Below are 72,089 nucleotides of genomic sequence, written 5' to 3'. Positions count from 1 at the left end.
TTTTATGTATTTGTATAATTCAAAATCGCATTTTCAAAGCAGTGGTGTTTTGTGTGTTCAGAAATCGTATAATTGAGCACAAAGCAAGCCCTGGACTCACAATACGCTGGCTGTCTTCCCAGACACTCCCTCCTCTTGTGTTCCTGGACCGCTTCTTCCCAGATTCCATTTCCATCTGTTTCCTGACTCTTTGTGCCTTTTCTCATTAAGCTCTTGCCTTTGCCCTGGAAACTTGCCTCTGGTTTCTAATATCAGCCTTGTGATGGCCTCCTCAACATGTTGTCCTGGAGTTGTTAACCAGTTTTCTTCTATTGGAGGCTCTCTTACCATTGCTTGTATTTAAAAATCTATCTATGAGCCTAGTGCACCTCAACCATCTCAGTCAGAGGAATGTTTCCATTGTTTGCTTAAATTTTTATTCTTACTCAATTTTAATAAAGCTATAGCAACGTGGATGAGTTTAGAATCTTTCCTTAGAGAAAGAATGAGAGAAAGAATTTAGGGTCTACCCTCAAGAAAAGGATAATTTCTATCCTACCTTCCTTCCTTTTTCTTTCTTTCTCCTTTGCCTTTTCTCTTCCTTCTTTCCTTTCTTTCTTTCTTTTTTTTCTTTCTTTCTTTCTCCCCTCCCTTTCTTTCACCAAAGTCTAGCATATGAAGATGTGTGGTCATCCCAGTGAGGCAATATAGCCCAGAAAGGTGCCATACTGCCTGTGGCTTCTGGGTAGTTCACCCTCCCATAATCAAAGCATCAAGCTTAGACACAAGTATCCAAACAGCAAGCCCCAACACAACAGCCTGATGTAGTCACTCCTGCAAATATTCAGATGGCAAGTCTCAGCATAGGAACCCAAACACTCAAATTTGAAGAGATGACAGGAGAGTTTTATGGTTGTCACTCTGGTGAATATCGCCTAATTAACATCATAAGGGCAGCTACAGAGATGCTGCTTCTCTTCTCCTGCAGTGAACAAGGAAGACCTGTCCAGGATGATCAGGTGTTCTTTGTGACCCACATCCTTCATGGGACTTTAAATGCATAAGGTAAATATGAAGAAAACACGTTGCTTGTGATGGTCTGAGGGTTAGTGTTTATTCCCTCACCTGTCTGGCTTGCTGCTGCCTTGGACCCAGTGCTCTCAGCAGTGGGTGGGTCATCACCCCTGCACTGGCCTGTATGTAGGCCATGCCTTGCACACAATAGAATCATCAACAAGGAAGCCTTAAGCTTCCTTGCAGGGAGGGAGGGGTTGGGAGGTGTAAGCTATGTGGATGGTCCGAGGATGATCATATTTCAATAGCTTCTCCAACTTTGAAAAAGTCTTCCTGAGCCAGTACTTAAGTTTCAAAACAGCTTGACAAATGAGGAAAAATACATTAAATGTGGCTGCTTGGTTTTGCCTCTAGCTTTGCAGCTTACTGGTATAAATGTGGGCTGGGGGTTACATGTGGTGATATATTACTTATGATTTAATAAAGATTGCCTGAGGTATCAGAATGCAAAGCCAGCCACATTAGTTAGCTATAGGAGCTAGATGGCAGTGGTGCACACCTTTAATCCCAGGACTCAGGAGACAGAGGCAGATGGATCTCTCTTAGTTCAAGGCCACATGGAGCTACATGAAATTGATCCAGTCTAAAACAGAATTAGAGCTCCTGCCTTTAATCCCAGTCTTAGAAATGTATATAAAAGACAGGAGCCCAGTGTCTCAGGCTGCATTCTAAGATTTATTCTTCAGCCCTGTAGAAGAGTTGCAGCAGTACAAAGCTTGGTGGAGAGCTGGTGGGGACAGGATCAGCACTTTCAGCCTGAGGTAGAGATAAGAAAATATATCTCCTTCATCATGTTGTTTAAGGACCTCATATAAACCCCTTTCCATTGCCCACCTGGTAGACATTTGAATCTGCTATTTCTTTGCTGGGTTAAGTAGTAGACTATTGACTCATCAATGTTTATACTTAGTTCACAATTTGGAAAAATTTGATGAGGTATTTGATGAAATTAAATGTAGTGAAATGACAAAGTAGTTTTGACATTTATTGACATTTCCAGGTAAATATGTGGGAACTTTCTCCAACTAAACTTAAAGGAAATTCTGAGATGGATGTGTCAATGCTTCATTACTTAGAAACAATATTTATAATGACCTTCCTCCTTTGAGTTTTATTTTCCTAGTGCAATTTAACTAATGCAATTCAGCTGTATGATCTTCAGCCTGTTATATGACGTGTACTGGAGCCAGCTTGCTCATGCCAGCCAATCATCAACTTCATATTACCCATATTTAACTCAACTGTATACCTATGGCATAGCAGAAAAAGAGAATTATAATTTTTGACAAATGTTGCGTACATTTCCTTGTGAAACAACATTAAAATTAGGAAAACGTCAGGAAAAATAAGAAAAGGAAGGGAAAATGAGAAAACATGAAAAATGAAATCTAATAATATGTACTTTCTTTGGTTAATTTACTTTGCAGATAGTTCCATTTGGTTAATGTGCAACAGATGTTAAAGATAACTAATGAGACAAATAGAATCTTGCTCAATGTTTTACTATAACAACTCCCAAATGTAGAAATGCTGGAATGTGTTGCAGTGAATACTCCCATGCTCTCACCTAGAAATAAGAACTACATTGAAAAGAAAATGCCCCATGGGATTCCAATCAGTTGCTAAGTCTAGGGTCACTGCACTATTCTATCACTTTTTACATTTTGATGACATTATCTTGACAGTTTGTTAAACAGTTTCTGATTCAGTAGGTTTAGGGCAAGGCAAGGTCCTTGAATTTGCTTATTAGAAGCCAGGTATGTGAATGGCTGGTGACTCAAGACAGAAAGAATATGAAAGTAGGGCTAGGATACTGTCTTGTAAGGACCTTTGGAAGGTTGGACCTGCCAGTGGGTACCCTTGTTGTTTGGTTGCCTTTCTTCTTGGGGATAGACCTGTACTTCTTCTTTGAGACAATGATAGTACAGTATAATTTAAGATAGATGAGGTTGTAGGTAGGTGAACAGAAAGTTCTAGAAGGTCTCTGGTGGTGGTTTCAAATATTTTAGCCTAGTTATACAATCTAGGATGATCACATGGATTTGTTATGTGTATAATCATGAGACAGAATTGAGTTGCAGACCACCTTGCTATGACATGGTTTTGTATGTGGACACATTAGCTCAAGGAGTGTGTCACACTTTTTTCATCCTTAATTTTCTCACACAAAATAAGAAAGCAATGTGCATTCCTAACATGCACATAAGAGGAAAGCCAGACTGATTAGATAGGGATTTATCTTTGGGAGACATGGGGTCCTAACTAAACTATCACAATCTAATTGAAAATAAAAATCTCTTATAGTCATTTAGATATTTGAATACAATAAATTTCCCAAAGTTTTCCTGCAGGCTTTGCATGGGGCAGAGGTGATAAGCAGTCTAACATGCAGCTCATTGTATTGTGGCTGATGGTTGAGAATAATGACCTGTAAAGCAAGTTTTCTTTACATTCTTGTGACTTACTCAACTGTGGGATACATAACATTTATTCTATCCACTGTCCTATTGATGGAAAAACTATTTCCAGGCTTTAAGTATTATGAGTAAATTGTTAAAATCATTCTTTTGTGAGTATTTTTCTAGACCAGTGGTTTTCAACCTTCCTAGTACTGCAATCCTTTAATGCAGTTCCTTATTGGGGTGACCTCAGCCATAAAATTATTTCATTGATACTTCATAACTGTAATTTCACTATTGTTATTAATGTAATATAAGTATCTGATATGTAGGATATGATATGTAATCTCCAAAGGGGTAGAGACCCACAAATTGAGAACAAGTGCTATGATAGACATTCATTTTTTGTTGAGCAAACATTTAAGAGCTGAATTATTCTGTTGAAAAGTAAGCAAAGTTGTAAGCTTACAGTTTATTAGAAATTGGCAAAGTGTTTTTCCAATGTGCCCCTATTGTTTTATATACCCTTAGGCAACATAAGGGAGTTAAAACTGTTTGTACATTCTCCTCAGGATTGGGTGAGGTCATTTTTAGTCATATTAGCTACTCTGCAGACATGCAAGGATATTGCCTTATGACTTGATGAGGTGTTTTCTGATGCAAAATGCCATTGAGTAATTTTTTCATGTACTAATTGGTTGTTTTTATCTCTTCCTTGCTAAACACCCATTGGAACATTTTACTTACTTTTATTGTTTTGTCTTTCAGTTATTTCATTGTAAAAAATCGTGATGCATATTTGTAAATACTCCTTTCTAGTCTATCATTGAGTCTTTATGTAGTCCTTTATTGACATACATGTTTAGTTACCATGAAGTTTGACTGATCTTCTCCCCAATATCTCATGCTTACAACCTTTTAAAACTCACAGTCTGTCGTACTTAGTTTCATATTTTAGCCCAGAGTTTAAAGTACAATATATTATGCAGAGAAAGCAAGCAGAAGGACCTTGAAGCAGCTAGTCTCACCATACCCACAAGCAGGAAAGAAGAGGGATGGGTCCATGCATGTCTCTTCATCCAGCTTTTTCTTCTGCACTTTATATAGTCCAGGATCCCATGTCCAAGGAACCCCATGTCCTGGGGTTAAGCTGAGTATCACTATGTCAGTTAACACAACCAAGAGTATTATCCACAAGTATTTAATCACCCCCCCAGATGATTCTGCATCCTCTCAAGCTGCTAATTTACACTAAGCATCAAATAATTAGCTCTTTGATCTCTCCTTCCCATCTACAAGCTAAACATGACACACTCCTACAAATGCTTACACATCCCAATGCTGAGGTTACTTCCTAATTCCAATTATACTTCTCCTACTTTGTTTTCCCAAAGTAAGAAAATAATCTTATGATTGTTCTAAGATAGTGAACAAATTTCTCAATTCTCTTTCTGACTTCTCCTTGCCCCACAGTCTCTGTCCAGTTGAACACATACCCCTTTGCCCCAAGTGAGCTTATTGTGTACTAAATATCATTCTAACTCTGGAATCTTTTGATTTCATCTTGATAGCAAACCTAGCCCCATATGGTTAAGGGCGGGCACTATGAGCTAAGACCTCTCCTGTTTACAGACTTGTTTAATTCAGATCTATGGTGAAGCAGGGTGGGACAGGCCATAGACAGTGATTATTTACAAAGTAAAGTAACATTTTGTCATCCTAATTAATTATCTGTCTTCTCTTCTATCAGCAGTATTGCCTCATTTGTTTATTTTCTAAATCTAGTTTGCTTAGATCTGGACCTTCACAAAAGCAGAAGAAATGAAGATCAGTGTTAAGCTTTAACTATAACAGCTATAAAAACATGCTTTCAAGAAAGTAATGTTTTCTATAATTATGCCAAGATAAATTCTTGAGATAAAATAGTGAAAATTGTATGCATGATTTAGTGCATAGTTAAATAGTCATGGAAGCAATATTTTCTTTTCTTTGAATTTTTTATTTGAATTAGAAACAAGATTGTTTTACATGTCAATCCCAGGTACAAAGCTGCTTGGCCAATGACCAGGATTCTCATCTGTTAGCTCAGTCTTAATTATCATAAATCTATATATTTAATAAGACTTATCTTATGGGACAACTTCCATTGGCGTCTTCCCTTGCTGGTAGATCACATCACGAATCTGGAGGAAGAGAGGAGGGGAAAAGAGACCACTTCCTGCTTGTCCTTCCTTGAATATGAGTCTCCCTGCTATGCCACTTCCTGCCTGGATTACTACTTCTTTACTACATTTCCCAGAATCCTCCTGGCTAACTTGCTGCCTCATTGGCCAAACAGTATTTTATTCAAAAATCAGTAAGATGAACATACACAGAAGTACATTCCCCATCAGGCACCATCCCCAAGACTTCCTGCTTCTACCTTTGCATCACACACAAGTGCATAGCAACCAATACATTCACCATTCAGGGCTGGCAATTAGGAAAGCAATGTTAGGATCACAAGCTGCCTCATGAGGTTTCTTTCAGAATCTCAGGACTCAGCAGCTCTAAGAATTATCACACTCTTTAACTTTCACCTGTTCTGCATCATTTCTTCCACGAGTTTTTGTGTTTTTTTGATTTCTTAGCAACTCCTTCCACTAGGATGGCAGCCAGAAGGATGGAATGAAGAAATAATGGAAATAAGAATGGTGCGACTCACTTCTGTAAATGGAGGTTTCTCTGCTATCTGCCAGTTCCCGAATAACCACTCTGAGGTTTAATGTTAATTGTAATTGTTTGGTCAATAGCTCAGGCATATTACTAACTGGCTCTCACAATTAAATTAATTAAATTAACCCATTTTTACTAATCCATGTATCATCATGTGGCCGTGGCTTACCAGCAATGTTCTGACATCTTATTTCTTAGACTACATGGCCTCTTCCTGACTCCGCCTTCTTTCTCTATGGATCTTTGTTTGGATTTCCAACCTGGCTCTATTGTGTCTGGCTATTGGCCCAAAGAGCTTTATTCATCAATCAATAAAAGCAACACATAATCACAGCATTCACATCACAGTTCATCTCCTGATGGCCCCTACCAGATTACATCTTTGTCTGTGAACAATGGAGTTGCTACTTCTCCCTTCACATGTTTGTGACAACCATCTGACACACATGGGGAAACTATTAGTTTGCATTTTCTTTATAGCAGTAATTCTTGCTTCATGCTGTAACTATAGTCACTTGCTTTTCAGTTCATTGAAAACAGTGTTAGCCAAATACAATATCTTGCAAATATTAGGGATTTTTCTCATTCAGTAAACATGTGTTTACCATCCTGCACACCACACTGTTCTTGGCTTAGCTATATATTAATAAATGAGCAAGACTTTTTACTTGACCTTTTCAGCCAAACCCTGTCACAGGCATGTAAGATCTGGGCAGAGCTCCAGATACTTGGTTTATTTCTTCTTTAATATGCTAGATGGTTCTTAGGAAGAAAATCACACTCTCAGGGAAACTCAAAACGACAGGCTCATAATGAAGAAGTGAACACCAAAGGTCATGGCTTTCACCTTCCTTTCAGGTTTAGTGAGAAGTGAATGTCAGGGCAGTCAGCATCTGCCATTGCTAATGCAGGAACCCCCTCACCTTTTTCTGACTTTAACAGTATAGGACACACTACCAAGGGATCTGACCTAGAAAGGCAAGGGTGTGACTTTGTAATGGTCAAAACCTGTTAAGATACTTGCTCTGTTTTTCTGACCTGAAGCAGCCTATAGAAAGAGAGCATACATAAGTTTCAGGGAGAGAATAATTTTGCATAAGTGATGAAATCACTGCCAAAAAGAGTTAGGTGCCTTAGAATTCGTATATCTTTAACTTGGATGCTTGATTCCCAGAGCAGTGCTCTTTCCTAAATTTTAAGTCAGCCATTATTACAAGGAGGTTGTTGCAAAAGTTAATTCCTAATTCTTGTCTAATTTGAAGGTCAAAGGGGAAAGTGGAGAGGGAAGGAACTTCACAAAACACAAGTACTCAGGCTGGTGAGGACTAAATTAACTGTATTCTCTCAAGGACACCGGCGGACTTCTGTTTCTAAAACAGAGACTGCCATACTTGTCATAGGAGAAGCAGTCTCGTATTAGTTAGTCATGGAAGTAGTACACCCCCTCCATGAGCTGGCCCACCTACATTCTATATATCCTACCTACAGTGGACTCTTTGTTTGCCCAATCAATGTATGCACTAGTGTAGGATGATGAGAAATAAGTTTAATGGGTCTGTATGATGTGGTTTCCTGTTTTGCAAGGCCCTCAAACACGAATTTTAAGAAACAGTTATGAGAATTTGTTTTATTCATGAAAAATAAGTATTTGAAGTAGCTGAGACAACCATAACAAGAATTTCACCTGGAAAAAGACATATGACCATTGTGTGTTTTTTTGTCTTTATTTGACATCATAAGGTTTTCTGCCTTGTGTGTGTGTGTGTGTGTGTGTGTGTGTGTGTGTGTGTGTGTGTGTGTTTCTTGTGGACATGAACACATGAACATATGACATGAACATGTGACATGGACATGTGAATGGCCTCAGAAGTGCTGTATACTTGGGATAGCATCTGTGCTTTGATTACTCATGTATTATATTCTCTTCTACAATTCATGACATCACAAAACACTGAAAAATTTTGATGTGAGCTTTTATACCCGTGAGGGCGAGACAGAATTTAAGGCTTTATGGATGGAGGAATACAGAGATAATGGAGCCAAGGAGGGTTTGATCTCTTACTAGGGCCACATGAGTAGCTAGAGAAACCTAAAATGAAGAGGATGTGTAGGCAATTTGAGGCAAGTGCCAAGAAGGTGGGATGAGAAAGCTGGCATAAGCTAAGGAAGCCAGGGTTTTCATCTGATGCCTGGAGGAGTTTTCCTTAGTGGTATAGGTACACCTAAAAAGAAAAAAAGCTCCTTTTATTACCTGGTGCCTTAGGCTACATGGACTGGGCACTTGGACTGAGTTTCTGAATTGTCCATTTCTTATAGATTATCCAATCTATTGACTCATGCTTATTCAGAGTAGTCTACTGAAAGAAATTTTTATACAAAAGTTTTGTTAATGTTTAGAGAAAAACTGATAATCACACCACTAAAGAACCACAGTAGGACTATTGGAATGTGTTATTATTAAATCCCTATCTGTATGCTTGTCTATCCAGTGTCTATTCATCTCTTGGTTATATTTGGCATTATTTTAGCCACTGAGAAATTTAGATAACAATATATCTATGAAATTTTTGAAAAGTTGCAAATATTTTCAAATTTATAAGATAAAGGTGTAAAATTCTAGACCAAACATTTAAGTAGTATTTTCAGAGAGAAGTGGTGGGAATTTTATCTTTAACAAAGGACTCAGTCAATTCTTATAATCAGAGTGTTATAGAAAGACTACTTTAAAACAACAGTTTTCATTAACTCATAGTTCTCAATTGTATGAAAATTAAAATAAATTTAATTAAAATTTGTCAATCTGAAAAATTCATAACTCTGATAATTAAACTGTCTTATAAAAGTAATTTAAAAAGCAACCATCATCAAGGAGCACAGCAGTGATGTAATAAGTTACAGTCATATAGAGTTTGTTCCCATCACTCTTGGCACACTTCTTGATTTCCCCTCTTGGTTGGCTAACCTTGATTGTCATCTTGATTACATTTAGAGTCAACTAAACCCAAGAAGCTGAGCACACCTGGGAGGCGGGATCATTTGAGTGGGATATCCAATCCTAAATCTGGAATTTTTGAGGTCAGAAGACCCACCTAAATCTGGGTCACAGCCTTTGCCTTTTGCCTGCCTCCATCAGTCAACTGGCAAGTTCATCTATTCTGCTGATAAGGCACTCCTCTGTTGGTATTACAAACTGAATCTTGGGGATTCCAGTGTAGACGGAAGACCAGCTGAGGTATCCAACTTGTAGACTGAACAACTACCAGATTCTCAGCCTTTCTGCTAGGAGACAACTATTGTTGGAGTAGCTGGACCACAGCCTTAATTTATTCCAAATATTCTTCATGCACAGGTAGGTGTTCAGAGTGGAGTGGCACTTCCCATGGAGCCTGTTTGGCATTCCTGGCCAAAGAACACCAAAGGGTATACATGAGTCCATTGAGATGGAAGGGTTGTGGTATAAAGATGCTATAGAATTTTAGTGTTTTATCTGTGGATTGCTATGAAGATGATTCCTCTCTAACTGTACTGTCTAACTGATAATAATAATGTTAGCATATACAAAGTTTTGATAAATAAAAATAAATACAAGGAAATGCTACACAGCCAGGGCCTATAAGTTTCACCTAAGGAGCTGCATAGACCATAGCTCAAGTTAGTGATTAAGGAAAACAGTTGAGTTCCCAGGAGCCAGGCAGGTTTTAATTCTAATGCTCAAAGATGTAGTCACAGGTTTCAGTGTGCATCATTAGCTGAAAAAAAGCTTAAAATAACTTCAGGTTAGATCAGATGTTTTGATAATAGCTTTGAGATGAAAAATCTTAGAAAAAATCTGAAGTTTACAAAGACACATAGCTGAGGTAAAAAATACAAAGTAGCTCAATTATTACTAGCTGACATTTTTTTTTCCTTGCTAGGGTTGGTTGAAGGTGAAGATTAATTCTATGTATCCATTTCTGCCCTCAATCTCCTATATGTGGGTTCTTAGGATAATTTGTTTTTCATCTATTATACCTAAAATACTTAATCATGTAAGGGAGATGAAAAACATGCTTTTACCTGTGTTCCTTATACTCTATTCACTTGAAAAACAAAATGTAACCACATTGCAATTTTTATACTGCCTCAAACAGGTTGCTGGGGTATATAAGCTGTGTGGGAAAGAATAAAGTTAGAAATAGTTAAAATGTTCTAGAAAGAAAACATCAAGAATGAGTTAGAAGGAAAACATCAACAATGAGAGAATTAGGAGGATAACATCAAGAGAGTTAGAAGGAGAAAGAAAACATCTAGAGTGACAGAAGGGACATTTCTGGATAAAGATAAGAAAAGAGATTATAGAACACAGAATGAAGAATACAAAAGAATAAAGAAGAATACCATCAAGAATGAGTGTGAGTGTCTTTTTCCCCAACACCCTCATATAGAAAAGTCTATTATACACTAACACTTTGGATTCCTTTCAAGCCCCATGCTGTCTGGAGGCTGCCCCCCACCACCAGCCAGCAATAATTGGAGAAGCCAGGACTGTGGCAATGACCACCAAAGACAAAAGCATATGTGAAGTGGAGCTGGGTTGTCTTTCCAACAACCTGTGTGTGCTGTGATTGGCAGAGCCTCAGAGGTAGAGCTTTACATTTGAGGACCAGAGGATAATGAATGAGTTCCAGACATGACACACAGATTTATTTATGGATTTTGGTGTTGCTTTGATTTTTTTATTGTAAATGTGACCTGGTTCCTCCCTCTTAAAATAAGAAGTATATAGTTTATTTTTTATTTTATACACAGAATTCAGAGACTTTTGACTTTTAAAGAGATATGGGCTTTTTAAAAGAACTTGAGCTTTTAAAATGTTAAAAATTTTAGAACGTGGAACTTCTAAAGTTATACTATGTTCTATATTGTGACAGTTACATGAGATCTTGGGAACAAATCAAACAGGGAATGTTATGGTTTAATAGTTACATATTTGCATGTCAGTTTGACAAAGGGTCAGTTGGGCTGGTTAGTTGATTGTCAGTTTGTTTCAAACTGGAATCATTGAGAAAGAGGGAGCCTGAATTAGGAAAATGCTTCTGATTTGTCTGTAGACAAGTCTATGGAAGCAATTTCTTGGTTAATATTTGATGTGAGAGGGCTCATATTGCTGTGGTAGCAAGACCCCTAGAGAGCTAGCCCTGGAAGGTTTAAGAAAGGTGGTTGAATATGAAACTAGCAAGAAAGTCAATAAACAGCATTCCTCCATGGTCTTTGCTTCAGTTCCTGCATGCAGATTCCTTCAGTGATAGGATATAATCTATAAGATAAAATAAATTCCTTCCTTCCAGGGTTGCTTTTGGTCATGCTGTTTATTATAGAACTGGAAAGCAACCAGGACAGTGAGATACCTGGAGGAGCAAAGAAGACTTGGTAGCTTATAAACAGTATACCAGTGCATTTCAGACAGTAACTATAGTTGTCCACAAGTTGGGTACAAATCTCAGAGCTGTGTTTAACACAGGAGTGATTGTGATCACTCCATTATTTTTCAATGAGTCAACTATAGGAACTGTTGACAAAACAGTAAACATTTATATTTAAAAGTAGTGTTTTGAAAAGTTGTCAGCCATTCATGATTAAGCATTTATTTCTTAACTTCTATACGTAAAACTATGTCCCTTTCTACTCCTCAGTCTGTGGTAGTGAGAGACAAGATTTCCTGTGCACTGTTTATACTAAGTTTAAAAACTAGAACAAGGAAAATGGAGACATGGCTGAAAGCGTACTTGTTCTTCCTAGCTAAATGAAAGACAAATGAGTTGTAGTCCCACATCTGCTTTCACTCAAGATGGTGTCATCATGAAATATCATTCAGATGAATGGGTTTCCCTGGCAACAGACTTCAATTTAAGGAAAACAATCTAATGAAAATGGTACTACAACTATCTTTGAGAAACTAGGAAAGCAGTATTTATTAAGTCTTTAATGTATAAAATATTGAGGGTGTTTTTGCTTGTTTTATTGTGTAAAGCTTGTTTGGAACTTACTGAAAAAAAAAAAAGACTGGCTTTTGTTGCTGTGATTTGGAGAGGAGAATGACTGTGTCCTCTTGAGTAGACACCCTTTTGACTCTCAGAAGTCTGAGAATCAAAGAAAATCTGCCGTTGCCTGGAAATAACCCGATGTGCATTCTTCTACCAACAACCCCCATCCGTCAACCCCAAGTCAGAGCAAGTCACTCAAGACTTGACCATCTCTCCCTCAAATGCCCCACCCCTGTCTTCTCTGTAAATATACCAAGGTCTGGATTTGGGATACATGATGGAATCATAATTCCCATTGAGGAACAAATGCTTTCTTTGCATATATGATAGCCTGGCTCTTTTGTGGTTGATACCTGATATACAGATAGTTTATTTTTTGCTATTTTACATTGTTCTAGTATTTAGTACTATAAAAGTAATGTGATTATTTATGTTAACCTTTGATTACACTACTAGTAAATTTAAATATTCATGTTCTGGAAGTACTCATATTTCATGTCCCTCTTGTTTCACAACAAGAATTCATGTGGTAGCATTTCAAATTGATGTGCCATCCAGGAAGAAAGCAGAGTCCACCTGTGAGCTGGCTGTGCACATACTGGTCTTCAGCTAACCTTTAATGACCTTTCTTTGCTGTGGACGAGACAGCCATAGATCCTTTGTGTAAGGCAGCTCCAGCTTCTGCTACATTTTTGACAATACCAGTCGCAATTCCTGAGAAACAAATGCAGTGACTTGTAGCCTCCCTTTCAGCTTAGGCTTCTATTTTCTCTGAGCACAGAAATGCAATTTAAGGCTACTTGAATGTGTGTCTCCAAGGTTGCAGACCTAATTAGCCTCAAAGAAATGTGATTTTCCTTGTCCTCAGCCAGGCTGATTTTAGTCTTCCTTGACAATGCTTGTGGTCCTAATTAAGAAAATATGCTGTGCTTGAAAATAAAGCTTTGACCTTTGCAATAAAGGCTAATATAAGCAATACAGCCTATTCCATGATAGTTGCTGATAAACAAACATGTTGACAAAGTTAGATTTTTACATTAACATACACTTAGTACACGTTGCTTACCAAAACAATATATTCTACCTGTAAAAGTTGAGAAACTCAGAGAAGTATAAATAGGAAATGAACTATACTTGTTAACCAATTTTTTCAAAATAACCAGTCTTAATATAATATACATAATATTTTGTACATAAGCAAATGTGTATAACAAAACCTGAAAATCATTTAATCATCTCTGTTGTGGTCAGAAACAATTGATAGGAGTAGAAGTTTCTGTGTGTATGTGTGTTTGCATGCGAGTGTGCACACTCCCATGTATGGCAAGTTTGTGTGACTGTATGACATGTGCATACCACAACACTTGTGGAGGTCACAGAAGAACGCTGTATAGTAGAAATCGTGACTTCTTCTTTGTTTTGTTGGTTGGTTTTTGGCTTTGGGTATTTTGTTTTTTCTGATGTATACCAAGGCTATCTTGCTCAGGAACTTCTGGGAATTGCCTTGTCTATCTCTCATCTACCCAGAAGGGCTACCATATCTGGCTTTTACACAGGTTCTATGGATCTGAACTCAGATCTCTCAAGCCCTTTATCCACTGTTCCATCTTCCCAGCTTCATGTAAAAGTTTCCATAAGGAACAGACACAGTGGACAGAAAGCAAAGCATAATTCATAGAAAGAATAGCACTCATACAAGAAATGGAATGTATTTTGTCAGTTAAGAGATGTTGCCTGGCCTTGCTTCCAGAGCTGTTTTACTTTAATTGATAAATGAGCAGCTTACTGTTTGTTATATGATAAGCTTTATAACATCATTTGTTCTTCAGGAGATGGACTAATTGGCGCCACTTAGCCCTGATGGCTCTGGAACTCTTCCATCCACCAGATCTGCAGCTTCTCTTCTTGAGCTGCTCATAGACCTGGGCATCTATTACATCATCACTTCTGTCCTGCTGTTCTCTAAAGCTCACATGCTGTCCCTTCATCATTGTTGCTGCCACCATCATGACTGTCACCACTTCTGCCACTACTGTTGCAGTTCTCTCTTTATGTTTCCGTGTCAGCACACTCTACTAATGGGAAGGTCAAAAGTAATCAAGAAATACCCTCTACAGAAGCCTTTTAATGTGCATAATGTTACAAAACCAGGGGACAATATAGGGGTGTCTCAGTGGCTTTCAAGTGAGAGCGCTGCTTGCAAAGCCAGAAAGGGGGTGTGGGAACATGTTTACTTCCATCACAGTAGACTTTTGCTTTAATGTCCAACTGTTTATATCAGTCACAGCAGGGGTCTTCATGCAAATAAGAATCTCTTCCTGCATTGATTTCAAAAGTCCCTCCTCCAAATGACCTTTTACTGGTAACCAATCTTTTACTGGGTAACCAAGAGATATGCCCGCCTTTGAGTGGGTAGAAATGGCATCAGAATCATGCACAGTTTAAATTTAAAGGGATCTAATTCTTCATTTTGTAAACACACTTTATTGTTAATTTGGAAATATATGACATTTTGTTTACTCGTTTCATCAAATGAAGTGAAGTTCATTAAGGCTCATGAAGACAAAACATCTGGCATAAGGTATTTTTTAAAGTAGTGGCTGAGACAATGTCTTCAGAAGCCAGCATTATGCTATGGTAGCAAGCAGCTATGATTTCCATATAGCTTCCCCTAGGCACCCATGGAATGCTCAGCACTGCCAGTGCACACATGATGATAGGCCAGCAAGCTGTTTGCTCTATGATTCTTTGCTCAAGGTAGACAGGACACTTGGGAAGTTTTGACAGCTGTACATTATTGAGTCAGATAGTCTCAGCCTCCACCAAACATCTTTTCTTATTTAATGGAAGGTGGTGCTAATCAAGACTTATTCTTAATATGAACTATTATTTAACAGTGCTTAACAGTACTTTTAACAGTGATGCACTAGTTAGCTTTAAACCATCTGCTTGACATGGACTAGACATCTGAGAATGGAGTCTCACTTGACAGATTTCCCTGATCAGATCCCATCTGTGGGCATTTCTGTGGGGGATTGTCTTGATCATTAATTGTACTGGCTGGTTTTATGCCAATTTGAAACAATCTATGGTCATCTTGGAAGAAGGAACCTCAATTTAGAAAATCCCTCAAGTAGATTGGCCTGAGGGCAAAACTGGGGCATTTGTTTGATTGATTATTGATGTGGGAGAGCCCAGCTCACTGTGGGTGGTGACACCCTTGGTCGTGTGGACTTGGTTTTGATAATAAAGCAGGGTGGGCAAGCCACTGGGGGAAATGCCATAAGCATCACTCTTTCATGTCTAGCACATCAATTTCTGCTTCTGTGTTCTTACCTTAAATTCCTGCCATGACCACCCTACATGATGGACTACAGATTGTAAGATGAAATAAACCCTTTCCTCCCCAAGCTGCTTCTTGTCATGAAGTTTTTTTCACACCAATAGAAAACTTGACTGATATATTAATTGATGTGGGAGGGTCCAGCCCAATGTAGGCAGTACCATTCTCTCAGTATGAGCCCCCAGTTAGTATAAGAAAACTAGATATGTATAAGTCTCTAATGAATAGTATTCCTTGAGGTCTTGCTGGAATTTTGAAATTTGGTCTGGCTTGAGCTTACATACTGCTTTTAGACACTGTTACAGTTGATATGTGTAGATGCCCTATTATGCCTGGAGGAAACTGCTCCCTTGTGTTCGTCCATAACACCGGCTCTTACATTCTTTCTGAACCCTCTCCTGCAATGATCCCCGAGTTTTTGGAGGAGGGATGTAATGAGCATGTTCCATTTAGGGTTGACCATTCTTCAATCCATTGTTCTCTTTACCTTGGCCAAATCTGGGTATCTGTGGCAATCACCATAATCTGCAACTGAAGACTTCTCTTATGAGAGCTGAGAGACACATTAATCTATTGATATAATGACTTATCATTATAGAGTATATAATTAGGAGTCAGTTTAATACTGTGTCAATTTAACAGTATCATAGTGGTCCTCCCTTAGAGCCGAAGACCTGTCAAGACAGATTTATAGACAACAATGGTGTCAAGTATGTGTTTCAATTTGTGGACTGGACCTTAAGTCCAAGCAGGAAGTGCTTGGTTACTCCAATGTTGTTTGTACTACTATTGTAGAATGGCCATGTCTTGACAGGCCAGTCAATCTTGAGCTAATAGGGTTCATAGCTGGGTAAGACTGATAAATGCTTTTCTCCTCTGCATGGCACATCCTAGCCCTATGAAAGCTAGAAAGCAGTCACTAGGCTTCAGGGTCAGTATAAGCCCAGTATCTTCACAATCTATTACTCGAGTATGTGGTACATTCAGCAATAGGGTCTTTCTGTCAAGTTCTGGAAGATAAACCAACAATATTGACAGTAGCTTGTTACCTTTGGGTGTTTCAGGGACCCTACTAGCCAATACTGCAAAAGCAGAAACCTCTCCCTCGAACTGGCCTTTTTATTTCTTAGCCTGTGGTATCTACTAGGGACACTAGCATAGTCATGCCATTATAGGGTAACTGCATTCAACTCCTATAACTCACATATCTGAGTTAAATATATGTCAGTATGAGTTGTATAACATATTTATCCCTACTCATATTTCATCCTCTATCAAACACTCCCATCACCCACCATAATTTAATAGTTCCTGTTCCATTAATACCCTTTAAGCCTTTATACCATTGCCTTGCCTAGTCTCTCTCTTGATCTGCCCCCACCCATTGCTGCTTGCTACATTCCTGACCTAAGAATATTCCAAATGAAATATCAAATGCATCAACCCTAGAATCCACATGTTAACATTTGGATGAGAGAAAAAAGATAATATTTGTACATTTGTCTTTTTGGGTCATCTCACTTGGAATGATTTTTTCAGTTCCACACACATATCTGAAATTTTTATTTTTCACTTGATTTTATCCATGCATATATTATATCCTGACCATGGTTTCCCTTCCCTCCACTCCTTCCAGTTCTCTACCATGTCCCCTTTCCCCCAGATCTACTCCTCCTCCATTTCCCTTCAAAAAAAATGGCAGGCCTCTCAGGGATATCAACTGAAGTAGGAAAATGGTGCCAACTTCAGGCAAAAGAGTCAGAGATACATACCCAGAAGACTTAGGTCAGTGTAGGGGAAGCTGTAGCCACGCCTTCTTAGGGGCTGGCTACAGGTGTGCCTGACCAGGCTTGTGAGGGCATGGTCAGAGTGACATAGTGGGACTGCGTTTTCGGTTTCGGTTTCTCTTTGCTTCTTGCTGTACAGACCACTACCATGCTGGCTGGCTAGGTTGCTCTGTAAGTAAGGCTTTTCCCTATTAAATACCCTTATATTTATACCTGACTCTGTATTGGTAATTTCCCACTATAGGTCAGACCCATGCAGGCTTCGTGATTGTATTGCCACTTCAGTCTCTGTGAAGCCATATAATCCCTGCTTAGGTGATTCTATGGGCATTGTTCTCATGATGTCCCTGATCCACTCTGGTTCCTACAATCCTTCTTCCCTTCTTCTGCTGGGTTCCTCTGGATCTGCTTACTGTTTGACTGTGGGTCTCTGCATCTGTTCCCATCAGTTGCTGGATGGTGTCTCTCTGATGCAATAATTTGGACATCTCCCCAAGTAATGCCCACATCACATTATTTGATCTTAGCCATTTTTACTGGTGTAAGATGGAGTCTCAAAAGTTTTCTGATGGTGTGCTATAGTGTGGTGTGTGTGGGGAGGTGGATGGGTAAGGGTGTGTACACAAGGCAAAACTTTACTTTTGATCAAGGAAGAGTGAACACAGTAAGAAAAGAAGTGTACTTTTCCCCTTCTAACATAGGTGGTGACTGTCTCTTTTCCTCACTGGCTGGTGTCTGACCTCATAGTCTTTTGAGATTTAGTTTTAAAAGAATCAGTACAAAGGATGCGAGTGGGGAAGAAGCTAGGGGCCACTGCTGTATGTGGGGAAGTGAGAAATGAATGGCATTCTGAATTAGTGTGGATTATTGACATGCGAATGGCCATGTCAAGGATCAATGCCTCAGACTCAAAGGAAACTGTTTAAGCATTCACCATGTGCCAGGCTCAGAACTGATCAAGCCTTCCTCTGGTCCATGTACACATATTTATGACTAAAAGGCCAATGTGTGCAAATACTACAGTTACCACTTCCATTTGCTGCAAGTTTATAGCCTGAGCATGCTCACCTGCATACACCTCTAACTGAGACTAGCTAATTTCTCCCTGTGTTGTACATAATAAGTATGCTTAGTTTCTGGGTTGCTATGATAGTTGGTACAACTCTATCAGAATGCTCACATACCTTCTGACCTCAGCTTTTCTGTATACATGTCTATGTAGACACACAGCCTGTTCTTCATTTCCTTAAAACCCTGGTGAAGTTTCCAGAGCTAAGCTCTGAAGGTCACAGCACAATGCTACAAGGGGAAAATTGTCACCACTCCACGCTGTCAAATTCCTGAAAAATAGCAGATGGCTTTTTTTTGTAAACAAAGGTTTTACTATGTATACTTTTACATTGTTTCCTTGATTCTCAAGAATAAAGAAAACATGTAGAAGTCCAGTGTATTTAGTGTAAAAGCAAGCTAATGAGAGCAATGAGCGATAGACTTGAACTACTTGATTGTGCAGATCCATAGAAAGATTTCAACACCTATCTAGAGATGACTGGTGAGGTAAAAAGAAACAAGACACCTACCTCAAATGCAGCTTGAGGAAGATTTTCAAAATCCAAATCAGCTAAGGCTTTCCCAAGCAGAGGAGAATAGTAAGACAAGTTCCCATTGTCTATGGATAAGATGCCTGGCCAGTGGGATTATCCAGTCCAATGGACATGACTCTGCATTAGTAATGGGACCATAAGCAACCCCAGCATGTCTCCTGTGGACCTAGAACTCCATGAAGAAATTGTCAGGTACTCATGGATGAGACAAAGATGTGTAGGAAGAGTTTCGTACAGAGCTGTTGTACAGTCACCAGGTTTATTGAGTGCCCTGTTATAGTTCTAGTTATTTCCAGTCATTTATTGAAGTCTTGATGGAACTCCAATGTAGCCATGTACAGAATTTGGGTCCTGAAAGTTGATTGTTAATGAGAACTCTAAGCTCCTCAGTGGGTTACTTGATTGACCCATTTATAGCTTAAGGACTATTAGGAGTTAGGGATAGGTTGCAGGAAGTAGGTCTTAAGTTGATTTTCTCAGTTATTTCTCACAGCAATAGAAAGCCGGCTCCCATAGGGTTGGAAACAGTTTCTTCTCTACTCCTGCAATATCGATTATTTTGATATCCCACAAACCACAAATGTTTTCAATGGCTTCAAGAGCAGGAGATCATTTTCAAGTATTAATATACCCAAATCTCTAAGGATAATCATTATCTATGGCAGCTGAAGCCGAAAAAAATGGTGTTCCCTAAACCATTAGATGTGACGGTAAGAATTACTCCTTATACCACAGAAGGTAAGTTGTATATGAAAGTAAGAAAAACATTAACCTTATCATATCTCCCTGAATGGTACTCAGGTTATGAAGGTTCTAACCTCATTACTGAGTTCCTGGTTGATCAGTTCATAGCTTAGGAATTCTTAGGTTGTGGGGTTCTTGAATGAGGTTGGGATATGATGTTCCTCAGTGGGATAAGTCCTAGGATTTTTCATACTTAGAAATGATCTTCCGTTTACACTACGGTGGCAGTTGCATTAGTCTGATGTCATTTAGTCTTTGTGTTTCTGGAACAGCATTCTTGGCATAAGCATTGAGAGCAGCCACAGCTGAAGTTAGAATGAAACAAAAAGGGGTAAAGAAGTGGAGTCCGATACCCAACAGCAATCCTGGTGTGAAAAAGACTAAGGCAGGGAGACTCTGGGCCAAGGTCCATCTGTGTGCTTTGGGAGATCCTATCTCCAAAGGGAGGAGGAAAGAAAACAGGGTCAGGCAAAATTTAACAGACTTAAAGTTAGCCATCAAACAGTGGAAGTTTAAGAGTAAAAGGAAGGAGGACAGGACAGGAGGGCAGAGTCTCTCTCTGTGTATCACTCACCTAAATCAAGCTCTGAGCCACTGGCACGGATGTATCTGCAGTCTATCTCTGTGTGCTTACATATCTGTCACAGGTTCATATTCTGTCACTATATGTCCAGCCAAGTGGGCATAGTTACACAGTCCATCTTTGTGCCATCGACTGAGCATAGGTGCAATCTCTCTATATTTCACACATTTTCTTCCCTGACCACTTGAGTTGGCACCCTCTAATGAGAACCAAACCTTTGTGGTATTCAGCTTTCTCTGTTGTTCTTTGTGGGCTGCCCCACAGCCAGAGCATGTGGTTTTGGGGTTGGGTGGCCAGCTTTATTACTCCAGATTTCTTTCAGTCTCTAGGTATTGGGTAGATGAATAGTGCTCTCAGCATGCTTTATGTTTGTGTACCTTATACCCCATGACCTTTAAATGCTTGCCCCTGTTCATCCTTTTTCTGGTGAGTCAGTGAGATAAACACCAGTCTATGGGTCACACCAGTTGTCCAACACATAGGACACTGTGCAGTTTTGACTCAGGTTCCTCCTTCCTCTAGGGAGAGATATTCTTCTGGCCAGGTCTCAGTGTATATAGTTCCCTGATATTTGTTCTATTTTCCCAGAATTCTCTGTGTCGGGAAAGACCTTTACCTCTGGAGCCTACCAGACACAAACAAAGGAGGGGTCTTTTGATAATGGCTTTTTGGCACTGCTCTAGTACAGTATTGAAAGGGGACACGTTCTGCTATACCTACATGGAACATAAATGCCAGGTTGGACTGTAGACCTCCTCAATAGTATATTCAATATTGACAGTGTTTTTGAATCCTTGTTCTGTATTATACTTACACCCCCACCTTTCTCCAGTTTGATTCCTCTCTCTAAAGTGCCCTTTCTTTACATCTTCATTGTTTTTGTGCCATCCTATGTGTCAATGTCTCTGCAAGACATTCTCATATGCTATGTAAGTGGCATATTAAAAAAAAGCAAATGAAGAAAAGCACAAAAAATCCTCATGTAGCTACTGTCCAACAACTACATTTGTAGTTAGCTAGGTAATTATAAGTGATTATTGTCAAATGCTATTGGAGAGACTTATGTTAATTGTTGCTCACTTTATCTCACAGTAAGACATTAATTTAATAAGTTACTTAATCTCTTCTTAGTTAGAACATTAACTAAATCACACTGGGAAAATAAAACCTAGAAGCAGAATCTAATTGGAAACACTGTTTAAGACAAGGAGGCACCCCTGGACCTGTTCAGTGTTTCATTATGCTTCAGCTCAGAGAAGTTTCATGAAAGCCAACTAAAGTGCTCACAGTTCTGGCTAAAATTTATATTTACTGAAAACAAAAGTGGAAGGATGACCTTGGAATTTTACTCCTTTCATTTCAATAAATAATGCATAAAAATTTCCACAAAGTTTCAGGGATCCAAGAATATAAAAGCCAGTCAAGCTTGTATTCAAATACTTATGGAACCTAGCAGGAGAATAGAAACCCAATTAAACCAATAGTAATGCTTCCAGGAAATAGGACATTTAAAACATTTGCATAAAAGGCTACGGAAACAGGGTAAGACAGCAATATATTCTTCCTAGATGGGGCAGAGATTCTTCAGTGTCATCTCAGCTCCCCTCATACACGGTACTTTAAAGATGAGTTTTACATGGATCAAATCATCTATTAAATAAACTACAGGAAGTCCTATTGATTCCTGAAATTTGCTCAAGCTGAAGGAGCAGCCATCTAGACAACTACAAAGGGACCTGGAGCTCCAGGAGGCAGCATTCTTGGAAGGGAGCATTTGAGCAGCAAATGAAGACAGTAGAACCATTCCACCTGGGAGAGAGAAGAGTGAAATGGAGAGGAAAGTTGCTTCACCAAAAGTTAAAACAAGTGGATCAGTACAAAGAATGCCTGGGAGCAAGCTTGCTTATTGATTAGGAAAGACTGTACCATAGTAGTTGAAAATAGTCCTTTCAGAATTTTGAGATATTTTCTAGAAGCAGGACTGCTTAAATAATCTTTCTGGTTCAGTGCAAACTAAAAGTAGAATATTTTCTGTTCAAATATCATTAAATTTTTAAGGTGTTAACAGCAGTCCTGATCCAACCTCCAAGCCCTTTAAAGAACTAAAGATCTACAAAGACAATATTGAATTCCCTTTGGTGATATTGCCATGTGTATTGTGGCAGCTGAAATTGTTCTCATTTGGTCAAAGCTTGAAAACTATAAGCTTTGAGATATAGCAAATGCAGCTCTAAATTTCAGATCCATCAATGACTTGATGCTGAGCAGTGGACAAATCCTAAAAATTTCCATTTTCTCTTTGAAATGTGGTCATGCAAGTTAATGTTTTCACCTAAGATCCATTTTATATAGGGATTCACATGTATGTTTTAATTTCTGATGAAGATGCAAATTAACGAAGAATTGCATTTTAAAAGTAATAGAATATAGAGTGTTGAGATTTTCTCCATCTAGTCTCAGTCCCACTGAACTGGTTTCTCTCCAACCAGTTGGGTCCCTGCAGCTGTTATGAAATAACCATTCTGAGAAGTACTACGAAGTAATAAAACTAAATATAAAAAGAATAGCAGCACAAAGAAATGAGTACCACACCACATCAAGATGTATAAAATAAATGTTCTACAAGCAATTTGTATAAGTTTTGTCACATATCCTTTACAGTATAATAATCTAAAATAAAATTTCACAGTTTACCATACAAATAGACAAATGCAAAATTGCTGGTTTATCAAAGGTTTTATGTTTTATCTGTTCCTAGTATATTCAACACAATGGACAACAAATATTTGCTAACCATATTTTAGTTAAATATTATTAGAAATAATATTAATATTAATATTAAAAATTAATATTAATATGGCTTCTTATCCAAATTGTAAAAGATTTATGATATGCATTCATATTTTTTAATTTTTAATTTAAATTAAAAACAATCCTGTTTTATATACCAATCCCAGTTCCCTCTCCCTCCCATCCTTCCATGCCCTCCACCAACCACCCATCCCACTCCCCACCTACTCCTCATGGAGGGCAAGACCTCCCATGGGGGAATAATAATCAAAGTCTGTCACAATATTTGGGAGAGGACCTCGGTCCCCCCTTCCTGTATATCTAGGCTGAGAGAGTATCCCTCCATAGGAAATGGGCTCCCAAAGCCCATTCTAGGGATAAATACTGGTTCCACTGCCAGAGGCCACATAGACTACCCAGGCTCCCCATGTGACACCCACGTTCAGGGGGCCTGGTTCTGTCTTGTGCTGTTTCCCCAGCTGTCAGACTGGGGTCCATAAACTCCCACTTGCTCAGGACAGCTGTTTCTGTGGGTTTCCCAAACATGGTCACGATCCATTTCCTCATCACTTCTCCCTCTCTACAACTGGATTCCAGGAGACTGTGGATGTCTGCTTCTGCTTCCATCAGCTACCGGGTAAAGGCTCTAGGAATTTGTTCAGGGGCTCTTGTCCCTTTTCCCCTTCTCCAGGAGACCATGTATGTCTCTCTTAGGATCCTCCTTGTTTATTAGCTTCTCTGGAAGTATAGATTGTAGACTGAGAAGCTTTTGTAAGGCAAAGGACACAGTCAACAGACAAAACGGTAGCCCACAGAATTGGAAAAGATCTTCACCAACCCCACATCTGACAGAGGGCTGATTTCCAAAATGCACAAAGAACTCAAGAAGCTAGTCACCAAAACACCGAATATTCCAATTAAAAAGTGGGGTACAGAACTAAATAGACAATTCTCAATAGAGGAAACTAAAATGGCTGAAACACACTTAATAAATTGTTCAACATTCTTAGCCATCAGGGAAATGCAAATCAAAACAACTCTGAGATACCATCTTACACCTGTCAGAATGGTTAAAATCAAAAACACCAGTGACAGTTTATGCTGGAGAAGATATGGAGAAAGGAGAACACTCCTCCATTGCTGGTGGGAGTGCAAACATGTACAGCCACTTTGGAAACCAGTTGGTCAGTTTCTCAGGAAAATGGGAATCACCCTACCTCAAGATCCAGCAATTCCACTCTTAGGCATATACTCAAGGGATGTACATTCATACTATTAGATCATTTGTTCAATTATGTTCATAGCAGCATTATTTGTAATATTCAGAACCTGGAAGCAACCTAGATACCCCTCAGCTGAAGAATGGATAAAGAAAATGTACATTTACATAATTGAGTACTACTCATTGGGAAAAAATGCAATCTTAAAATTCAAAGGCAAATGGATGGAACTAGAAGAAACAATCTTCAGTGAGGTAACCCAGATACCGAAAGAAAAACAAGGTATGTATTCACTCATAAGTAGATATTAGACATAGAACAAAGGATTACCAGCCTACATTCCACAACCCCAGAAAAGCTAGGAAACAAGGAGGACCCTAAGAGAGACATACATGGACCCCTAGAGAAGGGAAAAGGGACAAGATCTCCTGAGAAAATTGGAAGCACAGGGGTGGGGGTGATGGGAAGGGAGGGAGGAGAAAAAGGAGGGGTAAGGGGATGGGGGATCAGGAAGGTTGAGTTGGGAAAGAGAATTCATATTTTCTAAGGGAAAAAGTTTCTTTGACACACAGTTTCAGAGGTTCCCGACCTTGGTCTGTGTTCTTGGGTCTGTGGAGAGGCAAACACATCCTCCAGAGAGTGCTTGGTAGACTAAGTCCACTCACCTCAGGGCCAAAAACAAATGAGAAAACAAACAAGGGACTAACCTCAGTCCCTTGGAAGGCATTCCCCAATGGCCTAAAACCCCATAAGACTCCACTTTCTAAAGCATCCACCCCTTCCAACAAGTGTCACATACTAGGGACGAAGCCCTCAGTGGGTCATTTCAATGCATCTTATAGAAGCATTATGAATAAAGCTATTGGCAACGTTTGTGGGCATGTGTTTATGAGGACATGTTTTTGGCTAATTTCATTGATCTAGGAGCTGTTAGTTAAAGTTTATATTCATTTGTGGCAAATGTATCATAATCTATTAATCCAGAAGGAAGGTTTCATTTCATTAAGTATTATAAATAAGTTCTGGCCAGTGATTACAGACATTAGGAATTATTTAAGTTAATCATTGATGGCATCTTAGGAAATCAGTATTAATAACATAAACAGGCAGCAATTTAATCTCATGCAACTTGCTGCAGAATAAGACATTTTCCTAACATCAGTGTCCATCTTTCAAATTTGCATACTAGACTTATAATACCCAAGTATGAGATCAGCATGAAACAGAAGCAGCATTTCTAGAGTTAACTTTAGTTACATCCTCAAAATCTAGACTTGTAAATAAATATTATAACATTTTAAATAAATTTTGCTACATCTGTGAAAACTAAAGTTTAAAGTCCGATGAAATACAAAATATTTTTTGAGAGCTATAATGATTCAATATTCTGAAAAGAACTAATTAATACTATTACAGATGAAATAAGTTCCAAAATACATCATTATACTGCAGCCAAATGTCCCAATCCAGCTGGCCAGATGGGTGCTGTGCTGGATGCCCACATCCATTTCATTGTGGGTCGTAGATTATACATACATATATATATATATATATATATATATATATATATATATATATATAGAGAGAGAGAGAGAGAGAGAGATTGAATTGATTTAAACATTTAGTTTTAAATTTTAAACACTGCCGAAATAACATGGCTGGAGTCTGAAATCAGTGTAAAGATTTTATTTTCTCTTTATAGTACACCATCTATGTTCTATTTAAAAAAGTAACGTTTCCATGGACGTTTATGTTTACATTTGTATTCTGTACTTGAACTAAAGCCAAAATACAACATGCCCCAGTTGATCCCATCATTTCCATTTCCAGTTAAGTGAATCCTTATCAATATTCCCATGTAACTACTTCAATCTCCTTTAATAAAATTGTTTTTCTGTTTCAGAATTATTGGAAAATAGATGGACTCTTTCTCCTCTGTACTATCCTATCATAAAGAGCACACAGGCTGACATTTTGCCTAAGCAAGGACCAGATGAAACATTTAAAATATGGCTGTGGTAAATATTAACTTCCAGTGCCCTTATTCCCACGAATTTATAACTAATCTCCATGGCAACAAGATGCACTGTTGACTCTGACTCAAGGTTAATCATTCTTTGTTTACTTTATCTTGTTCTGAATTAGGCTTAGGAAATATACAAACCCAGCTTCCAGCTCAGCATTTTAGAAGATGATTCTAGCAGTGCCTACAAAGGAGCAGAAATTATTATAAAATATACTCTCATCGTTTTAGGGACAAATATTTTATGATCAACTCTTAGGCATATTAAAAATGCAATCAAACAAATATCTAAAATACAGTCATGACTTATAAAAAAAAGCCCCCCCAAAATATAAACTTGTAAACTTCAGAATTATTTAGATGTATTATATTATACCTATATTTAAAATGTTACAGAAATGAAAACTGATGTTTTCCACACTGGCTACACTCTCAAGCTATATAAGAGGGTTTTACATTCTCTGCCCTCCTGCAAACACTTGGGATTGCCTATCTCTTGAATTTTAATCACCATTGTGGGTGTAAAGTCATATCTCATATTTTTGACTCATTTTTATTAATGATGCTCTTGAATGCTATTTCTTATGCCAATGATTGTCTGTACATCTTCTTTGGCTGAGCATTTACTCAAATCCTTTGCACATTTTTATTTATATTTAATTTTTACTGAATCCAATATTTTAGATAACATGTTCTTACAAGATTTGTAAAAATTTTCACCAATTATGTGCATTGTTTTCTTACTAGATGACTTGTATTAGAGTATACAGGTTTCTAATTTTGACGAAGTGAACTTACTTGTCTGGGGTTGTTACTTGAACTTTATGTGTTGTACATAAGAAACCATCCCCATATCCAGAGTTAATATTTTATTCTTATGACTTACTACTACTATTAATGTTTCAGTTCTTTTGCTTTTGCCTTTGATCCATTTTGAAAGAATGTTTGTCTGTGGTGTGATGTTAATCATCCACCTTGACCCCTTCAAATGTAGACACCCAGCTATTTCAGAAAACTTTGTTGATGACACTTTTTCTCCCTTCGACTTTTTGTCTGAATACGATAAAAAGTCAACTGTTCATCATATACTATATTTGTGGACATTCCAATGTTCCACTGATCTGTATGTCTATTTTATGTCAATTGCAGGCTATCTTATTATAATTTTTTTAAATGGGAAGGTCATAGTACTTCAAATTAAGCTTTAAAAAGGGTTGCATTGTAAGCTAACTTCAAAAAATAATCAATAAAAAGTAAGTCACATTTAAAAATACATGATATTGCCTCCAAGTTCATCTTTCTAAATAGCTTCTGGTTGCAGAATCTAAGTGTCACATACAGAATTGCCTTTCCTTGTGCTTTCAGTAACATCTGGCATTTAATTAGGGTGGCTTACATGTCCAAAGGTTTAGCCCATTATCATCACAGTGCACATGGTGGTATATAGGCAGACATGGTGATGGAGGAGCTGAGAGCCCTACATTGTATCCCACAGGCAACAGGATATGGTCTGAAACACTGAACATTGCTTGAACATATATGAGACTCTCACAGTGACACACTTCCTCCAACAAGGCCATACCTATTGCAACAAAGCCACATCTCCTAATAATGCCACTCCATATGAACTTATGGGAACCAATTACATTCAAACTACCATGTTTCACTCCCTATCCCCATAAGTATGTAACAATACCATAATGCAAAATGAATTTAGTCCACTTCAAAAGTCCCCATAGTCTATCACAGTTTCAAGAATGTTTTAAACTCCAAACTTCAAAATCTCTCTGAGCTTCATGTAGTCTCTTAACTGTAATGACCTATAAAATCAAATAAAAAAACAGATCACATATTTACAAGATACAATGGCACATGATATATAGCCATTCCAAAATATAGGGAAGGGAATATAGTGAGGAAATACAGGACTGAAAGAAATCCTAAAACCAACTGGGCAAACTCCAAACTCTGAAGCTCCATGTCTGATATCAAAGCACTCTTCAGATTGCCAAGTACTTTCATCTTTGTTGACTGCAATACACTCCTTTCTCTGGGGCTGGTTTCACTCCCTCTTAGTATCTTTCCTTGGCAGGTATTCCATCATGCTGGCATCTTCAACATCTTGGGGTCTCCAAGGCAATCCAGGCTTTGCTTTCACAGCTTCATGCAATGGCCTCTCTTGGCCTCCATTCAGGGATACTCCTGACACATGCTTTCTCAACAGCTTTCCTTAGTTGTAAAAGAAGCTTCCATAACACCTTTATTCTATACTTGATTCCAAAGCCAGAACAATGTGACTCAAGCTGACCAGTTCTGCTGCTTGCTGGGACTGGAATGGGGCCACCTCATTCAATTACAGTTTTCCATAGTTTCCTTCACTGACTAAGCTTGGCAGTCCTGGAACTTGTTTTGGAGACAAGGCTGGCCTCAAACTCTATAACTTTATAATTACAGAGTTTTAAGAAGAAAATCACTAAAACATCTGAGAAAATGTCTCTGAATGCACACATATCAATACATGGAAGCAAGAGAAAGGCTTCTGTTCATTGGTGTGTGTGTGTGTGTGTGTGTGTGTGTGTGTGTGTGTGTGTGTGTGTGCGTGCACGTGTGCTATTGTGTGTAATATATGTACTTGCCATTGTGGTATGTGTGGGTGTATATACATGTGGGTGTGAGGGCACACATATGTGAGCATGCATGTGGAGACCAGCAGTCAACGTAAGAGTCTATCCTCAATCATTAATTTTTTGAAACACAGTCTCTACTTGAAGTTGAAGCTCGTCAATTCATCTAGGTTAGCTGGCTAATGAACTCCAGGAACTGGGCTGTCTTCAGATGCCCTGCCTATTTCTACTCCCCCAGAGTTACAGGAAGAACAAAGATATGTGGCTATTTATGTTGTTCTTGGGATCTGAACTTAGGCCCTCACCCTTGCAAAACACTCACTTTATCTACTAAGTAATATCCCCAGTGCTAATTAAAAATCTCTAAAAAATGCATTATATATTTAATTATGTATGTGCATTCTTGTGTCACAGTGCACATGTAAAACTCAGATAATGTTCAAAGTTCTTTTCCTCCACCATGTATGTCCTTAGGATTGGACTCAGATAATTATCTTTGGCACCAGATAACTATTTGTGGTGTCATCTCACTGGATCCGCCCCCCAAAAAACCCAAATCTTTCCCAGGTGGGAGAGGATATAGATCAAGGAGTTAAGGCAAATAAAAAAGATGGTTTTCTGTCCAGAATGATCATTTGTCATGCATGGATCCCATATGGGTTAATTTAAAGCTTTGAGAAACTAAGAAATCCAATATTTAGTAAGTAAATTATTTTTAAAAGCATTTTAGATGTCACTTGTAAGACGTTACATGGATGTATGTTACACAATACTTGAATGTCTTATGTTTAAACTATGCAATGAATATTAATAATTTTGCACATGTGTCAGATTGTATATGTGGATATGGATGCACACACACACACACACACACACACACACACACACACACACACACGCACGCACGCACGCACGCACACAGATAGATGAAGCAAACAGGAATTGGCAGGAGTTGCTTGAGAATTCAGATCTGGCATCATGGATGGAGCATAAGCCGAGAGCTCAGCTCATGCAAATTCTTTTGGAAGAATAATTTTTCTGTTGTTGAGCTAGTAATCTATAGCTCAACTGGGACTCCTTTTTCTCTATTTATGAAATTCACATATGGCTCAAACTCCTGGCAAATAGAAAATATAGTTTCCTAATTGAAGGAAATTACAACTGCTCATAGTCACCAGCAAATGCACTTCTATTATAGCAGCCTTTGGTTTCTCATGCCAGGTAGCATTTTCTTATTCCATGGAGCAAACACTCAGGAGATGGAGAAGAATGTATTAGGAGTTGAAGGTCATCTCTGACTGCATAGTTTTAGGCCTGTCAGCACCACTTAAGACCATGTCTCAAAAATTTTTTTAAATTGAAATATACCTTTAAACTACCTAGAGAAAAGGCCACTCCCCAGAAAAAGTATGCATTTTAGAGACTTTAGAAATAGCGTAAGGCTGGCCTAAAATATAGGTTGGCCCCATGCTCTCTCTGGCCATTTTCACTCTCACGTAATTTATAAAGGTCCCTTTGTCCACTGTACCCCTCATCCTTGAAAGTACCTTGTATCACTCTGTAATAAATTCCACCTGGCCCTTATAGTACAATTTGTGTGTCTCATTTGAAGTCATTCAATGGAGACCACAGAACCAAAGAGCTACAGATAGTCCCAATCAAGATTCTAGAATGAATTCCTAAAATGTGTGCCTTGGGTACATGTCATAGTTCATTAGGTAAAAGTGATTTTGTTCTGTAATCCTCACACCTTAAATTTTATCCCTCCAGTTCCCCAGGGAAGCAGAGAATTGCCCACCACATATATATCACAGCATGTGTGTATTTACCCCTCCCTGCCCTGAAGCACACACACATATACACACATCGGAAAAGAGAAAATGTGCCTTTATGTAAAATGGAAAAGATAGAAGAGCTGGTCCACGTAGGGGAAGCTGTAGCCACGCCTACTTAGGGGCTGGCTACAGGTGTGCCTGACCACGCCCTCACAAGCTTGCAAGGGCGTGGTCAGGGGACATAGGGTGACTGCGTTTTTCACTTTTGATTTCTCTTTTGGGCTTGCGTACAGACTGCTGCCACACCGGCTGGCTAGGTCGCTCTGTAAATAAGGTTTTTCCCTATTAAATACCCTTATATTTCTACCTGACTCCGTATTGGTAATTTCCTATAATAGGTCCATATTTGGCCTTTGATCCTACATCAAAATATTGACACGATAATATAGTTTATTTCAATAATGTAGCATGCTTTTAAAAACTATTCTCTTGTTTTTATTGGCATTTAACTTAAGTGACTACTAATTTTATATCCTGTCTAGGTAGGCCTGGATATTTTGAGAAGTTATAATATTTGCAGAATGCATCACTTCACCTTGCACATTTGAAAGATAGGTGATTTTAGTGCATGGGCCATCAACCCAACTTTAAGTAGTAAGGAAACTGCAAATCAGGTAGGTATTGACCATGTCACAGACATTCTCAACTAAGATGGACACAGTGGTTCCTACCAAACTAACTATCGTGCTGAGTGTTAAGGAGAGGCTTTAAGGATACAGCAACTCCCAGAAAGGGAGTCTAGTCCATGGATGAGACAAGATCAAGATAAATGCTTAGGCTTGGATGGGCACAATACATAAGAAGGCTTCATTCAAGTACTTACTTTACTGAGAAGTGGGGGGGGGGAGTGAAATGGATGCATATTGTATAGCAGAATAGATAAAAATGCTATGAAATTGTTATGAGGGACTACCCAATTCTTCAGAAGGAGCTCCTATAGTCTTAACAAGTGGGAGGGCTGGAGACATAGATCAATTGGTTCAGTGTTTGCCCACAGGCAGAAAGCCCTCGAAGCAATTTCCAACACTGAATAAAGTTGGGACACTGGATAAAGTTGGGCATGGTAGCACATAACTTGTATCCTGGAAGTTAGTTAGGTGGAAGATGTGGACAGGACAGAAGTTTAAGATAATCTTTGACTACATATTGAGTTCAAAGTCAGTCAAAGTAAGATCCATAGGGTCAACCCAGTTTCCCTCAGGACATGAGGCTTTGTTGTAAATGTCTTTTTGTTGTTGTTGCTGTTTGAGACAGGGTTTCTCTGTGTAACTTTCAGCCTATTTGGGCACTTGCTCTTTAGACCGGGCTGGCCTGGAACTCACAGAGATCTGACTGTCTCTGCCTCCCGACTGCTGGGATTAAAGGCGTGTGCCACCAACACCCGGCTGCTGTAAATGTCTTAATTTCTATTTTTGAAGTAGAAGACACATGGCCATCATGTCCCCCTACATTCTCCACAAAATCCTGGATTGCTCTCTGTATGCAGGCTGACCTTGATAATAAGGCCAGTGAGGTGAGGCATCCTTTTTAACCCTCTCGATCCTTGTCTGTGATGGCAGGTTAGCTTTCAAACTAACCTGCAGTCCAACCCCTGATAGAAATTCTGCCTTCTCTTTTCATAGCAACTATCTCAGTTTGTGCAGTGTAGATCCTGACTATTCTCCACTAATTAGTATGTGTATTTATCAATAGGACCTTGTGGTGGTTTGAATGGGGAAGACCTACACAGGCTCCTATATTTGAATGTTCATTTCCCAGTTGGTGCTCTGTTTAGGTCAGATGAGGAGTATGACCTTGTTTGAGGAGATGCGTCACCAGGAGTGGGCTTGGAGGTTTTAAAAGCCCAAGCCAGCCTCAGCCTCACACTCTCTGCCTCCCGCTTGTGGATCAGATGCAAGCTCTTAGGTACTGCTCCAACACCATGCCTGCCTGTCACCATGCTCCCAGCCAAGATGGTCATGGGCTCACCCTCTGAAACTGTAAACAAGCCCCCCAATCAAATGCTTTCTTTTGTAAGCTGCTTTGGCCATGGTGTTTCTTCTCGGCAATAGAGCAGTAAACAAGATAGATCTTGAACACTGCCCTAAGATTTTCTGCATGGATGCCTGCCCACATCTTGAATTCAATGATTTTGTTGATTATTGAGGCAGAATAACTTCACCATGTTACAAGCAGGACACAATGCCACTAGCAGGCAAGCAGTAGATCTCCAAAGTAGGCAAGTTTATTGAGATGTTACTAGAGTATGTTTTACTATACAAACATGGACAGTTGGCTGCAGTAGGTGGCAGAGGGTGGCCAGTCAGAGCTTTGTGGCTGGTTGCCTAAGGATCAAGCCATCTTTTCATGTTCAAGCCCAGTGTTGTCTACCAACTTTCATCCTGTTTCAGATTTATCCCTGCCTCTGACTTCAAGGCCTTCATATTTTTACGTGCTGAGGGTAAGGGAGGAAAGTCAGCGTAGCCGCATAGGAATCTCTCCCACAAAAGGACAATTAGTGTCTGCCCAGTATTCAGAATGAATTTGATGCAAATTCAAAGCCATGGAACAGAAATCCCATATCCAAAGTTTTCTGCATTGGTCTGAGCCATTTTCCTGTATTTTGAAATCACTAGTTTCCACAATGAAGCCTTTTTCTCATTTTAGTTTGGGAAATTGCTCATGTTCCGGGAGGAGGGGCATGCATTAGAATTTCACAGTCCTTATACAGACTTTAAAAGTTTAATACCATTACTAATAGAAAAATTTCCTACCAGCAATTAAGTAAATTGAGGTTCAAGGATCACCACAGAGCTTGGAAGATACAGGGTCAGACACAGGAATACTCCTGTCTAGTATCTTTTTATGGAAGGACAAGGACAGGAACAATAAGGTTTCTAAATATTATGTTGATTTTTCCCAAAGAAAAAGTGAATATCCGCTATAATATATAAAAGAATCTAAGCTAGTGAGCTAGGAAATAAACTGTAATAACTTGAATAGCCAATCACATGTCAGTGGAGTTATGCACAATCTAGTTTAATTCAAAGATAGATGAGTGATTTCAATGAAAGAAACCACGGTGTTTTCTTTTCATCTCAATCAGTGTTCCAGTTTCACATTTTCTGAGGACACATTCATTGATTCATTAACATAATCTCAGTTTTGGTCTCTGGCCTCTACCCGTTTCAAAAAACATGAAGTCCTAGATAAGGAGAAAAATAATGAAGTCAATTTTCAGCAATAAAATTGAGGCTACTTTTCAAATTAAGAAAAGTGAGGGAACTCAGCTGTGAGAGGCAGTAGAGTTTTGAGTGTGAAGTCACACTAGTCTACATGCTGAGACCTTTTCTCAAAGTAAAGACAAAGAAGACACCAAAGAATAACCAAAGCGTAAGCAAGCCAAGGAGGCAAAGAAGAATAACAAAGGAAAATGAAGTATGTGTACTACAAATGAAATGCTATACGTTCATAAAAATGAAACCTTATTATAAACATCAAAATTGATTAACCTGGAAGATAGTAGTTACACGAAATAAGCCAGAGAAAAAAATAGAGCACTCTCTCACTCATGTTGAGTGTACAGACGTTAAATTCATCATTGTAAACAAAGAGAGTATAATTGGAGCCTGAGGATGGAAGTTGGGTTGGGGGAATAAGAGTTGTATCAATGGCTCTAAATGTTCATTAATGAAGAATAAATGCTAGTGATTCACACAGGGCGCTGTGACTGGAGGTATATCTCTGCACTGTATATTCCAAAACTGCTAAATAGCAGATTTTAAATGATCACAATGCAAAATAAAGACAATCCTTGAGGTAATGGATATGTTGGTTAGTTTGATTTGACCATCTCACAACCAATACTTCTATCAAGATACCATGTGAAAACCCATAAACTCATACATATAATATTTATCTTTCAAGGTAAATAGAATTGTTGCAATATTGAAGCTTTAGTTAAGGAATTAGCTATCACTCATATCACAAATTTGCAGACTATCATGCTAAATTCTAGTGATTCCTAACCTGGATTATAATTACTAACATGACAATGTTTGGCTAAACAAACTATCATTTCATTTCCTAGATCTTTATGACTTTGCTTTCATTATTGAAGAGCAAATGTTAAAAAACAAAATCTCACCTAGGTGTGGAAGCTCATGAAGTGCCTAATGTCTTAGTTAGGGTTTCTATTGTTGTGATAAGACATCACAATCTAAAACAACTTGGGAAGGAAAGTGTTTATTTCAGCTTAGATTTTCATATCATAGTCTATCACTGAGGAAAGTCAGGACAAGAACTCAAACACACCAGAGCCCTGTGGGCAGGAGCTGATGCAGTGGCCATGAAAGAATGCTGCTTACTGGCTTACTTGTCAGGGCTGAGTCTGCCCTCTTAGAGATCCTAGAACCACTATCCCAGGGATTGCACTGTCCCCAGTGATCTGGTCCCTCCCACATCAATCATCAATCAAAAAAATGGACTACAGTCCTGACCGGAGGCAAATCTGGTTGGGACATTTTCTCAATTGAGGTTCCCTCTTCCAAAATGACTCTAGCCTGTGTCAGGCTAACATGAAATTAGCCAACATCCCATGATATGTTCCTTCGGAGATAGATATATGAACTTCATTGAGCTTCGTCATAGCCACAATACCATTATTGCATAAAAATAGTTTATCTTTTGCATCATATGGAAAATGTTCACATCTTCCTGAATGACATAAGGAAGTTTGACTAATTTGGTAAAATGATCTGTCCCTGTAACCTTCAATGTTGATGATATGGGAGAATTCCCTGGATACTCAACCAACTTCTGGTTCTGAGCTTGGAACTTAGTATGGGCATTGAAAAAAGTCTCAGGGCCACTGCTTTATACAAAATACTTCCTGTAACATGCTAGTTAGATATAGAGATTTGATTGAATGTATATTCTTATTGATGATTCCACTTCATTTTATTTTAATCAAATAATATGTCAAGACAAAAATCTTTGTTTCAACAACATTTATTCCACATGTATTAATTCCTTGAAGTCTCAATTTAACATTTTGTTTTGTAAAGTCAAAATCTCTCAACAGATGAGCTTTGTATCTTTGGTTTGAAACTGTGTGGTTTCTTTGGATAGAAAGTATGTCCCCTGTGATTCCAAATTGTAAGAAATGCCTGAAATCATCTCAGAGTTAGAGCTATAAGTCACTTCTTCTATAAAAGCTGGGAAGTAAGAATGTATTCCTCCTTTAGTTAGGTTTCTTTTTCCTAATTTTTTAGAATCTTATGCATATATACAATTAAATATGATCATATCCACTTCCCAGCTTTTGTTGTCTTATTGCTCTAGCTAGAACTTCAAGCACAATATTGAAGAGGTATGGAGACAGTGGGCAGCCTTGTCTTGTCCCCAATTTTAGAGGAATTGTGTTGAGTTTCTCTCCATTTAATTTGATGTTGGCTGCCAGCTTACTGTATATTGCTTTTATCATTATTAGATATGTTCCTGTTATCCCTGATCTCTCCAATTTCTTTATCATGAAGTGGTGTTGGATTTTATCAAAGGCTTTTTCCGAATCTAGTAAGATGATCATGTTTTTTTTTTTCCTCAGTCTGCTTATATGGTGGATTACATTGATGGATTTTCGTATGTTGAACCATCCTTGCATCCCTGGGATGAAGCCTACTTGATCATGGTGGATGATTTCTCTGATGTGTTCTTAGATTCGATTTGCCAGTATTTTATTGAGTATTTTTGCATCAATGTTCATGAGGGATATTGGTCTGTAGTTCTCTTTCTTAGTTGTGTCTTTGTGTGGCTTGGGTATCAAGGTTATTGAAGCCTCGTAAAGGCATTTGGCAATAACCCTTCTGCTTCTATTGTGCGGAATACTTTGGGGAGAATTGGTATTAGCTGTTCCTTGAATTTCTGGTAGAATTCTGCACTGAAGCCATCTGGCCCTGAGCTTTTTTTGATTGGCAGACTTTTGATGAGTGCTTCTATTTCATTAGGGTTTATAGGTCTATTTAAGTTGCTTACCTGTTCTTGATTTAACTTTGGTAAATGAAATCTATCAAGAAAATTGTCCATTTTCTTTAGATTTTCGAATTTTGAGGAATACAGGTTTTTGAAGTATGAGCTGATGATTCTCTGGATTTCCTCTGTGTCTGTTGTTATGTCCCCCTCTTCATTCCTGATTTTATTAATTTGCATGTTCACTCTCTGCCTTTTGGTAAGTTTGGATAAAGGTTTGTCTATCTTGTTGATTTTCTCAAAGAACTAACTCTTCGTTATATTGATTCTTTTTATTGTTCTCCTAATTTCCACTTTATTGATTTCAGCCCTCAATTTGATTATTTCCTGGCATCTGCTCCTCCAGGGTGTATTGGCTTCTTTATGTTCTAGAACTTTCAGTTGTGCCATTAATTCTCTAGTGTGACTATTCTCCTGTTTCTTCATGTGGGCACTTAACGCTATGAACTTTCCTCTTAGTACTGCTTTCAAAGTGTCTCATAAGTTTGGGTATGTTATGTCTACATTCTCATTGAATTCTAGGAAATCTTTTTTTTCTTTTTTTATTATTTCCTCACCCCAGGAATCGTGCAATTGGGTGTTATTTAATTTCCATGAGTTTGTAGGTTTTCTGAAATTTGTGTTGTTGTTGAGTTCTAACTTTAAAGCATGGTGGTCTGATAAGATACAGGGGGTTATTTTAACTTTTTTGTACCTGTTGAGGTTTGCTATATTGCCAAATATGTGGTCGATTTTAGAGAAGGTTCCATGTGGCGCTGAGAAGGTATATTCTTTTGTATTTGGATGGAATGTTCTATAGATGTCTGCTAAGCTCAATTGGGCCATAACTTCTATTAGTTCCTTTGTTTCTTTGTTAAGTTTTGGTCTGGTGTTCCTGTCTAGTGATGAGAGTGGGGTGTTGAAGTCTCCCACTATAAGTGTGTGAGGTTTTATGTGTGATTTGCGTTTTAGTAGTGTTTCTTTTACGAAAGTGGATGCCTTTGTATTTGGGGCATAAATGTTCAGAATTGAGGGACTTCATCCTGATGGATTTCTCCTGTGATGAGTAGGAAGTGACCTCCTTCATCTCTTTTGATTGATTTTAAAGTTTAATTTGTTGGATATTAGGATTGCTATCCCCACTGGTTTCTTGGGTCCATTTGATTGGAAAATCTTTTCCCAACCCTTAATTCTTAGGTACTGTCTGTCTTTGAAGTTGAGGGGTGTTTCTTATATGCAGCAGAAGGATGGATTCTGTCTTCTTATCGATTCTGCTAACCTGTGTCTTTTTATAGGCGAGTTAAGATCATTAACATTGACGGATATTAATGACCATTGAGTGTTCATTCTTGTTTGTTTTGGATTTGGTGGTGGTGGTGAAATTGTGTGTTTGTTTCCACTCCTTTTTTCTTTTGGCTGTTGAAAAAGTGGAATTATCTATTGCCTATATTTTTCTGGTTGTAGTTAACTTCCTTGGGTTGCAGTTTTCCTTCCAGAAATTTCTGTAGGGTTGGATTGGTGGATATGTATTATTGGAATCTGGTTTTGTCATGTAATATCTTGTTTTCTCCATCTTTATTGATTGAAAGCTTGTTGAATACAGTAGTCTGAGCTGACGTCCATGGTCTCTTAGTGTAGGTATGATATCTATGCAGGACCTTCTGGCTTTCAGAGTTTCCATAGAAAAGTCAGGTGTAATTCTGATAGGTTTGCCTTTATATGTTACTTGACCTTTTTCCTTTGCTGCTCTTACTGTTTTCTCTTTATTCTGTGTGTTTGGGGTTTTGATTATTATGTGGTGAAGAGACCGTTTTCTGTGGTCCACTCTATTTGGTGTTCTGTAGGCTTCTTGTACTTTCATTGGCATGTCTTTCTTTAGGCTGGGAAAGTTTTCTTCTATGGTTGTGTTGAATATGTTTTCTGCACCTTTGAGTTAGATTTCTTCACCTTCTTCTATACCTAGTATTCTTAGGTTTGGTCTTTTCATGGTATCCCATATTTCCTAGAGATTTTGTGTTAGGGATTTGTTGGACTTAAGATGTTCTTTGGTTCATGAGTCTATTTCTCCTAGTGCATCTTCAACTCCTGAGATTCTCTCTTCCATCTCTTGTATTCTGTTGGTTATGCTTGCATCTGTAGTTCCTGATCTTTTACCCAGCTTTTCTATTTCCATCATTCCCTCAGATTGCGATTATTTTATTGCCTCTATTTCAGTTTTTAGGTCTTGAACTGTTTACTTGAAAGATTTGTTGATATCTTGTATTTTTGTTGTTTTTTTTCTTCCATTTCTTTAAGGGATTTTCTCATATCCTCTTTGAGGCCCTCTATCGTTTTCATGAAGATGTTTTTAAGGTCATTCTCTTCTGCTTCATCTGCATTGTGATGTTCAGGTCTTGCTGGTGTAGGGTCCCTAGCTCCGATGGTGTCATATTGGTTTTTCTGTTGTTGAATGTGCTTTTATTGTGTCTTTCCCATCCTTTCTTCCACAGGGTGTAGCAGGAGTCTCTTCCTCTCCTGTTGGATATGGGACCAAGTTTCCCTTCTTGGTAGATGCAAACAGATCCAATACTCTGATGTCTGTCCTACTTTTGTGGATGGAGGCAAGGCTGTTACTGGGGCTTTGGCAGTCTCTGGGTAGTGTTGGATCCTGCCGAATTCGAATCCTGTGAGCAGTCCCCCGGCCTCAGGTGTCACGGAGCAGGGTAGGGGAAGCCGGACCGTTAACAGCCCCTAACCTACCTGGTCCTGTGGATGGAGGCAGAACTGTTACCAGGGACATGGACATAGAAGTCTCTGGGTGTCAAGAAGGTGATCTTTAAGTGTGCAGTTTTCATGTTATCTCCAAATGGTTCTGGCGGCTCCACCTGAAATAATAATCACAAGGAACAGACTTACTATGAGGAAGCATGCTCCAAGCATCACGGCCTTCATCTTTACATCAAGGTCCATGGGGAAATAGATCCCAAAACTGTCCACATCTGTAAGGACCTCCTTCAGAAAACCAGACCAATGCTTGGAAATCCTGCCAATCACAATTTTTTCATCCAGAGATTTGATCTGAATTGGAAAACAAAAATCAATGAACAAAAGGAGAGGCTTACAAAGTTCTAGGAAAAAAAACCTGCTTTCAGGGTTTGAATAAGAGGGAACAAATACTCCATTCAAATCATGGTATCATGTAGCTAAACATTTGAAGGCTTGCTACATAAAATAGGGATTTGGGGCATTATATATGAAAAATTGACAACATTTCTCCATTGTTTTGACTTGTTTCTTAAAAGTAAATTGTATGCCAGCTTACATTCTGTTAATGCTTCTGAAAATAGAAATAATTTTGCACATATCTAGATGCTTTCTCATGTAGATCTATTTTTCCACATACATTATATAAAGTCTTTATAGGATGCATTGTATACCTCACACATGCCAAGAACCTTCTACACAATGATCTGTAAGATCTCTCGCAGTGTTTCTGTATTATCTGTATTGTCTTAGAACTGCCTGTGTCTGTGATTAGATTTTTAGGTCCTTGAAGGCAAGGCTTTATGTATATGTAACTGGATTCTAAGAGAGCAATGAAAAACTTCATGGCTACCAGGTACAGCAGGCAATGTGGCAGAGTGACCCTGCAGACATGCCTTCGTGGGCATGAAGAAAGAGTTCTAAAGGCTCATCAGGAAAGGCTAAGCCCTCTTCAGCCTTAGACTATTTTTGCCCCTCTGTGGAAATATAGGCCTGATATTTTTTCAGGTTTTTTGAATTTTGAAAAGAATCAGAGTCAAAATGACAAAAATTTCCCCAGGTTTAAAAATTCTTCGAGGAAGTGAATGTTCAAGCATGTTTTCCAGTGGGTTTTATTGAACACGGAGATCACAGAGAAGCACACTTGGACAGTAGGCACTATACCAGCTCTAGCTTTTCTCTTCTAAAAATGATTCACTTATTTTTATTTAATGTGGGTGTTTTGCTTGCATGTAGGTCTATGTAGCATGTGCATGCAGTGACTGAGAATAATGGCACCTTTAAACTATAGGACAAAACAAAACTTTTTTTTTTCTTGAAACTGCTTCTTGTAGGGTACTAGTCATAGCAATAAGAAAAGCAGCCAATACAGAAATTGTGGCTATTTTTAGGTGACTGCACCTTTTTCTGATTTAACAGCATCAACACTGACATTTTATTGGACCAGAAAATATTTATATGACCATGTTATTTGTCTTCTGAAATATTTGTGAAAAAAATTTCGATTTAATACAATTGTAGGTCATTGCAAAATACGTTCTATTTATAAGAAAAAGAAAACCAATAAACACGATCTCACATCTGTTACCTGAAAATCAACATTTCCCACACAGCTGCATGTGATACATGGACCAATAATTTTTAGAACATCCTGCTTCCTCTCATTTTGAACTGTAAACTTTGGAACACATGGGTGCCAGGTCTGGGAAATGTAACCTATTGGCACACCAGGAGGAATTTGGACTTCTATCTACAAATGAAAAAGAACATTGATAAATATGTTAAACATCATATTTTCTATTTGTGGCTTCATTTACTAAGAATGACACACAGTGAGTCAATCTACAATATCCCTTAATTAGATCAATGCTATCTCTTTTACTAATTCATGGAGGAGATAACACACCAAAGTAAGGTGAATTAACTTGCATCAGATTCCTCAGTTAATACACAGAAGGGATGAGTTTTGAACACTTAAAAGCTTTCATGATTCACTAATATCTCCATTTATAAAGTAAAACTGTCAAAAACTTGTTTATTAACAGTGGCTTATCTATATGGACAGAATTCTGACCATTGGTGAACTTTCAACTCTGAGTCCTAATATTGTGTAAGGAAAGAAAACTGAACACTAGACTCCGTGGCCCTGCTATTTATTTGCTAGGTCATCTCAATGTGTTACTGTGCTTATCTGTAAATGATCATTTCTGATGATCAGACTTCATGACGGTGTTATGCTGCTTTTCAAATGTAGCACTTTCCTTAAACACATTCTCCTCAGATACTGCTATGCATGGCAGATTATACCTCGTCCAAATAGCATGGAAAAAAGTAATTATTTATAAATAAACTCATTCTCTCAAAGTACAGTAAATATAGTATTAAACCTTAAAATCCTTTTCCTGTTATCCCTGTTTGCACATACTTTAAGGATATTATTTATAGAATCATTGGGGTATGTGGGCAGACATGGTTGGTCCTGGGCTAGTGAAATCCAGGCAAAGGTTATCTACCACCCCTATAAGTCCCTATGCATTGGTATCTGCTTTGAAAGGCACATTTGCAATGAGCAGACCATCAAGAGAGATGAAACAGATAGCTGGACTTTAGCTGAGGACATCTCTGTTTGGGGAATTTTTATTACAGAAGACACAACTTACTGTATTTATTAAAAGAAAAGAAATGAAAAATACAGGAGACAAATTTTTTTTTCTATTTGTCTTCCAGTGGAGTGTCCAAGTCATCAGATAAATCACAAGTTGGATACATCTATCCTTCTTCCAACTCTTTTGTTAATGCACTCTATTTCTAGAAAAATATCCTAGGGCATCCTCAGACATGCAGCTCCATTAGTTTTGTCCATGCCAGTCATGATCATTTCTGACAAGAGATTTGGCCAAATGTCTTCCCTTGAACATCAGAAACTGTTTGAGCTGTTACTCAGCCACTCAGGGGAGATTATTTAGGGGCATAGGCTTAGTCATTTATCTTCCTTCCTACAGTTGGAAGAAGATGAAAATATTGCTCATGGACCACTTTTTAAAATATTAGTAAGATAGCAAAAGTTTCTGCTAAACTATCTTGAAAACTGTGTTGGTAAGTATTCACAGACCTTCTGGAGGCAGCAGGGACAGAAACAAGAGCTACATCTTAGAGGTCGCTTCAAAATTATAACTTCATGACCCAAGTTATCAAGAATTCTCATGGTGAAAGGCCTATAATCCCCACAGCAAAGGCGCATGCAGAAATTAGACTCTTCTACTGCATGGTAAATTTTCTGTCCAAGTTTGCTCGTGATATTGTATTTGTTAGCAGTTTCAAAACCTAAAATGGCTAAAAGAAAAAGAACAGCATTAATCATAATCAACAGTGCATTAAAATCCTCAACCTATCCTAAGATTATGTAATATCTAGATAGTCTGGGTCTAGATGGTATTCCAAATAGCACAAAGAGAGAAAAAAGGAAGGTATGCGTAGATAATCAAATCTTAAGGAGGGAAAGGCAAAAGAAAAGGAAGAGAGGCTAGTAATCAAAGAAAAAATTGAGTACCTCTGGGAGACATGGAAAATGAAACTCATTTTTGATACCTCTATGGTCTAATGGGTCAGGCATAGCGGTAACAGATGTGTGGATAAATATCCACTTCTCTAGAATAGTTTGCATTTATTATAGAGAAGCTAAAGAATGGTTGATGATTTTAAAATTATGTGAATTAATTTAGGAAATCAGTTGAGTTAAGATTTTGTTTTACAAACTATATTTTTTGCATTATGATGAAGCAATGGAGAGACTTACTATACATGCACACATGTGAAATGGGCGAGATTGAAAATTGAAGCATTGCACTGAGTCCAGTGTCCCCTTGAAGAGTGTAATTAGGTAATGGACAAATGGTGTGAGAAAGGTACATGGTAACTCAGCTCAGATTTCAACTGTCATATCACAGTGTCTTGTCATGATATCACAATGCCAAAGGCATTCCAAATGAACTCTGCCTTAATTGTGTTCTTTTTAATGCTAAATACACACAAATGCCAAATGCAGATTTTCAAGTATTATCTTAGCAAAATCCAGCTGTGGGAATCTTCTATCATTTAGAGACAGAGAGAGTAATTAATAGTCAAATTTGCCCATAGAAAAATGTCCTTCAGAAGTCCTAGTACTATGGACTCATTTTTGAGTCTTTGATGAGATTTGAAGAGGCCTTAGATTCAGTCACTTAAAAATTAGTATGTTATCAACACCTGCCACAAATAGTTTTGCAAAGATTTTAAAAGCTACTTTGAAAGTTAATTTTTTTACTGAGAGAGCATCTATTATTCAAATCCCAATTCAATTATGTAACTTGGTCTACACTTGTTTATCTATAAAGCGAGATCAACAGGCTTCCCAAGCTTCTGGTTTTTTTCCTTGGAAAATTAAAACCAACAAAATGAATCTATAACAGGGCTACAAATGTAGTTTAATGGTATTATAATTGCACAAGACTCTAGGTTTGAGTCCTAGGAATGCCAAAAAACAAAACTATAGAGTTATATCTATTCACTTTTTAATAAGATAAAAGTACAAATGCTGGTTATAAACTCAAATTATGAAAATAGAGAAGTCATCATCTTTTATATTATTTATAATATTAAAAATAATTTCATTTAGGAAAATAAGCAAAATTTTTTATTTTTTTAATTTTTTAATCAAGGTATTTTTTAATCAAGGACTGAAGAACTAGTGAATGTGGATTAATATTACATAGGGGGTATATTTGATGAATAAATAGTTAAAACTTACATGTTTTAAAACTAGAAATAGAAGGTTATACAATATACAAAATCCGACTTTGGGGCTTAAAATTCTGAATAATATATTCTGTGGAATTGAACATTGAAATTTTCTATATACAAAATATTATAAAGAGATAGTGTTTATTTCCAGATAAAAACTTGTTTTAGAAAAACATAAGCCTCAAATATTATAATATCTAGTAATGTGCATTAAAGCAATTTAAATGAAATAAGAACAACTACATACTTTAATAAAGTCCAGAAATGTGCCACACAGTGCATGCTCTAATTTTTCCAATGAAAAGAAACTTTGTAAAGAGGTGACTATAAATTTAAAAGATGTACTCTAGATTTCAATTAAGTTTTTATCATGCTCTGGTAGACAGAAGGAGACAGAGCAGTTCATACATCTTCCCATGCTCTTCCTTCTTTTGGCAGTTGTTATTATTTTTCTAGCAGCTTCTTCAGTTCCTTTTTTGCACCTGGAGACACTGGACCTGTGAAGACATCTATAGGCACCTAGCCCATGCTCTGCACAGCATCTCCAAGACAACACTGCCCTGTGCTGAGCTAGGAAGTGTTGAGGAGCCCTATGAGACCTAGATTCCATGATCTGGCAGGGCACTACAATTGATTTTACAGAGCATCTCCATCCTAATTCCAAAAGACCATTCACTGTGAGATCTGAACTGTTGACAGAGGTTCTGTGCAAGTCTCATACTGGTCACAACTTGGCAGAGAGAAGCTAAGAAACCAAGGAGGGTGGTAAAACATGGGGCGATTTAGAGACGTGGGAGCAAAGGTAAGTTTTGGGTGTTCTTTTTCAAATTAGAATCTGTATAATGAGGGCAGTTGACCACCATAATATTAACCAAGAGATTCCTAATTTATAGGAATGAAAATTTCTAGATAGAACTTCTTGTTTGAAGACTATAAGGAAAGACATTGTAAACAATTAACTTTGCCATTCTGTGTCATCTAGAATTCAGCATTTGTGGTGTTCATTATGCCCTTACTTTATTGTCTTTCTAGAAATATGAATAAAATAAAAATACACACCTTCCGCAAACTCAAAGTCCTGATGAATCAGAATGCGATCCAGCTGTCACAGTGAAAAGAAAATTAAGAATTTCAGATGTTTTGTCAACCAAATTTGGATTCATATTTTTATTATATATAACCTGCTGGCAACATTTACCAGTATCAAATTCTCATAACTTTATGTTTTAACAAAACCATATTTAAGTTTTTTATTAAAATATAATCTACCGAATTAATTCACAATTGATGTGGAGAAATTAAGTAAATTTGACTTAACCTGAGATATGTATAAAAATTACAAAGCAAAGTCCTTTCTAGATGATTTTTGTGAAATATGAAAACATTTTTATCTGTTTAAGGAGGTTTTTCTGCTCATGTGAAAATTATTCTTGATGTCATCGTTTGTGGACTGTTGTGGTAGTTTTTTGTTTGTTTGTTTGTTTTTTGAGTAGTGTTTCCTTATCTAGACCATGATGGCATTGCATTTATGTTTCTGACTTGGCCTCCTTAGGTTTAGGGCATAGGTTACCTTGGCCTACATGATGTTGACTCTTAAAAAAAATGTTTCAAAGTCTTTCTTAGAAATATTTGCTGGCAGAGTGGTGGTGGCGCATGCCTTTAATCCCAGCACTTGGGAGGCAGAGGTGGATCTCCGTGAGTTCGAGACCAGCCTGGTCTACAAGAGCTAGCTCCAGAATAGCCTCCAAAGCCACAGAGAAACCCTGTCTCAACCCCCCGCCCCCCAAAAAAGAAAGAAAGAAATGAAATATTTGCTGAAGTCCAGATGCTCTTTTGGAAAAACACTAAGATATAGATTCTTACTTTATCTGATTTATAAAACAAAGAAATATCAACTTAACATTGCTATCCTAAACTACATGTGGTACCCTAAAACACAGAATTTTCTTCTCTTATTGTTGGCATTTGAAACATTGTGTGTCTAATACTAAAAGGAGTGTGAATGAAAAGTATAACTTTACGAATTACAAGAAAATAGTTGATCATGCTATACACAGAATATAAATTTATTTTTCAGCTCCTCTTACTGAATCTGCTCTCTAAGATTTACTAAACGTTTATTTAAAATACCAAGACATATTCAGTATTGTGATTAAAGAGTACAGGATACAGAATCAAAGCATGAGTTTTAAGAAGGCAGGTCTGTTTTCATAGGCTTATAATGCTCAGCCATTAGGGTAACTCTTAAGTTTCCCTGTTGTGTAAATGTCTATAATTATAGTTCTTATACATTATAAATGTTCTGTAAAGAGTAAACTGTTAATCCATATAGCACCTACTGAGTATAAGCATGCCCACTTTCTCCACATCCATGCCAGATTTTGTTGTTAATTGTCTTCTTCATAATGGCTCCGGGTGAGATAGGATCTCAAAAATGTTTTTAATCTGTATTTTTTTATCTTTTATATTTTAAAACAATCTTTTCTCATTTTACATATCAATCCCAGTTCCCACTCCCTCCCCTCCTCCTGCTCTCACCACCTTCACCCACCCACCCCCTATCCACTCCTCAGAGAAGGTAAGGCTTCCCATGGGGTGTAAACGAAGTCTGGCACATCACTTTGAGGCAGGACCAAGGCCCTCCCTGCTATATCTAGACTGAGCAAGGTATCCCTCCAAAGAGAATGAGCTCTAAAAAGCCAGTTGAAACACTAGGAATAAATCCTGGTCCCACTGCCAGTGGTCCCACAGACTGCTTTTAAAGCTACAGATAATGAACAATTTTATTGGTGTTTACTAGCCACATGAGTTTCTTCCCTTTGAAAACTCTATGCTCATTCAATTCTATAGCTTCTTATTTTGTTGTTGAATGCTTTGTTTTCTCGATGTTTAGCTTTTTTGAGTTCTTACTATACTCCATATACTAATCATCTATCAGATGTATGGGTAGGAATGAGTTTTCTTCTATTTCCTGGGCTACCTCTTCACTCATTGACAGTGTGTTTGTGGTGATAAGATTTAGTTTCATGAGAGACCATTGGCTGATTGTCAATCTTCTTTCCTGTGCTACTGGAGAGAGAGTCTTGTTCAGAAAGATTTCACCATGCCTGTATGTTGAGTGTACCCATTACTTTCATTCTAGCACTTTTAGAGCATCCACTCTTATTATCCCTGAGCCACACTCTTGGCAGGATTGCAAATGAATGCATACACAATGAAAATCAATCTGAAAGTTTTACAAAAGACTGAAAATAAAACTTCCATATGTCCTAACTATGTCACTTCTGCATGTACTCAAAGGACTTTATATTTTCCTGCAGAAATGTCTGTACACATATGGTCACTGCTGCTCTATTCAAAATAGTTGCGAAACAGAATCATCCTAGATGTCAAATAACTAATGCCAGAAAATGAAAATGCAGTACATGCACACAATGGAATTTTACCCATCTGTAAAGAAAATTGAAACAATAAAATCTGAAGGTGAACTGATGGAACTGGAAAATATCATAGTGAGTGAGGCAAGCTCTATCTTGGAAAATCAAGCACCATGTGTTCTCTCTTAAACGTGGATAGGTTTGGATCTTTATACATGCATTTATTTAAATTATACTGCCTGTAGAAACCCCACTGGAACAGGAGGAACGTGGAAGGGCTGTGGGTGATGAAGGGGCTTTACAGGAAACTGAGGAGGGTAGCATACATGTGATATGATAGCTGAAGGAATTCTGGGAATGGCAACTTTTAAACAAGGGTAGGGGTTGGGGAGAACAGGGGGTCCAGAAAGTGGGTTGACGAAAACTAAGGTGGTATGAAGAATTCACATCAAAACTTACTAATTTATAAGCATCATATTTTTAAGCTGTCAGAATGGATGTGCCATGCATGGGTAGATAATGCTTATCCCAGAAGCCGTTGGTTATTAGATTAAAATTTAAGTGCTAGGTGTGGAACATTTCCCTAGGAATTAGTGATCAAGAAGGTCCCATAGGCTCCCCAAAATCTAAAGGTTATGGCATTGCCATTGATCTCCTACTACAAACTTTAGTTCCAGAACTCAAGGAAATCCTACTTTAACTGAGCTAGAAGTTTCCTTCTTCCTGCTGGACTTCAGTTTGTGAGCTTCATACCTTGTATAACAGAATACCATCTTGTCAGGCAAGATGTTCCTACTGCTGAAATAGTGGCACAACTCTTACAGAGGTAATCAACTGATTTCTTATAAGATCTGAAGTTTTATAAGATGGAAATTCATGCCTTAAACCAGGACCCAGATCAAAGTCCCATGGTTGGGAAGGTCATAGGCACCAGGGATGAACCTATTACTTTCATTTTACTAAATGGAAGTATCATCAAACTGCCTCCAAAATATTTCTATTTATATCCACATACTAGTGCTGCCCTCAGTCTTGATCAACATTCTCCCTGCAGTGAATGTTGAATTAATGCAGAGATCCACCACTGGCCAAGGCGCTGAGAACAAGTGATTGTTGAGTGCTTAGTAAAATGGAACACTCGTATCCCCATGTCACCCACTCCAAGGCTCAGAGAACATCACAGAAAATGGGGCAGAAAGAATGAGCCACAAATAAGAAGAGGCATATGAAATACTGTCTTATGGGTATGAACTCGTAGCAGCTATGATTCTCTGCATAGAGGCTACACAAGACTGATATGGTAAACATTTAGCCACAGATAATAAAGAAGCTCATGGTGCTCAATGCTTCTCTGAGAACTGTTGTTGTTCTCAGGCTCTCAGAATGCTGGGGGAAAGAAATCACTGTCTTTAGTGATTTAACTACTAGTGCCTTACCTATGCACCTGTGTATAGTGAAATACTCATGTCCATGGGTAGCCCTATCTAAACTCAGTGGCTTTCAAACAATCAAATACACACACACACACACACACACACACACACACACACACAGAGAGAGAGAGAGAGAGAGAGAGAGAGAGAGAGAGAGAGAGAGAGAGAGGGAGGGAGGAATGTGAGATGAGGACTTAAATGGGAAACAGTTGTTGGGGTAGGAGTTGGAATAAGAGAAGGTAGGTGGATTAATATGACTAAAATTTCATTGTAGACACGTAAGGAACTGTCAATAAGTTAAGGATGAATATATTGTATATTGTGCTTATAAAAAAGCCTAGAAACCTGTGCTACATATATACTAGCATTTGCCCATTATCATAAATCACGTCCAAGGTAATAGAAAACACAATTTTCTAAAGCATTCAACCTTTACTTCAGAAACAAAACAAATCCATAAAAATCAGTGATTCATTTTAGAATACATAGCCATGGTTTGTGGGTTATGACATAATTATCTACAGTTGGAATACTGAGGTAGATTGATTATGAGGAATTCAAAACAGTGAGTCCCAGGCCAGACGATGGCATCAAATGGCACCCTTTGTCCAAAAAAAAAAAAAAGTGTTTACTGTTTCTAAGTTGTATGAACCAGAGTGATCGCCTACCCATGAGTAAACTGGAAGCATGGCCTTGTTTGTGAATATTTTATCTATTTGAACTTACCTGAAGTAAATATCTCAATCCAGGTGGAAGTTCTAAGATGGTGAAGCTGGAATCCATGGGGTCACAGCAGGCACACATAGCTGCTGCGATTGTGGATAACTTTAGGTAATAAAGAAGTCTGGGCCTTCATCTGCATAGGTAGGTGGTTGGACTTGGCAGCAGGCCTGAGATCCTGAGCAACCAGAATGTTCAGAAGTTCCCAAAACAGGACCCAGCCAAATAGATTGTTACTGCACAGAAAAAAACAGAATGATCAGTCCTTTTGGAATTGTCCTAACTACCAATAAGCTGGCATTTCAACTCTAGTATCTGTGAACTTTAATGTGTGGTTGCTAATTTTTTTTAAGCTATTTCCATGAGGTTTATGGGATTTCACGTCTTCTCCTATTTTTGAGGGTGCTGGCTGTGAAGAGTCTTTTGGCTCTGGAGCAATTTTCCCCAAATTGAAACATCTCCACCTGGAGGGAAAATGGGAACTCATAAGCCTCAGGAAGTAAACAAATCTCACTGAGGAGAGAAAGCTGAAATGTACAACAGGCATGAGGCCCATTTCTAAGGGTATCTAAAGGATCAGTTATCAAAGCTGTTGTGGAGAGGCTTTGCTGCCATTTGAGCTGTCTGCAAGTTGTGCTGAGAGCGGTAGGGATGTACCACTTGTGAGTTATCAATCAACCAGAATGGGATGGGCTTTTTCATGCTGCCTTTGTCTAAGAGACATGCACACTCCTCCTATATGGAACCATTCACACACAATCCTCGAAAAGCCCTCAAATTGGACTTTGGTGGAGTTGTTACTTTGGTATGTTAACAGTGCCCTTGAGTGATAAAACATCTGTTCAAGGCTTCCTGGAAAAAGTTAACACAACACTCTTACAATTCAAACTTGAATGTAAAACATGCAATATATTATGGGAAGTTTTCTAATGAAATGGTTTTGTCAAGGTCTGGAGTCATTTGTCAATTTTCTACAACTTGAGAAGGGTGCACCTTGAAGGGTAGAAACCATGAATGCCACCACTGTCCCCTTGTACCCATGGTGGCTCACTTGAAAACAAAGAATTCTCTATTCCTAATATTATAGTTCCATATGCAGTAATATGTACGAGTTCAATTAAGTTTCACAGGCTTATTTTTATAGTTCATAGAAGAGCAGTTTCTAGGCTCCATAACACAACAGCACTGATAGCTGTGGGGAACCCAATACTCCGAATAGGCAATGCATTTAAGTAGAACACTGATGAAGGAAATCCACATGTCATTAAAAGTAGGGCTTAGCTAAAAGAAAATATATAAGTGCCTCATAAACATAGCTTTTATTGTCAATTCCCTCTAAATAAATGAACACTTATAGATGATCTATGACATGATTGAATCAGTTGCACGACGAAGACAAACAATTATCCAGAAGATAATTTGCACTTAAGCAGCTTACAATTAACTTCCAAGAGAAAGAAAATGTTTCCAAAATAAAGTTTTCAGACACAAAGCAGCTATTTTAGATAGATATAGCTTAAATGGAGATGAAAATGCCAGGAAGTAAGAAGCTTTGAGAGATGCTATGGCGAGAATCAGTGGAGAAGGATAGGAAAGATAAGTGAAACCCCTGGTATGGGGTGTGAATTTGGCAGGCTTACTAAGAGAGATACCCAAAGAAGAATAGAGAGCTCTGTCAGTGACACAACAGGACACAGGTTACCTCCAGAAGCCCTTTGTAAGGAGTTCTGACTTGATTCTAAGTTTGCTTGCCAGGCAAAGAGGGACTCCAGGGAGAAGGATGAGTTCACGACACCATTTATCTATTAACTATGCTGAGCATTCCAATTCCCATTGTTAAAAATAAATTGAAATGATGCCCTTTAATAAACGCAATACATATACCTAAGAATGAACAAGGTAATAATTTGCTGCTATAGGGAGGAGGCAAAAACAAAACAGTACAGCAAAGAAAAGTACTCTCCTAAACCACAGTTGAGAAAGTTCTGGAGAAGACCAGATGTGAGTTCTAAAACTTCACGTTCACATCTTCCATCTGGTCTAGACTTGGGTCTTGATCAACATCCACATGCTGTTTGTTGGAAGGACTTCAAAAGCTATTGGCCACCCCATGATGGTGATGCTTCTTTTAAAGTGACTTTGGAGAGTAGATCCAACAGGGCAGAAATTCAAGAAGGAATGATATGAACCTAAAACTGCCAAGCAAAAACTACAGCTGTCACAGTCTACACATCTAAAGGAAGTTGTTGGTCCAGTTCTCAGCATTAGTATTGGGCTCCTGGGATGGTCTAGCATGATACCAAGAATGGAATCCCAAGACATAGGACTGTGATTGTGTCTTGGTCTGTTCAACTGGAGCAGCCAATTTGCGGTCTGACATGGCTGCACATCCAGATCTGTATAGGGAAATGCCTGCCTCAAATTCTCATGTTTACCTGTTCTGTTCTCAGGGACCATTCCCGTTTGCATAGAAATCCCCAGAAGAAAACTGAATGGCTTCTAAACCGTGCTCACTTGTTCTTGCTTGCTTGCTTTCTTCCTACTTTTTAAAACTTAAACCTTAAGTTACACGTTAATGAGGAAGAGTATCTCCTGGAAAAACAACTGGAGGATAAAATTTCAGTTCTTATCACCACACATATGCTATATTTTACACAATTATAACATTACACACACACACACACACATTCTGACTTGCTCCCATGTGTTTCTTATACAGCCCAGGCATACCTGCCAATGAATAGCACCACCCAAAGCGGTTTAGGACTCCAGCAACAATAGAAATTTGTAAATGTCCCCTCACAGGCCAATATGATGGAAGCAGTTCCTCAACAGAGGTTTCTCCACTGGTAACTCTATTGTGTCGAGTTGACACAAACTTTCTAGCACAGTTGACCCCTTGTAAACTTGAAACACAAATGCATCACAGTTCAACCATGTTTCCTTTCTTGTTTGCCCTCCAGATCTCATGTTAATATCACCAAATAAAACACAGTCCTCTGGAACTCACTCAAGACCTTATGGGCTCTAAAGGGCCTCAGTAGCCCCACCACTCCTACTCTCATATCTGCAGCACACAGCTTTTCTTGTAGGCTCAGGTTCTACTGCTCCACACCTGTGTATGTCTTTGGTGCATGTCTCCAAATGCATTTGGTCTACAGTCTCCAATATGCTAATGTCTCCACTGCAGCTGAGAATGTTTCTTTACCAATGACTTCTCTGCCTCCAATGGTGTCAAGCCTAAGCTTTTCTTAATGATCCCTTACGCCTTTCCAAACCAGACCATGTGGGTGGCTTTTACTCATTATAAGATTCAAATTCCAGCTTGAGATGAATCCTTGGACCCCTCAGTGAACCACAGACTGTGCACTGACCTTGAAGAAATGCTTCCCAGATTTCACCTTAGTGATACTGGTCTCTTAATCACAGTTGATTTTTAGCCACAGATAATCACCATCAATTGTCCCGGTAAGGCAATTTTTATGCTGGTAGCTTATTAATAATAGTCAATTAGATACTAGGTTACTAGCATTGTCTTCTAAGTCCCAGTAGTAGCTTATTAAGCTCTGAACTCACAATGGCTTTTCCAGCTCAAAGCTCAAAATTTCTCCATTTTTTTTCCATAATACATTCTCAGGTGTAAAAGCCTGGTCAGGTTCATCACATCAATATGCTATTCTCTAATAACAGCTTCCATAACAGTTTACTTCCTGCTGCTGTGATAGACAATATGACCTGAAAAAACTTTTGAAAGAAAGGGGTTGTTTGTTCTACACATCCTGATCACAGACCATCATTGAGGGAAGTCAGGGCAAGAACTCTGGTAGAGGCAGGAAACATGGAGGAAAAGTGCTTACTGGCCTACTTTATTTAAATTTCTCTGCTACCTTTCCTATACATTACAGGCACACCTGCACAGGTATGGTACCAACCCACAGTGGTTTGGGTCCTCCTACCTCCAGCAGTAATCAACCAGTCGATCATTCAATAACAAATGTTGCATACACATGCCTACAGGTCAATCTAATAAAGATGATTCTTATTAAAGTTCTATTTTCAGGAAACTCTAGTTTGTGTCCTGGGAAGAAAACTAACCTTGCCTTTTTTGAAAATTAAATTATAATTAAAATACGTATGAATTATAAAATATATAATTAAAAGATGTATGAGCTGAGCAATGGTGGCTCACACCTTTAATCTGAGAACTCCAGAGGCAGAGGCAGGCGGATCTCTATGAGTTCGAGGCCAGCCTGGTTCAAAAAGTTCCAGGACAGGCTGAAAAGCTACAGAGAGAAACCCTGTCTCTAAAAAAAATTGATGTTTGACTCATGGTGGTTAATTTTATGTGTCAACTTAATTGATGGGGGAATATCCTTCTGTATGCTGTGAATATGTTTCTCTTATTGGTTGATGAATAAAGCTATTTTGGTCAATGGACAGGCAGGATTTAACCAGGAAATCCAAACGGGGATAGAGATAGGTAGTAGGTGGAGTCAGAGAGATGTCATGTAGCTGCTGAGGAAGCAAGAGACCTGGGCATCCCCAGTAAGCCAAGACCACATGGAGATACAAAGAAATGGGTTAAAAATTAAGAGAGAGCTAACCAATAAGAAGTCTGAGCAATAGGCCAAAGAGTTTGTAATTAATATAAGTCTCTGTGTGTTTATTTGTGACTAAAAGGTTGCAGAAGCAGGCAAGACTGAAACTTCTGCTATACAGCATACTCAAACCAAACTTCAGTCTGGAAGTGTCTAGAGAATGTTTCAAATTGAGATGAGCATTTGAATCTGTTGACTGAATAGCTAGGTTTTCCCACCTTATATAGGTAGGCTTTCTCTACTCTCTTGAGAGTATAAATAGTGGGGAAGAGAACTCTTTGCTGCTTTGAGGGGGTTAGAAAACAGGTGTTCTGCTCTTAATGTTCCTGGTTCTGGGGCAAACCCAAAATGGACTTTGTTTCACTGGTTCCCTGGATTTTTGGATTGAATTATACAATGGAATGCTTTTGATTTCCACTTTAGAATTAACTTTGACTCTCTAACTTTGTGCAAAAACAATCTATAAATTTATATTTTTAAAATTACAAGTATTTATTTTTAGGGTGTGGTGTGTGTGTGTGTGTGTGTGTGTGTGTGTGTGTGTGTGTGTGTGTGTGTGTTTGTGTGTGTGCATGTGTGTTTGGGTTACACACATGTGCATGTGTGAAGATATGAACATACCAAGAGGTACATGTGAATTTCAGATGAGAACTTTTGATAATCAGTCTCTCTGTTCAGCATATGTGCCCTAGGGACCAAATCTAGGTAGGCCATCAGGCTTGAGGCCATGAAACCTACATGCTGAACCTTCTCTGCAGCCCCAACCTCATATGTCTAGCTACATATTTCCCATTGCTCTTTTTCTCTAGAGGACTCTAATTCAATGGATCTATACCAAGACACAGCATTGCATAGTTGGATCAATGATTGGACTGTGTTATAGTTGAGTTAATTAAATATAACCAGACAATTGCTTCCCCATTCTTGTATTTGTAAAAATGCCCAAAAGACACAAAAGCATTTATACTTTACTTAAAAAGTAAAAATGCATGAATATCTGTTCCAAGTCTGTGGGCTGTCATTTTGTCTTGCTGACTGTATCCTTTGTCTGATAGAAGCTTCTCAGTTTCAGGAGGTCCCATTTATCAATTGTTGATCTCAATGTCTGTGCTACTGGTGTAATGTTCAGGAAGCGGTCTCCTGTACCAATTAATTAAAGGTTATTTCCCACTTTGTCTTCTAGTAGTTTCAGTGTGGCTGGGTTTATGTTGAGGTCTTTGATCCATCTGTACTTAAGTTTTATGCATGGTGATAGACATGGATCTATCTGCAGTCTTCTACATGCCAGTATCCAATTACACCACACCATTTGTTGAAGATGCTTTCTTAATTCCATCATATAAATTTAGCTTCTTTGTCAAAAATCAGATGTTCATAAGTGTGTGGGTTAATATCAGGGTTTTCAACTTGATTTCATTGGTCTACCTGTCTATTTTTGTGCCAATACCAAGCTGTTTTCACGACTATAGCTCTGTAATAGAGCTTAAAGTCAGGGATAGTGATGCCTCCAGAAGTTCTCACCAACCCCACATCTGAGAGAGGGTTTATTTCCAAAATATACAAAGAACTCAAGAAGCTAGACTCCAAAACACCAAACAACCCAATTAAAAAGTGGGGTACAGAACTAAATAGAGAATTCTCAATAGAGGAATCTAAAATGGCTGGAAGACACATAAGTAACATCCTTAGCATCAGGGAAGTGCAAATCAAAACAACTCTGAGATACCATCTTACTCCTGTCAGAATGGCTAAAATCAAAAACACCAATGACAGTTTATGCTGGAGAGGATGTGGAGAAAGGGGAACACTCCTCTACTGCTGGTGGGAATGCAAACTCGTACAGCCACTTTGGAAATCAGTATGACGACTCCTCAGGAAAATGGGAGTCAGTCTACCACAAAATCCAGCAATTCCACTCTTAGGCATATACCCAAAAGAAGCACATTCATACAAAAAGGACATCTGTTCAACTATGTACATAGCAGCATTATTTGTAATAGCCAGAACCTGGAAGCAACCTAGATGCCTCTCAACTGAAGAATGGATAGAGAAAATGTGGTACATTTACACAATGGAGTACTACTCAGCAGAAAAAAGCAATGGAATCTTGAAATTCGAAGGCAAATGGATGGAACTAGAAGAAACCATTCTGAGCGAGGTTAACCCAATCACAAAAAGACAAACAGGGTATGTACTCACTCATATATGGATTTTAGACATACAGCAAAAGATTACCAGCCCACAATCCACACTGCCAGAGAAGCTAGGAAACAAGGAGGACTCCAAGAGAGACATACATGGTCCCCGAAGAAGGGGAAAGGGACAATATCTCCTGAGCAAATTGGGATCATGGGGGAGGGGAGAGGGAGCTAGGAGAATGAGAAGGGAAGAAGAGGTGGGGTGAGGAGGACATGAGGGAGCAGGAAGTTTGAGTTGGGAGAAGAATATAGGAAAGCAAAGTAAGAGATACCATAATAGAGGGAGACATTTTAGATTTAGAGAAATCAGGCACTAGGGAAATGCCTGGAGATCCTCAAAGATGACAACAAATAACAATCTAAGCAGCAGAGGAGAGGCTACCTTAAATGCTCTCCCCTGATAATGAGATTGATGACTTTTATGCCATCCTATAGCCTTCATCCAGCTGCTGGTGGAAGTAGAAGCAGACACCCACAGCTAATCACTGAACTGAACTGGAATTCAGTTGCAAAGAAGGACGAGTCATGAGCAAAGGGGTCCAGATCAGGCTGCTGAAACCCACAGAAACAGCTGACCTGAACAATGGAGAGCTCTTGGTCCCCAGAATGATAGCTGGGAAACCAGCATCAGACTTATCCAGATCCCAGGAACATGGGTGTCAGTGAGGAGACCTTGGAAATCCATAGGGCCTCCTGTAGTAGATCAGTACTTATCGCTAGCATAGGTGTGGACTTTGGGAGCCCATTCCACATAGAGGGATACTCCCTGAGCCAAGACACAGGGGGTGGGGGGTCGTCTAGGCCCTATCCCAAAGGATATGGCAGACTCTGAAGACCCCTATGGAAGGCCTCACCCTCCCTGGGGAGCAGAAAGGGAATGGGATAGGTAGGGTTGGGGGTTAGAGGAGGAGGGGACGGAGAGGGAACTGGGATTGACATGTAAAACAATCTTCTTTCTAATTCAAATAAAAAATGGGAAAAAAGCATGAACAAAACTTACACAGAATTTCACGTCACAATTTGATTAGCATATGAGCTTTTCTAACAGATGGGTGAGTGCTAGGAGAGAGAAACATCACACCCGATATACATTTAAGATTTATGGACACCTTTTTTGAAATCATTCCATCAGAAAGCACAAATCCTCTTTGTTGCAGGTCCATTTAATTACTATGCCCCTTTACCACAAGCTGGAAGAAGAAATTGCAGTTAGCAGACAAGTTGGCCTCCTAAATTATATTGAGGCAGGATTTTGAAAGACAGGAAAAATTGTGGGGATTTGAGAATGAGAAGGAGATGTTAACCATAGGTTCTGTATGACCCCTCTTTCCAGCTGGAACAGTAAGAATTTAAACACAATTAGCAAGTGCTTCTGGCCTTTCCTCCCTTCCCAAAACTAAACAGTTGTCTAGGAATATCACCAGAAACACCCTTGATACAATACAGTGACTAAAAGGAACTGAGAGAAGAAAGTTTTTATTCAGGTTTATAGTTCCAGAGGTGTTACAATCCATCATGGAAGGAAGGGCAGGAGTAAGAGGCCAATCTGATGCTGAGGGAAGCAAGAGACCACATTCCATCAACACATAGGAGGCAGAGAGGAAGAGAGAACAGGAGGAAACAGAGAGACCAGGAAGTGCAGCTAGGCTATAAAATTTCAAAGTCCTCCCCAGTGATGTACTTCCTCCAGCTTCCACTTTCTAAAGGTTCTCGAACATTCCCAAATAGTTCCACCAGCTAGGCAACAAGTGTTCAAACACGTGAACCTATGGAAGATATTTCACATTCAAATCGTAGCACAAGATTAATATTTAAACACACATAACATATAATTCTGTTTGTGTGTGGATCATGCATGCATATGCACAAATTTTATAGGAGTAGGTCAAGTGACAGAAAACATCAAAGCCAGAGTGCTTCAGTTAACTCGCAATATTTCATTTTCATATTGCTTATTTTGTTTTTACAAATGCTTAAAAAATTGTTTCTCAGAGTAAAGTTAATATGGACAGAAGAGTAAACTGAAATTCAAGACTTTCAGTCTTACCCATTAAAGATAGTCCTGGCACATGAGCTGCTAAAGCCAGCGGATTATGAGTTCAAGGCCTATCTCCAACACAGAAAGTAAATCAAATACCTTAAAGAGAGACATTAATAAAGTTTCTGGAAAGTGGGTGAGTTGGGAGGTTTCTTTTCACTATGAGTTCATGAATCATTTTCATTCTCTTGGTTTGAGAGTTGTTCAGTATCAAGTAACTTTCTTGTTCCAGCCTTTGCTTGCCTCTACATCAATGAGAAATGGAGCAACTCAGACTAGTGAGAGAGCACAGTAGGTCAGTGAGGCCTTTCATGACCCCAGAACAAGCAGGGGAGATAGTTACAGGTTCTGAAGAACATTTCTGTATCTATTGTCTTTGGTTTGCTTGTTAGTTTTGGAAAACATTTAGCCCATTAATGTATGATCTATTGTTTTACTCAACATTGAGTAAAAATATTATGCAAAGCTGACTATAACTGGTTCTTACCATGTTTGTGCTGTATTCTGGAACCTAAAATATAGATTTTTTTTTGCAGGCCCACTGTCTTACAAGCTACACCTCAGTTATAGTCCACTCCAACACCATCACAACACTTTTGACTTGTACTTTTTCAGTTCAGTGAGCTGTGTTCTGCAGGGCATGGTGGTCTACATGGTCTACTTTTTACTCTGCCCTTGAACGTGGGCCCTGGATTCTTATTTTTTTTTTTTTTTTTTGAGCTAGGGACCAAACCCAATCTAAGTGTGAAGATTTAAGCAGGAGGCCTGTAAAACAACTTAAGCTCCTCCATTCATCCACCATTTACTTATTTCCAGCATCCTTCAAGAGCTTCTGGGTGTCCCCTCCTGGGTGTTTAGTTCCATCTCGTTGGAGAGCAGGAGGCAGTATGCCTACTTCATCTCTCCTGGTCTGAAACCTTTTCTGTATTTTTGAAGCTTCTATTCCATTTGTACTGCACTGCCCATTATACATGCGTCAACTGTATACATGCATGAACTAAGAACTATGCACAGATACATATTTTATAAGGACTGATTACAATTCACACAAATTGGAAATACTTGACAGTTGTAGAGATTTTTATTTCATGACCTATATCTGGGGTGAGTGTTACAATGGATCAACACAGAGGGAAGCGTTTCAATGGATCAACACAATTGTTTTTAAAATAGTTCAGACTTGGGGCAGGAGAGGTGGCTTCTTGGTGAATTACTCATAGTGCTCTTGAGGAAGACCTGAGTACAATTCCTAGCACCTGTGTAAGGCATCTCTCAAGTGCCTGCGGCTATGGCACCAGGGCATCAAACATCCTCTTTTGGTTTCTGCAGACACCTTCATTCACATACGTGCATGTACTCTCCTCTCTCTCTCTCTCTCTCTCTCTCTCTCTCTCTCTCTCTCCTCTCTCATCTCTCTGTCTCTGTCTGTCTGTCTGTCTGTCTGTCTGTCTGTCTCTCTCTCTCTCTCCTCTCTCGTCTCTCTGTCTGTCTCTGTCTCTGTCTCTGTCTCTGTCTCTCTCTCTCTGTCTCTCTCTGTCTGTCTCTGTCTCTCTCTGTCTCTCTCTGTCTCTCTCTGTCTCTCTCTGTCTCTCTCTGTCTCTCTCTGTCTCTCTCTCTCTCTCTCTCTCTCTCTCTCTCTCTCTCTCTCTCTCTCTCTCTCTCTCTCTCTCTCTCTCAAGATATTTCAAATGCCACTGTTCTTATAAGTAAATATGATTTCTGACCACTAGATGGCTCTCCATTTTGTACCAGATGGAACTGGTTCTACCAGTCTATCTCAGATTCTTTCACTGTGATCTCATTTCCTTAGCAATGATAAGGAAGTATAAATATATTAGAATGAAGATAGAATGTCCAGTGCATTTCCTGACCCAGCAGAAGTACTCGGTGACTGTCATCGCTGGCATATTTATTACAGAAAGATGTGTGTAGGGTTTTGTTTGTTCTTACATCCTTAATATTTTTGGCCCACGCATATTTTGAAATGGGTATTTCCTCTACACTACTAAATCAGATTTTTTTCCCCGTGGAAAAACTCAGTTATATGGCATCTTAAGGAATGTGCTTATACCTTTAGAAAGATTCACACAAGACATTCACTACCCGGAAACTTTGTTCAGTGACATTTGAATGATACTATCTACAATTTTTCCTTTGGGAGAAATTATGGGAATTCGATTTTGAAATGCTTATGTAGTTCCACTTGCTATAGTCTAAACGATTCATTAGTTAGATCTGCTGGGTCTTCTGGGGTGTTGGGCTTCTGTTTAGATGCTGCTTCTGCCTTCTGATTTTCTGTTCTCTGTGGACCCATTAACTCCTCTCATGGTGGAGGACAGACATGAACACCCATGCTTTCTCTTATTAGTTTGCTTTTAGTTTGTCCTTTGACATGTGGCTTAGAATTCAGTGGTTGTAAATGAGCTGACATTAATAAGTAGAAGAAGCAAGCTTAGACATTTTCAAATTGCCCCTTTCAGCTAAAAAATGAACTCCTTATTAGGAGTTTTGAGCACATATTTACAAAAATCGTAATAGGTGCAGCCATTTTAATCATTTCAGGATCTATTCACTATTATTCAGAATCAGATGGGGTTAATAAAATGTATTACTCAGATAAAATAATTCCTATTTCTATGGGGTTTATTTCATTTATACCCAGGACATAAAGGTAAGTAATAAATTACCAAACATATATTTTTTTTTCTGGGAAGTGCATCACAGTTGGCTTTCATTGGGAAAATAACTTTCAGATTTCCTTCATAATCAAGAACTATGAAATGTTACATGAAGCAATTTAAAAGGACCACTGGATCTCTGTGAGTTTGAGACCAGCCTGGTCTTACAAGAGCAAGCTCCAGGACAGTCTCCAAAGCCACAGAAAAACCCTGTCTTGAAAAACAAAACAAAAAAACCAACCAAACAAACAAAAAACAAAGAACCCTGTGTCTTGTTTTCCACAATGACTTAGTAAATAATATCCACACATACAATGTGCAAGGTTTCCCTCCTCTGTACATCCTCACCACACCTGCCATCTTCAGTCTTCTGGATAAGAACTCCTCTTCACCTGCTAGGGTAACTTCTCAATGTGGTTTTGATTATCATTCTCTTGCTGAGTACTTCGAGGGATGCTAGGCCCATAGTAGTAGCTGGAAGGAGTTTCATCTCTCAGATTTCTGTTTAAGAACTGCTGTTATTTTTTAAGAGACAGTAAGATAGGATCACATTTCATAGTATATACATGTTTGTATAATGAATGATATATGTACATGCACAAAATTCCCAAGAATAAACTTTATTTAGAAAGTTTTAGAAAATTTGCCTTGGAACCATCTAGTTCTTAGTTTCTCTTTGCCACAAACGGATTCAACTTACTACTGCTACCCGTCTATTCCTTCTCCTTTGATTTGTATAAGTCAAATCTGTGCAGAATTTTAACCGTAACTTTTACGTTTTCCAGTTTGTCAGCACACTGGTATTTGTAACACTACCTAATAATGGTTTTTATTTCTGTGGTATTAGTTTCAATGTCTACATTTTCATATTTAATTTTATTTATTTGGGACATTTTTTTTCATTTATTATGATATCCCTCCCAGTTCTTCCACACCTTCCTTTAATATGGGTCTACCCCGTTTCTGTCTCTCATTAGAAAACAAACTGGCTTCTAAGGGCTGACAATAAAATAAAGGAGGTAAACCCAAAACTAATACATGGTAACAGGACAAAACAAACATACAGAAGGAAAGGAGCCCAAGAAAAAGCACAAGAAACAATGATGATAGACTCAGAACCACACTGGTTCATACATTCAGGAATCTCATAAAAACACTAAACTAGGAGCCATAATATATGCAAATGAACTATAGGGTAAAAGAGACATATGTGCTATATATGAATACATAAAATAAAATATATATACTAAAATATAAAAACAGATTTTTTAAAAATGTCCTGGTACAATATTATGGGACAAGATAAGCTGCCATTAAGTTCATTTTCTGTTGGCCACCTATTGCTAGGCATGCGGCCTGCCTTAAGAGTAATTCGTTTCCCTAGTGAGCCTCATTTGGGGAAAACTAGATTTTCTTTTGCAAATGGCTTTCAATGGGTAATAGCTGCTGGGTTAGGGATGGAGTGTATCTACTTTGAGACTTTCTTTTCTTTTATCTTGGTGAGTATGGCTAAAGATTTGCCAATTTTGTTTGTTTTTACAAAAGCCTAGTTTATAAATCTGTATTTCATTTTCAGTGTTTACTTCTCATATTTTGACTTTTATCTGTTATTTCTTTCCTGTTACTAATTTGGGATTTGATTTATTATTTGTTATCTGGTTCTCTGAAATGCATTCAATATGTTCTTTATCTGGAATCTTTCTATTTTTGATACAGGAAGTTAGTTACTACTATACACCTCCCTCAGTAGGAACTTGCTGTATCCTGAAAGTTTTGAAATGTATTTTCATTTATTTTTGGAACTGAACTATTAAAAACTAAAGTTTAATTTTTTGGATGACCAATTGTTCTTTCAAAAATATGGTGTTCAATCTTCATGTTTGTGTAATTTAAAACTTTTTATTTTATTGTTGACTTCTAGTTTTATACAATGTTATCAGAACATATCCTGGGTGTGTTAAGAAATTAGGTGAATGTCTTAAGTCCTGTTTATGACCTAATATATGCTCTAAAGAAAGTTACATGTGCTAATGAAACCCATGTGATCTCCAGCTGCTGGCTATAGTAAATGACAGTCCTATTTACAATAAAGTTTAACAGGTTCTTTGCTGAAGTGTTCTGATTTGTATATTGGTCAAAGTAAGATGCTAACTCCCTCAATTATATGTCATTGGAGCATATTTCTCCCTTTAGGCTTAATGGTGTTATTTTATAAAGTTGGGGTTGTCCATATTAGAATGGGCATAGGTTTACATCATTATATCTTCCTGTTGAACTGGTCCATTGAACATTGTATAGTAATCTTTGTTTTTTCTTGAAGTTTGACCTGGAATTCAAGCATAAATGTAGTTATTTCAGGGATACATTTTTTTGAATATCATTTCCCATTCTTGTACTTCCTGTATGTGATTATCTTTAGTTTTTTTAATCTGTTAATGCAGCCTTTGTCTTTTCACTTCATAATTTAATCTGTTTACATTGAAGATATTATTTATATATAAAAGCTTTTGGGTGGTAATTTCCTTCTAATTATTAAACTACTCTTCCCCCTCTTTTATTGCTGTCATATGTGGTTTGATGATTGTGTTGATAACATTTGATACTTTGTACTTATATCTTGTGCATCTTATCTACTGCTGGGATCTTTCAAATGCTTTGGGGATGTTAATTAACTTTCTTTTGCTTCTAGATATAGAATACTCTCCAAGTATCTGTTCTAAGTTTACTTTGCTGATCATGGGTTTTCAGTTTTTGTTTTGAAAGGTCTTTACCAATTATTATTGAAGGATATTCTTGCCCAGCATAGTATTCTTAAATGGCAGTTATTTTCCTTCAGTATTTATAATACATCTTTAAATTTCCCAAGCCTTTGTGGTCTTTCTGGCAATAATGAATGAGGATAACCTCAGTGTGATGATGTCTTGTTTTTGTTTTTTGTTTTTTATGTTTGAGAACTCTTTCTTTTCTTGTGCTTTTGAGAATTTGACTATCACATGGTGTAATGAAGATCTTTTCCATTCATGTCTTTTTGTGGTCCTATGGGTTTCTTAGCTAAGAATATTCATGACTTTATCCCAATTAAGAATGGTTCTGTTATTTCACTGAATGGCTTTTAGATGTCCTTAATCTTTATTTTTTTTTTCAGGATTCCAAAAATGCAGACATTTCATTTAATGGTATGGGTTTGAACGATCTCCTCAGTTCTTTTCTTCTTTAGTCTTCTTCTTACCTTTGGTCTCAGTATTAGTTACTTCCATATTGCTGTGATAAGATATGACAAGTGTAACTCCAGGTCCAGAGTGAAGCATCCACCACACCACAGTGGGAAGGATGGTGGCAAGTGGACATGGTGGCTGGAGCATCAAGCTGAGAGCTCACATTTTAAACCACAAGCAGGAAGCAGAAAGAGTGAGCTGGGAATGCCATTTAGCCTTTTAAAACTCAAAGCTTGGCTTCAGTGACACACTTCTAAACCTCTTATACCTGTCACACAGCATCATCAACAGGGACCAAGTGTTTCAACATCTCAGCCTATGGGGGGACATTCTCATTCAAAACCACCATAGTGTGTCTAGACTATGTAAATAATCTGCCTTTAAGTTCAGCTATTCTTTCTTCTACTTAGTGTGATCTATTTATTGACATGATTTTGTTCTTTATCTTAATTTTTTGTCTCTGCTCAATTGCTCATTCCAGCCTGGCACACTCTGCATCACTGCCTTCCTAATTTTATTTACTATCCACTTGCATCTTCTTTAATCAGATTGACTTTTTCTTTTTTAATTAAGTTTTATTTAAATTAAAAACAACCTTATTTTACATACCAATTCCAGTTCCCTTTCCCTCCTGTCCTCTCACACCACCCCAACCATCTCCTACCCCATCCCCTATCCCCTCCTCAGAGAGGGTGAGACCTCCCTTGGGGGATCATCAAAGTTTGTCATATCATTAGGGTCAGGACCAAGCCCTTCTCTCTGTTTGTATGTATCCTTCCATAGGGAATGGGCTTCAAAACCCAGTTCATGTACTAGGGATAAATACTGGTTCCACTGCTAGCAGCCCCATAGACTGTCCAAGCTCCCCAACTGACATCCACATTCATGGGGCCTAGTTCCATCTTATGCGGATTCCCCACCTGTCAGTCTGGAGTCCATGAGCTCCCACTTGCTCAGGTCAGTTGTTGCTGTGTGTTTCCCCAACATGGTCTTGACCCCTTTTCTTATCGATTCTCTCTCTTTACAATTGGCTCAGTGATTAGCTGTGAATCCCTGCTTCTCTTTCCATCAGCTACTAGATGAAGACTCCATGATGGCATTTAAGGTAGTCATCAATCTCATTATAGGGGAAGGACATTTAAGATAGCTTCTCCACTATTAGTTGGGGTCATCTTGTGGATTCCTGGGAATTTCCCTAGTGATGATTTTTCGTTAAGCCCATAACAGCTCCCTGTATCAAGGCATGTTCATAGCAGCATTATTTGTAGTAGCCAGAACCTGGACACATCTGCCCCTCAACTGAACAATGGATAAAGAAAATGTGGTACATATGTACAATGGAGTACTACTCAGTGGTAAAAAAAAAAAAATAGAATTCTCAAATTTGCAGACAAATGAATGGAACTAGAAGAAACCATCCTGAGTGAGGTAACCCAGACACAGAAAGAAAAACTTGTTATGTACTCACTCATAAGTGTGTATTAGACACAGAGCGAAGGATAACCAGACTATTTTCTTACATTCAATGAAATTCTTTATCAAACACTGCCTACATTAAGTACTTCGGGATGGTGCTTGGAGAATCTCTGTATTCTTTTGGGAGCTTTGTGTCTACTTGCTTTTCCATACTTTATTAAGTCCCATATTGTGATTTGTCTATCTGGTGAATGGATTGTCGCCACAGTTCAGGGAGTGTAGCATTCTTAGTAACAACTTTCCTCTTGAAGATACACTTTAGAGTACAAGTTATTATATATCCTGTTTGTAGCCTCTAAAACTGTGAAAACTGTAGGGCAGTTGTCAGACATATTTACTGTCTCCATCGACCATGCAACATTGGAGATACTAGCAACTTAGGGAACTGAGTGTGGATAAAGGATGGTGTGTAGCTCACTTTGTGGTGACTCTTGTGAAGGGAGTGGTTACAGTAGCTAGAGGGGTCAGTATCTGAACAGTTAATGTTGCTAAGATTCTCTTTTGTTCTTAATTCTGCAAAGGATCTTTACCTTCTCCGCCTTTACAATGTGGCAGGTTCTATCTTTCTTTTTTTCTATCTGCCTCTTTGCTATTTATGTTTCATGGGCTACTACATCTACAAGGTTGCAGCGACTGACTTGCTGATTTCCAGTGTTCTTCCACGGTCACTCATCTCAAAATATTTATTATACACACACACACACATACACACACACACACACACACACACACACACACACATATATATATATAACCTTTTGGATTTTGAAATAAATTGGGGTCATCTGTTTAGCCAAATTAAATTCCCGCAGCATTATGAATGGAGATTTGATATGGAGCCCTTGAATATTTATTTTTACATTTATCCTACAGCATTTTTAGCAGTAGTGATAAATTTTAAATGAATCATTGATCTTGAACTTTCAATACAGATTATTTCCAATAAATAATAGTTCACAGTATATCAAAAATCTTATTGTACTAGAAATAGTTATTTGGTGTTTTCTAAAAGTGAAATAGTAATATAAAATCATAACAATTTTGTGTCTCCTATTAAATATGCATATTTAGTTCCTTATTCCTACTGTTTATTGTTTGGAACTTTAAAAATTGACAGAACAATATTATCCTTTGAATATGCTTTTGGTTTTTATTCTTACCTTTAAGAAGGATGATTGTGATATATAAGTATGCATGATGATTTCCAATGAATTTTGTTGTGATCTAAAGTTGCTTAGAAATATTATCTAGAAGAAAGGTAAAAGATTAATAGATCTGAAATAAAAGCATGTTTTTTTCTCACTTTAATTATAAATGGAAAATTCATACTATTTCCAAACACAGGATCTTCAGGGTTTTTTTTTTCTTTTGTAATAATTTTAACTCCAGCAGTCATTATCATGTGTAAGGAAATCAGGAGTAAACAGTGGAATTTTCCTTTTCAAAGCAGAAATCTTTGAAATTAATTTCAAGCCATTTCCCGTTTACCATATTTTCTTTTTCTACCCCTTATAATGACCTTAGTTAAAAGATATTTAAACTATATGAAATAATTCATTTTTCTAATACTAGTTTAGAAAAAATACTTATTTCATGGAACGAATTTATCAGTATTTATGGAAAATATCACATGACAAATAAGACATGGTTTCTGATCAAATAACTCGAGATTCTAGGACATAATGCTATTATCTAGTATTTTTGAGTTTTGCTTTAAAACAACTGTATTGAAAACTGGAAAAGGGTTTATGAAACACTAACATGGTATCCCTCATCCTTGGTGTCACATAATGGAAGGAAGAGTGGCTCTACACTCTCTCATTGTCACATCATTGATATCACAAAATCATTTGAAAATCTTGGTCCTGAAGATCTTCTTTTTATTACTGTTTTAATTTAAATTAGAAACAATCTTATTTTACATATCAATCCCAGTTCCCTCTTCCTCCCATCCTCCCATGACTCCCTCCTGGGCCTCCCCCTGTCCCACCCCCATCCATTCCCAGGGAGAATGAGGCCTTCCATGGGAGATCATCAAAGTCTGTCACATCATTTGGGGCAAGGCCTAGCCCCTCCCCACTATATCTGGGCTGAGAAAGTATCCCTCAATGAGGGAATGGGCTCATAAAGTCCATTTGTGCATTAACAATGAATACTGGTTCTACCTCAAGAGACCCCATAGACTGCCCAGGCCTCCTAGCTGTCACCCACATTCAGGGGGCCTGTTTTGGTTCTATGTTGGTTCCCCAGATGTCTGGCTCGGTTCCATGAGCTCCCACTTGCTCAGGTCAACTGTTTCTGTGGGTTTTCCCAGCATCATCTTGACTCCTTTGCTCATCACTCCTCCCCTTTCTACAACTAGGAGTTTGGCTCGGTGCTTAGCTGTGAATCTCTGCTTCTGCTTCCATCATCAGCTACTGGATGAAGGCTATAGGATGGCATTTAAGGCAGTCATCAATCTCATTAAAGGGGAAGGGCAATTAAGGTAGACTCTCCACTATTGCTTAGGTTATTAGTTGGGATCATCCTTGTGAATTTCTGGACATCTCTCCAGTGCCAGATTTCTCTTTAAACCTATAATGGATCCCTTTATTAAGGCATCTCTTTTCTTGCTCTCTTTTATTCATCCCCCAACTCAATCTTCCTGATCCCTCATATTCTCCTCCCACCTCCTCTTCTCCACTCCTCTTTCTCCTACTTAGCTCTCCCCTCCCTCCCAATTTGTTCAGGGGATCTTGTTCCTTTTCCCCTTCTCCAGGAGACCATGTATGTCTCTCTTAGGGCCCTCCTTGTTTCTTAGCTTCTCTGGAGGTATAGATTGTAGGCTGAGAAGCTTTTGTAAGGCAAAGGACACAGTCAACAACACAAAACAGCAGCCCACAGAATTGGAAAAGATCTTCACCAACCCCACATCTGACAGAGGGCTGATTTCCAAAATACACAAAGAACTCAAGAAGCCAGTCACCAAAACACTGAATAATCCAATTAAAAAGTGAGGGATAGAAATAAATAGAGAATTCTCAATAGAGGAATCTAAACTGGCTGAAATACACTTAAGAAATTGTTCAACATTCTTAGCTATCAGGGAAATGCAAATCAAAACAACTCTGAGATACCATCGTACACCTGTCAGAATGGCTAAAATCAAAAAACACCAATGACAGTTTATGCTGGAGAGGATGTAGAGAAACAGGAACACTCCTCCATTGATGGTGGGAGTGCAAACATGTACAGCCACTTTGGAAATAAATATGGTGGTTTCTCAGGAAAATGGGAATCAGTCTACCTCAAGATCAGCAATTCCACTCTTAGGCATATACCCAAAGGATGCACATTCACACAAGGGCATCTGTTCAACTATGTTCATAGCAGAATTATTTATGATAGCCAGAATTTGGAAGCAACCTAGATACCTCTCAACTGAAGAATAAATAAAGAAAACGTGGTACATTTACACCATGGAGCAATACTCAGTGGAAAAAAATGGAATCTTGAAATTCACAGGCAAATGGATGGAACTAGAAGAAACCCTCCTGAGTGAGGTAGCCCAGTCACAGAAAGCCAAACATGGTATGTACTCACTCATATATGGATATTAGAATACGTCCTGAAGGTCTTAAGCTCCACCCTTTAGAAACACTTGTTCACATGTTAGTTTGTCTATTTCTCCATTGTACTGGCAGCAACAATGCTATAGTCTACAGTCTATATATAGCTTGGGACATTTAAACTACAATAAAAATGTTATTACCACCCAAACAAATGTCACTCGTGTTTACGACCATTTCTAATTAACTCTGCTTTGAACTGAACATGGAGTCTTCAGGTGTTTCCCAAGATTAGCTGCATCTGCATTGTTTGAGCTTGGTCTTGTCTCTTTACATTTTACTTTCACAATGTTGTTACATTTTATGTTCACAATTTCCTTCCAACTTAATTATTCCCTAAAGCACCAACTCTACTAGATGAGATAAAAAAAATGAAACAAATATAAGGAGAACAAATTTAAAATAGCTTGCAGTTTTCCCCACATTTGTACTTTAATTTCCTCCACAAAGTGTGTGTCATCCTTTCACGCTGTTTGTGAATTCCTGACGTCTTCCTCCATACTCTCCCTCCCATTCTCTATTCCACACTAGCTGTCCTAGAACACTTAGGACACTGAAGCAGATCTTGGATTGTTTTTGACACAAACATAGACCTATCTTGGGGGGGGTGGTCTTAATTGAGAAATATCTCTATCCAGATTGCCTGTAAGCAAGTCTGTGGGAGAATTTCTTGAATAATGATTGGTTTGGGAGGGCTCAGCCCACTATTGGTCTTGCCATACTCGGGCAGGTGGGATTTACAAGAAAGCAAACTGACCAGTGGGTAGTATTTCTCTGTGACTTCTGCTGCATGTTTTGCCCTGATTTCCCTTAGGGATGGTGTATGACCTGAGAGCTGTGAAACACCTGAGTAATGCTCAAAAAACCATGAACCTAAGACTGAATGAAATGACAAGGAAAATACAGGATTTGAACAATAAACTAAGTAAAGAGAATTATGTGTTTAAGCAAACTCAAACTGAAATAGAAGATCACAAAGTCAAGGTGAAATGAAAATTCAGTTGGAAAGAACTCATTAACAGAATTTGAAAACTCAGGGTAAAGCCTTACAAATAGAATTGACTGAGTAAAGGCAGAATATAAGGACTCAAGCATAAATTATAAGAGCCAGATGACACAAACAAAGAAAACATTCTTTTAAGTCACATGAAGAAACATACAGGAACTGTGTGACAAGTAAAAAATATCACAAATATTAAAGCTATAGTCAGAGACAAAAGAGAAGAATTCCAGGTCAATGGACAGACCATATCTTCAACAATATCATAAAAGGTATTTTCCCCAAACTAAAGAAAGACCTATCCATTCTGCTATAAGATGCAGACAGAACATCAAGTAGATAGGATCACACAGGAGAGAGACTTTTAGGTGAGATCTAGTTCAAATCATCCAAGTCTTGTATTCTAAGTTTATGGGCTCTTCAGCAATAGACCCACCCTCAACCCCTGAGAGGAAACTAAAGGATATACTGGTAATCTATATGGAAGATTTCTTGGATTACCCTGGCCAACCATTGTTTTTAGTAGTCTTTGTTTTTTTTCAGGAAGCATTGTCAAACCAAGTGACTTAACTTTATATATATATATATATTATATATATATATATGTGTGTGTGTGTGTGTGTGTGTGTGTGTGTGTGTGTGTGTGTGTATGTGTGTTTTATATGTGCATATTATTGTTGTGTATACTTATATATTGTTATATATTATCATAAATGTGTATATCCAATACATCAATTATTATAGTGATCACATGGTCCTCCATATACAACATGGAGTGACCACAGAAACCCACATGTGGGAGGGTAGCACTGGAGGATTATGACAGAATTTAAGTGATATTAATAGGGATGGGGCTCCAACTGGAAAGGAAGGAAGGGGATCAATACAGAAGGAAAAGGAGGGAAAATAATGCTAAATTTGTTTGATTAATCCTCAAATAATCATAGTATTTTATATTCACCTAAAATTGTACATAATATATAAACATGTGTATATATGTGTGTGTAAAAACTTGGTTTTTATTTTTTTAATTGCATGTATATGTGTTTGTAACTGAGTCCTTCAGAAGAGCAGGAAGAGCCCTTAACTACTGAATATCTCTCTATCTCAGCAACAGTTGTTAAATTAACACTTAAAGTAAAATGAAAATGACACACAATAAAAAAAATTTATTTCACCCCCAAAAAACCCTCCTCAGAGGATATCAAAGTTAAAATACTAAGCAACACAAATAAAAGGTTGAAAGCTGCAAAAGGAAAAAAAGGCATGAACTGCATACAATTGAAAGTACTGGCTGATTTCTCAATAGAAATCTTGACAGCCAGAAGAGTCTATAGCAATGCACTCTATCTTCTGAAATACCAAGGATGACAGCCTCGGTTACTATACCTGGGAAAATTATCTGAGATTGATGAAGGAGATAAAAAAGCTTTTTGTGATACAATAGACTAAAAGAATATATGTTCAGAAAACCAGTCCCACAGAAAATATTCGAAGCA

The 72,089-nt window shown here is 38.2% G+C and overlaps 1 protein-coding gene across 1 annotated transcript; it reads right to left on the bottom strand.

The window, feature by feature from the left end:
• Window positions 1–33,870: 33,870 nt before the first annotated feature.
• On the bottom strand, window positions 33,871–52,159 carry LOC100763512 (phospholipid scramblase 2). The gene is given in 8 exon segments (XM_027411375.1): window positions 33,871–33,927; window positions 39,624–39,785; window positions 41,059–41,220; window positions 42,583–42,803; window positions 45,309–45,351; window positions 49,786–49,823; window positions 49,826–49,884; window positions 52,080–52,159. Coding segments are annotated over 8 exon segments (822 nt in total).
• Window positions 52,160–72,089: the final 19,930 nt, after the last annotated feature.

Source organism: Cricetulus griseus, chromosome 4 (genome assembly GCF_003668045.3).
Source record: "Cricetulus griseus strain 17A/GY chromosome 4, alternate assembly CriGri-PICRH-1.0, whole genome shotgun sequence".
Classification (NCBI taxonomy): Eukaryota; Metazoa; Chordata; class Mammalia; order Rodentia; family Cricetidae; genus Cricetulus; species Cricetulus griseus.
Note: the sequence above shows the minus strand (reverse complement) of the source record. Positions and strands in the feature narration are given on the sequence as shown.